This window comes from Schistocerca americana, chromosome 4 (assembly GCF_021461395.2).
Source record: "Schistocerca americana isolate TAMUIC-IGC-003095 chromosome 4, iqSchAmer2.1, whole genome shotgun sequence".
Lineage (NCBI taxonomy): Eukaryota > Metazoa > Arthropoda > Insecta > Orthoptera > Acrididae > Schistocerca > Schistocerca americana.
Genome location: NC_060122.1, coordinates 393,317,016 through 393,389,104, shown reverse-complemented (window position 1 = coordinate 393,389,104; position 72,089 = coordinate 393,317,016).

The following is a 72,089-nucleotide window of genomic DNA, read 5'->3' as shown; positions in this document are numbered from 1 at the left end:
AGCAACAAGCAACATCGAACAGATCAGTGCTACGCCTCACAGTTAAAAATACCTCACAGCGTCAGGAAAAGAACTGGACACTATTCCGTGAACTGGACTGTTTGGTAGGTACTGGAACTGAACCTATACAGACGCTCTGTGTGGGAAACGACATCGTCGTGTTCGTGTTACGTGCTTTGTCGCCGTTCTGCGATAAAAAGCGAAAAGCAAGACTCCAGATACCAGAGACACTCTCCCAGAAATACTGAACAAGGCACAGCCCGTCTAGTTGCGGTTGGCTTGGAAATAAATAATGAAAATTGATATGAATTGGACGTGTAACATTCAGAAACTTACACAGTACTCATGCCTTCACTCTTACAATAAGCACATTTACTTTTCCAACTTCAGCTGTACTGCCGTTGTTTGAAGTTCAAGAAATACTAATGACTCTATAGCCTGTAGTAGTTGCACACTCCAGAAACGTAAAAATGACGTACTGTCTCTAGAGACTAAGTGATTGATTATGTTATTGGTTTTCTACATCTTTTACGACACAAATTCGTGAGTAATTCACTGTACTGAAATGGGTTCGTTCTATGGTATGTCGTGCGCAACCGTCCACCTATATACGTATCACAAAGTATTATGCTGTCAAAACTGTCGATCACTGTCGCACGGCTCGGTTATTGGAGGAATGAAAGCATTGTGTTGTTTATATTCACTAGAATTCGGTTGTCATCTGTTTGCTTTTGGTTACCGTGGCGTGTTGGAAAATGGCTTTTCTGTAGCAGAAATCATTTTGTGTTCTCGATTTTGCGGAACGTAAATCCGTGATTACAGTGCAAAAACATTTCGGGTTGAGGTACCAAACTGATGCTCGGAGTGGATGTAACATTCGGAGGTGGTATCGACTATTTGTGGACACAGGATGTGTATGTAAGGGGTAGATTCCTGGCGGCCCTCGTCTTTTCGACGAACATGCCCCACAAATTCAAACCGCTTTCCAACGTAATCCTACAAAATCAACTCGTCGTGCCGGTTGGCAGTTACAACTACCTACAACAATTCGTCGTGTACTGAGGCGTCGGTTGGTTATGCAGCCGTACAAGCTACAGCTGTTACATACTCTACGTAATGACAACAAACGCAAACGTTTGCCGTTTTCTGATGAGCTTCAGAATGCTACTGACAACGGTAATATTTTCGTACAGCTCGTCGTGTTCAGTGATAAAGCAACTTTCCATCGTAGTGGGAAGGGAAACAAACACAATGTTCGAATTTGGGGTCTACAGATCCAACATGCACACATTAACATATGCGAGATTAATCCAAAGTCTACGTGCTTTTGTGCGACATCCCACTCATCTGTTTACTGCCCATTCTTCTTTGATGGAAACGCAGATGACAGTCAGCAGTGTCTTGCTACGTTACAAAATTGGTTGTTTCCGGAGCTGAACGAAGACAACTTCATTTCTCAACAAGACGAGTTGCCCTCTCACTGGAGTCTCAAAATGCGTGATATTTGAATGAAACTCTACCGAGCCATTGGACAGGTGGTCAAACAGAGGGTGACTTAGCACCTCTCAGCTGGCCTCCACGGTCACCAGGTTTGGCGACCTGCGACTTCTCCCCGTGGGGTTTCATTAAGCACAACGTTTACGCGCCACCACTAGGTGAGTTGAAGAGTCGAATCTGTACAGCCATAACATCAGTGATAATGAAATGCTTACCCGAGTATGGGAGGGATTCGAGTAGCGATGTGATACTGTTAGTGACGCAGGTGGAGAACATACATGAGAGAATCGTAAATATTTGTCCCAAGTTTCGTAATTGTGTGTCTTACTTTTTAATAAATATAGGCGTTAGAAATAGGTATATCCTTTCTGAAACATTCTGTGTTTAATAGACGTGACTTTATCCACTTTTAAAGCCTGACTGGCGATCATCATCCCAAACAAACTTTCTCCATGTCGTCCCTAATGCCACTATATTGAATAACGAAACACAGCGGCGTAGTCAGCATGAGCTGCAGCTTGCTTACCAGCCTATCTGGCAGGCCGTTTATGCGTATGAGCACATCAGCGCTCCCACCGTACTTTCCTGGGACAATCCTTTGTCTCTGATTAACACTCGCCGTACATTCTATCATTGAAAAAATCTTAAAGTCAGTTACATGCAGTGTTCGCTCAGCCAACCCTAGAAATAATATGGTTTTCACTTGGATAACAGATGCTGACCTCAGTTCGCGTTTCGGAAAAAAATTTGGAACACTGACCATACGACTTGTCTTAGAACATAGATTGAACACAAAGCAAACCTACTTCTGTAGCATTAGAGAAAACGCCGGCCGGAGTGGCCAAGCGGTTCTAGGCGCTACAGTCTGGAACCGGCATGGATATGTGTGATGTCCTTAGGTTAGTTAGGTTTAAGTAGTTCTAAGTTCTAGGGGACTGATGACCTCAGATGTTAAGTCCCATAGTGCTCAGAGCCATTTGAACCATTAGAGAAAAATTCTGATATTGTTCAGTGGGATATATTCTTTGAAATTCTGAAAGCAGCGGGAGTAAAGTGAGAGTCGAAGGATCTGAAAGGGAAGCAATAATTGCTACAGGACTGTAGCCACCCCCCCCCCTCCCCCACAACAACACACACACCAACATTATTCAATCTGTACACTGAGCAACCAGAAAAGGAAACTAACGACAAATTTGGAAATTCAGTGAGAACAAATAAAAGCTTCGCAGCTTGCCGTTGCCTTGATGGAAAAGTAGTAGATGAGTTTTTACCGTATAGGCAACAAAATAAGCGATGATGGCCGAAGCAGCGAGGATATAAACAGTACACTGACAACTGACAACATTGAGAAAAGCTTTTCTGAAAACAGAATTTTGTTGACGTTGAATATAAATTTTAAGTGTTAGGAAGTCCTTTCTGAATATATTTGTCTGAAGCGTAGTGTTGTACGAAAGTGAAAAAGGAATGATAACAAGGTCAGACAAGAAAAGAACAGAAGACTTAAAAATGTGGTGCTACAGAAGAACGTTGAAAATTAGGTGGCTGGATCGAATACTTAATGAGGAGGTGGTGAATGGAACTGGAAAAAAAAGAAATTTGTGGTAAAACTTTACTGAACGAATGGATCGGTTGACAGGACACGTCCTGATGCGTCAAGGAATCGCTAATTTGCCAACGGAAGTGTGGCGGATGAAAACTGTAGAGGCAGAATAAGACTCGCATATAGATAGCACGATTTATACCGAGGTGAAGAGGCTTCGACAGGATAGACTAGCGTGGAGAGCTACATCAGCTTGGCGGCCGGCGTGACCGAGCGGTTCTAGGCGCTACGGTCTGGAACCGCGTGACCGCTACGGTCGCAGGTTCGAATCCTGCCTCGGGCATGGATGTGTGTGATGCCCTTAGGTTAGTTAGGTTTAAGTAGTTCTAAATTCTAGGCGACTAATGACCTCAGAAGTTAAGTCCCATAGTGCTCAGAGCCAAGCTACATCAGATTAGTCATCGGACTGAAGACCGCAAAACAACTTCAACAGATGCTTAACCACAGCACAGAAACCTGTGCTGCTTCTGTTTTCAAGTTTTCAGCATTAGTAAGCCGTTTGAGTGAGAACCCCGCCCTTTTAATTTCAAGTTGAGTTGTTTTTTGTGAGACAATCCTTTCATTCCCCGTTACAAATAATATGCTACTTTGGAGCAGTTAAAAGAAGCGACCCTAATGTGTTACTTACACTGATGTGTTTGTACGTATTATGGCAAATGATGTTTCGTGTTTTTTGTCAACATTCTGTGAATTATGTAGCCACAAAAAATGGTTCAAATGGCTCTGAGCACTGTGGGACTTCACTTCTGAGGTCATCAGTCCCCTACAACGTAGAACTACTTAAACCTAACTAACCTAAGGACATCACACATATCCATGCCCGAGGCAGGATTCGAACCTGTGACCGTATCGGTCGCGCGGTTCCAGACTGTAGCGCCTAGAATCGCTCGGCCACCCCGGCCGGCTATGTAGCCACAATCTCGATTAAATAAAATATGAAGTAGATGACGGGAGAGACTATTTTCGTGGATTATTCGTTTTAGCGATATAGCAATACGTTGTAAAGCAGATCACTTTAGTAATTCACTTCGAAAAAACGAGAACGTAAATTGAAAGCGTTACATCTGGTGGTACCGTACAATTAAGAAAGACAGACCGACCTAGGTTAATTTTTATGTTCATTTGGATTCAAACTTTGTTATCGGCCACCTTTAAAAACCATATTTAATCAGTCTAATTATTGAAAAGCGCAGCTCATCATCTGAGTGAAAATTCGATTCTAACTGCTCTTAGTTGGTGTCATTGCTCCATTATAAATCACTGATTAAGCGATAAAGAATACTTTAGGAATCTTCACCCATAAACTAGTGCCGAAAATATGGAAAATGTGTAGACGGCGTAGTGTGCCTTCGTCTTCGACAGAAGAGCCACATGTTATAGCAGTATTGGTACAGTTTTAATTCTCCCAACTAAATTTTCGTGTGCCATACCAACTCATTCACTGACATTAGCCTATCGTTTAGTATAAACATTTTAAGAGCCATTGAACGCATTGCCATTTCACTTCCTCAGTGGAAATGAACGTAACTGAGATAAGGTGTAAATATATGCTTCAGTGGTTTTCTATGCATTGTTTTATATATATTTTTCCACTAGAAAATTGTGAGAGTTCATAAAAAATATAGAATGTTGCTTACGTCACTTTTTCATCCTAGGTAATTTCTTGAGTATGAAAAACCGTACACTCCTAAAATGAAAGCAAAGCTGATGTGCGCACGGGAAACTTTTTTACCTGACAGTTCTGTGAGATACAGATTTCGAGTTCATAGTTTGGCAAAGAAAAAATATGAATAGCTAGAGCGCATTCAGCATTATTATGAGGAGAAGAATACTTATTTCATTTTGCTAAATTAGAAATCAAAGGTGTATCCTTTAACATTACCTGCAGGCATGGGATGATGGAGTGATTACCCTGAGTGATTTAGGAACTGTTGCTGAAAATCTTTTGTAAATGTGGGTTCCCGTATCGTCCACTGCACTTGGAACCATCTGGCACAGTCGATTTTTCCAGGCCTCCAGAGAATAAAATCTCCTAGTTTTCAGGCAATTGATGGGCATAAATATTACTACATGTGGATTAATTCTTACGATATAACGCCTGACAATATACAGTACATCTTAGTGCTTCTCTTGCCACCTGGGCATCATGGGTGAGACATCCGTCATAGCCGGCCGCGGTGGTCTCGCGGTTCTAGGCGCGCAGTCCGGAACCGCGCGACTGCTACGGTGGCAGCTTCGAATCCTGCCTCGGGCGTGGATGTGTGTGATGTCCTTAGGTTAGTTAGGTTTAAGTAGTTCTAAGTTCTAGGGGACTGATGACCACAGCTGTTAAGTCCCATAGTGCTCAGAGCCATTTGAACCATTTTGAACATCCGTCATACTAATACTACATTTTCAACTGGAATATGTGACAGGTCCTCTACTTTTCCTGTTAAGGTGTGTCTCAAGAAAAGACTGTACTGGCTTCCAGACAGACTAGCGTCAATATACAGATATCCATAAAAAGTTCTCATGTCTGATGATGTTGCACTGTACATTCATGCTCTGTCGACGTTGACGCTCGCTCTGCAGAATCTACCATCAACTGTTGAGACTATTAATGTAAATTAAGTCGATTTACACTCCGCTGCTTGACGAGATCTATCACTTTGATGTACCAACTACTCCTTGCAGATTCAGAGATACCTTTTCTTTCTTCTTTTAACGGCTCATATACGTAAATTTAAAAAAAAACCGTTTTGGTTTTTATAACGTATCTATTATAGCAAGCAGTAATGTCATTTAATGGATTATTTCGTATATATCTTCTTATGCATTTATTCTGGAATTTTTGCACTACAGCCAGTCATTCATTAATTGTATTTTATATAATGCAGTATCTCGCTATTTCAGTTACTTCATGCACAACGTTCAGGTTTTTGTTTATTTCTCTCTATGCAGCTACGAGAGATGTTTACAAAATAGCTTGTTTTATCAATTAGCCACCAGATGGCGGTATTGTCTTGAAGTTGCCGTAGCAGAGGACACATGGCAGCCCCTAGTGACTTGCACCTCTGTTGCATTTTATTTTAATTTTGACTATCTGACGCTGTCAGGTATGACCGCAGCTTTCGTATTTTTTGGTACGTTATGCTGTAAAATTTAGTTTTAATTTTGAGCGAAGAAGGTGTCCCTTGTGAAACTGAAACCTAGGTTACAAATTAATTTTGTGAAACTGAAACCTAGGTTACAAATTAATTGTGTTCGCGACTGAGCGCTGTGTTTTTCAAAATTTGGTTTTATACAACAGTCGCTGATTGACAGCCATGTTAAAAACCTTAATTTAGTCTTTGTTTCATATTCACCTGCTTCTGCGAAGAAGTGCACTGTACGTGTGTATTTTACTGTGCAGACTAGTGGTTAGAAAATTAATCGTAGTTTTTTGTTTTTTGAGTATGTCTTGTCAATATCCTTGTGTAGGGTGGCTTCCTAGTGTTAATTTTCCGTGTAGAGAAATTTATTTCTGTTTAATAGCTTGTGGTCTCAGAGTTCAGTGAGAAATTTGCACACCAACTTCTAGTGTTACTCTCTTCTCCTTTGGTATATTTTCAAACTCAGTAGCGCAATTTCAGACCTTATATTTATTTATACACAGTATGATATGGCCAGGGACTGTACTTACTGTGCCGGCCGTAGTGGCCGTGCGGTTCTAGGCGCTACAGTCTGGAGCCGAGCGACCGCTACGGTCGCAGGTTCGAATCCTGCCTCGGGCATGGATGTGTGTGATGTCCTTAGGTTAGTTAGGTTTAATTAGTTCTAAGTTATAGGCGACTGATGACCTCAGAAGTTTAGTCGCATAGTGCTCAGAGCCATTTTTTTGTACTTCTTGTGAGCGGACACAAGGAGAGTTGGCTGCTGTCCGTAAACAGCTGGAAGCTGCGTTGGCTACCGTCGACAAGCTTCTAACTAATGCTCGAAGTTGCGGCGACGTCGGTGTCACTAGAACCCCCTGACGGCCCCGACGTCACTGCGGATTCGAATGCGCAACGTGTGACTGGTTCGTCCTCACTCCAGAGTGGGTGCCAGACAGAGGTGGGTCCGCCTGTCACTGGGCGAAAGGCGAAAGAGGGAACAGGCCGTGCGACTGGCTCTCTAAGTCTTAGCAACAGGTGCGATGGGCTTCCCAGTGTTGATGATAACTCTGAGCCAACACGGGCTACCTCTCCTGTTGACGCAGCGGTCGATTTTCCTGCCCAGTCCGGACAAGTACTGAGGGCTGGTGTGAAAGTAATTGGGAGTCCAATGTTAGGTGGGTGATGGAGCCCCTCAGGGAGATAGCAGCAAGGCGAGAAAAAATTCCAGTGTGCATTCGGTATCTTTGTCGGGAGGTCTCATCCGTGATGTGGAGGAGGCCCTGCCGGCGGCTGTCGAGCGCACTGGGTGCAACCGGCTGCATGTAGTGGCACATGTCGGCACGAATGACGCCTGGCGCTTGGGTGCTAAGGCCATCTTCGGCTCCTTTCGGCGGCTGGCTGATTTGGTGAAGACAACTAGCAACGCAAGCGGTGTGCAGGATAAGCTGTCTATTTGTAGCATCGTACCCAGTGTTGACCGCGGTCCTCTGGTTAGGAGCAGAGTGGAAGGTCTAAACCAGAGGCTAAGGCGGCTCTGCGACTGTAACGGATGCGAATTTCTCGACCTTCGCTATCGGCTGCAGAATTGTAGGGTTCCCCTTAATAGGTCAGGCATGCACTGCATGCAGGAAGAGGCTACTAGAGTAAAGGAGTACGTGTGGCGTGCACATGGGGCTTTTTTTAGTTATAGGACCCCTCCCTTGGCAGCAAACACGATTTGCCTGTAAAATCAGCCACAGCGACATCAGAGAATCTAGGTCTTCGCAGATCAGAAATAGAAAAGATTAATACGATTTTAGTAAACTGCAGGAGCATCCAAGGAAAGGTCCCAGAACTAGTATCGCTTATTGAGGGCTATAATGCACAGATAGTATTGGGAACAGAAAGCTGGTTGAAACCAGACGTCAATGATAACGAAATCCTAAGTTCAGACTAGAATATTTATCGTAAGGATACGTTAGTCACCAATGGTGGCGACGTATTTATTGCAGTAAAAAATTCGATAAAATCTAGCGAGGTTATCACGGATTCCGAATGTGAATTAATCTGGGTGAAATTGAGTATCAAAGAACGGTCAAAAATGGTGATCGGATGATTTTATAGACCACCTGTGTCAGGATCTGTAGCTGTAGAGCGCTTCATCAGAGTTTGCAGAATATCATTAGTAATTTTCCTGATCACGCCGATGTAATAGGGGGTGAATTCAACTTGCCAGGTATAGATTGGGAGTGTTATGCTTTCAAAACTGGTGCCAGAGACAGGGAATCGTGTGGCAATGTTCTGGATGTCTTATCCTTAAAATTACCTTGATCAGATAGTTAGAGAACCAACTCGTGAGGGTAACGTCTTAGACCTCCTGGCAACAAACAGATCTGAACTTATCGAATCAGATAACGTAGAGGAAGGTATCAGTGATAATAAGGCTGTGACAGCATCTATGACGACGGATCCTACAATAAATGTTAAGAAAGGTATGAAGACACATTTGCTCAGCAAGGGTGACAGGATACAAATTTCAGAATATCTCAGCAATCAGCATCAAATATTCAGTGATGAGGACGAAGACGTGGAGAACAAATGGAAAAAAAATCAAAGGCATCGTTCAATATGCCCTAGAAAAGTATGTTCCGAGTAAGGTTTTAAGGAATGGGAATGATCCACCATGGTTTAATAGCCGTGTTAGAAAAGCGCTTCGTAAACAAAGAGCACTTCATCTCAGATTCAGCTGACAAACAAAAGCTGAACGAAGCGAAAATGAGCGTAAGGAGACCAATGAGAGAGGCGTTCAATGATTTCGAAAGTAAGACGTTATCAACCGATCTGAGTAAAAGCCCTAAGAGATTTTGGGAAAGGATGGGGCCCCTCCACGCCCACACCAACGTGGTGACCAAACCAAATGTTCTACTGTCACCTCCGTATAACATGTTAGTTTTTGAATCAGGAGTCACAGGATGCGAGCTGTGATGTTATCCATGCGTGTGGGTAAGATTACTCATTAACATGGTCCATCAAGAGATAGAAAGTGGACGAAAGCGATCGAAGGGTAGCGGTTGTAAGGGCAGAGGAAAAAAAGTGCCAAGGCAAGCGCCAAGGGAAAAAAAAAACCTCTGCTACAGTAGGACGGGTAGTAAGGGCAGTAGCGGCTTGCTATCTGCGATAGTGCATGCAAGGTGTGGTTATGTTAGTTCGAGGTATCGTGCATCGTTACCTTTCTCGTTGTTGGAGCTCGTTGCGGGGCTTTCTGCAGTTGCTGCGTCCCTGCAACAGTTCAAGGTCGTTGTACATTAGTGGGCGATCGGTCATAGATCGGCTCACAGTCGGTGTAGAGGGTGTGTGTGGCTGGTTTGCGTGCTGTGTACAGTACGGTTTCCCTGCGGTTGCCTGTTTTTCGGCTGGTCGAACATCTGGAGTTACCAGTAATAGCTGTGTTGCAGGGGCTCGCCAGTACTGTCGTGTTAGAGTTCTATGGACCATAGATGTTTAGTTCCTAGCCAGTAGGAGATTTTCGTCGTATATAAAATCAGTAAGTGGGTCAAAATCGTCTATTCATTCTCTCAGCGACTACACCTGCACAGAAACGGAAGATAACAGAGAGAAAGCCGAAATACTGAATTCGGTCTTCCGAAGTTGTTTCACCGCGGAAAATCGTAACACTGTCCCTCCTTTCAATCGTCGTGCGAACGTCGAAATGGCAGATATTGAGATAACCGATCGCGGAACTGAAAAGCAGCTACAATCTCTTAGTAATGGAAAGGCTTGAGGACCAGATGAGATACCTGTAAGATTCTATAAAGTTAATGCGAAAGAACTTGCTCCCCTTCTAGCAGTAATTTATCGTAAATGGCTTGAGCAAAAAAAGAGCAGGTCATTCCCGTTTTTAAGAAAGGCCGTAAGACAGATCCACACAATTATACGAGTAGACCTATATCGTTCACGTCAATATGTTGTAGAATTATGGAACATGTTTTATGCTCAAGAATTATGACGTTCTTGGAAAATGAACAGCTCCTCTATAAAAATCAACATGGATTCCGCAAACAGAGATCCTGCAAAACTCAGCTGTCTCTGTTCCTCCATGAGATCCACAGCGCAGTGGACAACGGCGCTCAGGCTGATGCCTGTTCTTTCATTTCAGTCAGGCATTTGACACCGTCCCGCATTGCCGTTTGATGAAAAAAATACGAGCTTATTGTAACATCCCAATCACAGAAACCCTAATAAACAACCCCTTGTTGTAAAACAAGTAGGAAAATTAGTCATCCTGACAGTGACGGCAGCTACTGACGACAAATTTTACACTTGTGGTAATTTGACCAACAGGGATGTCACGTGAATAATAATATTTATCGTCAAATAGAGACTGAATGAGAGAATCTGATAAGATACGCAACAAAAACATCAAAGAAATAATTGCAAAATAATTAACAACCCAGGTTAAAGCCCAGATGGTAAATTGGCCAAAGATAACATTTACCATAGAAGAGAGTTGTAGCCGCATCGAAAAGGAAGTTCGATGTAACTACAATGTAACTCGGAAATGGAAATGTTAACTTCAGTTGCTATCTAGTCGCTCTCTAGTACTATTGCGATCGTAGCATGCATGTAAGCGCTACTAGATTGTTTTAAGCTAATCGGAAGTTTGAAAGTTTTGCGATATAGACTGAAGCATTATTCAGAAGTCATACTAAAGCGAAGTCATATTTACCGTTAGCAAGATAACGGGATACGGAGATCCGCGACGAAGTTAAATCGTGTGACTTGTGATGGAACTTAGCTTTCGTGATACAGAATAAGCACGAACATTCAAGGACATTGAAAAAGAAAGATCGCCGACAGAAAAACAATTAGTAGTCTCGAGTAGTTGACAGACTGACGCAAACACGAAGAACGTACAAAAGCGCCGAGTTATCAGAAGTTGTCGTCAACGACAGAATTACTAATGCAAGTGGAAGCAATTCCCTGAGTGAGAAATCGCTGAGCGTTCTCAGCGTAGTGATAATTCATTACAAGGAACAATAAAATTGGATACAAACCTTAATTCTTCGTGTCAGCTACATAACTGAATAGACATTATCAGGTGCATTAGTGAAAATTAATTGACTATTAGAATATTATGAAGTGAAAGGTGAATTCATGATTATTTAACAGTGAACAATCATCGATTTGACCCAAGATTATGACGCATTCTGAATATTTCGTAAATGTATGTTATCTCTGGAACTATGTCGTGTAGTTATTGAACACGCGACGTAGCGACGTGTTGACGACGGGATAACAATTTATCAACTTAACATCCTCGCAGTTCCATAATGTGGCAACGACTTGGGTGATGGATTGATGATTCAAGACTTAATATTATTAATATTCAACATCCATTATCTAACCGGGCATAATAAATAGAAGATCTAATTAGTATAGTTAGCCAGTTCGCGCATGTCGAAAAGCTGTAGGTAACAAGGAATTTATTCTCACATAAAAGTCAGTTTTCCTCTCATATACGGTGCCCTGCAATTATTTCACTTGGCGTGGCTGAATAGAGTAAAGATACTACCACGACTGGCATCAGGCAAGCGGGTCAGGCAGGGACTGATCAGCAGAAGTTCCATTAGGAGCGGTCTGCTGTAAAAACAAGTATCGTCGCCACGGCGACGAGCATTTACGGCACTGCCCGGCCTGGCAGGGAGAGCGGAGCCGTAATATCGTTGATGCAGCGGAATTACAGAAACAATGTGGCAGTGGTTGGCTGATTGCTACACGACCGAACGGTGTCTCTGTTGTTATTTACTTGACGGAAATTGGTGCCTTGGCAAAGCACGGATGAGCCATTTTTAAACAGATGTAGGCCTACGCATTCTGGTAGCTGCACGCTTCGATAGGCTGGTAGCTTCGCTGGTCTACGAGTTGACAACGCTCTACAAACTGCACCTTCTGGACTTGATCTCTCTTGCCCAGAGTCTAGACATCTGCACTAAGTCTGACGCTGCTGATTTAGCGTCTACAACTGGGTGTGGAGGGGGAAGGCAGCAACGGGCCTATTTCCAATTTCTGTCAGCGTCCTGCTTTGGTGGGTCTACAGCTCAATCACCTCCACTTGTGCTGGGAACTTCTGCAGCTGTCTGCTTCCACTTGATTGGACAGGCATTTTTCGTGAGAGCCACCTCTTCCACGCTGAGTCCTCGACTTAACTCTGCGACCCCTCGGTACGCCCTGGCCCCATCCGCGTGGCGGCTGCTGTAGCAGGCTACTCTCCGCTACCAGAGATAGTAGCCCTTGCTGAAAACCTAGCGTCGTCATGTCACCGACCGAGTGCCGCCTCAAGCTGCCAGTGACAAGAGGTTGCTTGCTGACGGCAGTACCTACACGCCCACCGTGCAGAGCTTACGTTTTTAGGCGTTCGCACTTCCAAGGGCTCTCACGGCTGTTGTACTTTGCTGTACAATGAAATGAACGTTGAACGATCCTGTTGTCATGACATTACGTTGGTCAACAACCAGGCATCAACCCGGTGCTCCTCTTCAACTCCGCCCAGGATGGTGAACTACTGACTTCCTGATCACTGACAATAAAAAAAAAAAGGTTCTCTGAGCACTATGGGACTTAGCATCTGAGGTCATCGGTCCCCTAGAACTTAGAACTACTTAAACCTAACTAACCTAAGAACATCACACACACCAATGCCCGAGGCAGGATTCGAACCTGCGACCGTATTGGTCGTGCGGTTCCAGACTGTAGCGCCTAGAAGCGCTCGGCAACCCTGGCCGGCCACTGACAATCAAGTTCCACCATTCACAGTAAGAGGTCATCTATTCCCGACCAAAAACAATAGCAACCAGAACTGCGCCAACGGCCTCGCAGTAATGGTAACAACGGTTCCCGTCAGATCACTGAAGTTAAGCGCTGACAAGCTTGCCTAGCAATTGATGGGTGACCGTCCGGGCTGCTAGGCTTTGTTGGCAAGCGGGATGCACTAATCTCTTGTGAGGTTAACTGAGGAGCTTCTTGACTGTGAAGTAGCGGCTGCGGCCACGAAAACTGAAAACGGCCGAGAGAGCAGTGTGCTGACCACATGTCTCTCCGCACCGGTATCCAGTGACGATGGTTGGTCGGTACCGATAGACCTTCCGAAGCCTTTTCGGACAGAGTTTATTTAGTTTCGACAACCAGAACTAAGACTGTGAGCTTGCGTAACACTGTATGTCATATGACTGTTATTATGCTTTGTCAGCTGTCCTATTACACATCCGGCTGTAGCACAAATCTACTGGTTTAGTTTCACAACTTACAGGAACTTACACAGACACACAGAGACACACACACACACACACACACACACACACACACACACATATATATATATATATATATATATATATATATATATACTAAACACGTCCTGACGTATTGGGAACTTGCTTGAACTTTTAAATCTCTGCCGGCGCCTCAGTTTCATTTATCATCAAAAAACGAACAAGAAGACAGGTAAAGGTGATGTAGCAAATTAAATCACTCTGTGTCTAGAGTTCAGACTAACAGGGAGTCCAATGTCATTGTCAGAATTTGAGTAACGTGCACAAGACTAAAGACTAAAAAATCAAATAAATGGTTAAATTAACAAAATATTTACGACCACATTTAGAGTACGTCGGAGGAAGACGCCATACTTTTTGCTTCTACGTGAAATTATGAGTGGAATTTTGAGTTTCTCAAAACAAGAATAATCGTACATGTTTGGAAATGTTTCTTCAAACTGAAAACTGCCATATATGACAAAATCACAACATCAGTAAAACCGATAGTAATTGTTTTTTTGCAGGTTTGAGTACTAGGCATCTCACTCGAAGTCTGGGGTAAGATAGCAAGATAATTCTGATACCGCCATCAATCTTATTATATACTCTGTTATCAGGTACTGCAAAATAAAATTTTTTATAGCTATTACTGACCATTCTATGGTTGCTTTACAGCTCAATCGTTACTCATGTCCCATACACTTGAGAAGCTCAAAAACAGTTCATGCCACCAGTTTCATGCGCTCCACTGCTAACTGAAGGCTTCATGCAGTCTACTGGCTTCTATTTGTGGTTCTTACGTAATTCCGGGGCATCGTCTGCTAACACATAAATGCAAAAAGAAGTTATCCCAAATAAAATATGGCGTCTTTCCCAGGTATCAGGGTGAAATGCAAGCTGAAATATGTAGTCCAATACGGCAGCCAACGGGAAGTAACTGGATGTACTTTGAGATGTTGATTAAATGATAAACACACAGTTAGAACCTCTAAAAATGTAAGGAAATCACTTTCACTGTTTTTAAATACGTCTTCGATTATTTTACAGCGTAAATTTTAATGAAAACCACAGTTTTCTTGCTCCCAAAGCTGAAAAATATCCGTTACAACTACTTTTATCGTTTGCCGCTCAAGACTCGAACACAAGGAAGGAGTGGACCACTAAGTGTTGTGCTCTCTTGACACAGTAAAGTAACACTGGTGAATAGGCATCATACCCCGATTACCGCCGGCCGGAGTGGCCGATCGGTTCTAGGCGCTACAGTCTGGAACCGCGCGAACGCTACGGTCACAGGTTCGAATCCGGCCTCGGGCATGGATGTGTGTGATGTCCTTAGGTTAGTTAGGTTTAAGTATTTCTAAGTTCTATGGGACTGATGACCTCAGAAGTTAAGTGTTATAGTGCTCAGAGCCATTTGAACCATCATACCCCGATTACCGTCTTCTGCCGATTGACTCTTCATTATTTCATGGCAACTCAAGTATTTGTGTGGCGAGATGAGCATGGGGGGGGGGGGGGGAGGGATACCAGCAATCATGTGATGTAACATATCACTTTGGTAACAAGATGTACTGCCCAACGTCTACCTAACCGTCGAGTGGTGATCGCGACGTTTAAGAGTATTTTTTTGTTTTATTAGTTAAGTAATTTAGGTTCGCAAACTGTGTGGATGTTTTTGTCACTGTTGGTGCATTTACAATGGTGCGAATGGATGTCGCGCGTCGTCAAGGTGAGACAACACTAGCACCTTTACCATAACTTGCGGTACCTGGTAGACGTCCAGTTACTCTGTGCTGCGGTGTCTTGGTTTGGGGAAGCGGGGCGCAACAATGGAAAAGAGAGTGCTGTGATCATACTGCATATGTCTTGAAAGACAAGACAAGAATCTCGTTAACTCTCACAAATGTATTCATTCTGTGGCTGCATATCGAGTTCTCAGTTTGACATTTCACACCGAGATTATTATGGCGTTCCCTGCAAAGATATGTTAATGTGAATAGTCATTGTATTTGAGAGTACGAATATACGTCGCGTTAGTTTGAAAAATATCACATTTATTTTTAGGAACTGGACATATTTTTGTATTCTCAACATGCAGCGACTACTACAGAGTTTGGAATACGAAGTCGGAGCTTTTCAAGATGGGTGTCTGTGTCCCAAATTAGAGGCGGTCCCCAGAATTCCTGAAGGCTTTCACGGCAGATAATTTTTCCTGCTTAACGATGTCTCCATTTTATGTGATGTTGCTTCCTCTCATGTTAAATAATGTCCGGAGAAGGTAAAATGGTAAAGGAGGCGCATTTCAGTATCTGGAATGTCAGATCATTGCTACGAGCATAAAGTAAAATATTTAAAGACAGATGGAAAAAGTAATATGAATCCTATAGATGCTGCTGAGGTAAGATGGGATGGTGCAGTCAGATGAATATGCGGGTTTATATGCCAACTTCATAACGTGATGACCAGCTCATAGAAAAACCATACAAACTAAAGAGCAGATAATGGACAATAATCACGGATCTGCAGAATAGACCTAGTAATGGGAGATTTGAATGCAGTTGTAGGAGAAGGAAAGAAAGGAACCTAGTAGGCAGCAGTCATGATCTTGAAAGGAGGAATGACAGAGGTGAATTGCTTATTGACTTTTGTAGGGAAAGACAGCTAGTAGCGATAGATTCGTGGTTCAGATATCGCAAGATGATCTAGAATTTGAAATCACTAGAGAGTAACTGGGTAAACCAAATTAATTTTATACTGTTAGAAGAAAGGTGCAGAAATGGAATAACGAATTCGTACATACTACCAGTTGCAAATATTAATAACAACACAATTTGCTTGTTGTGGAAATAAAAATAAAAATTAAAACCTTGAAGAATGCTCCTGAGATTAAGAAATGGGATTCATGGATGATAAGATTAGGGAAAGAAATAATTACGAAAATAGCATCACTTGAGATTATTAATATATTATGAAACAAATAACCACCTGGTAATAGCTACGTGTATTTCAAGGGCTTATTTCAATAGTGGTACAAGTCCATAACCTCCACTTTTCTGTCTATAATGCTTCTGAAATTAATGAGCCAAACAAACAGAAAGAAAGGCTCATCTATAGCAAGAATCCATATGCTTGAATATTTCTGGTATCTCAACTGCAGATTTTTCAGCGCTCATTTAACTTTAGGACTCTGTATCTCAACATGAACAAAAATTGGACTTGTACCACTATTGAAATAAGCCCTTCATTTTATTACGCTGAAAGAAGGAATCATTAAACCAAGGCGGAACAGTACAAGATATGTAAACGGCAATAGGGCAAAAAGTCCGTGGGCTACAAAGGCAACGTTATCCAAGATGAAGGAGAGAAGAAACTTCAAGATGAGGAACAAAGAAGATATACCGCAAGCTGAATCGGGAACGGTGCAAAGGAGCAGAGCAGGCTAGAAAAACATTGCTAAAACGGGACTGCGAAGCGATTGAAGAACTGAAGAGGAAGGGAAGACACGATTTACTGTATAACAGAGTATAACATGGGATCAAAGCAGACTGGAGAGTGTTGCTGTAGGAATTTTCGGTAACGATGAAAACATAGTGTACAGGGATCGTGTGAACGTCCTCTGGAAATGTTAAGACCATTTAAAGGAGCTATATGACACAGACCACTAGCCAACAACTCTGAAATCCGAATCGTTGAACAGTAATGATGGCGCTGAGACAGGGAGACCAAACACTGTGGGAGAAGTAAAGGGTGCGGCAGCTGCAGTGAAATATAGGCAAACGGCAGGTACACATACGATACGAGGACAAATACTGAAACTTGTTTTGTAAATAAAACTGCCTTTTCCTGCTGCTAGTTACTTTATTTATCCCATACGCGTTTCGCCTTCTCCTGTTCTAAGGCATCATCAGTAGGATCTATAACGATACAGTTTTGTTAGTTTTAGATTATTCAACAGTTCACTTCGCGATTTTTTTTGTAAAAAAGTAATTACTTACGATTTGTTGGTTTGTGTTTCCTCACATCTAGTCTGGAGGAAACGCAAATCAGCAAATCGTAAGTAATTACTTTTTTACAAAAAAAATCGCGAAGTGAACTGTTGAATAATCTAAAACTAACAAAACTGTATCGTTATAGATCCCACTGATGATGTCTTAGAACAGGAGAAGGCGAAACGCGTGTGGGATAAATAAAGTAACTACACTCCTGGAAATTGAAATAAGAACACCGTGAATTCATTGTCCCAGGAAGGGGAAACTTTATTGACACATTCCTGGGGTCAGATACATCACATGATCACACTGACAGAACCACAGGCACGTAGACACAGGCAACAGAGCATGCACAATGTCGGCACTAGTACAGTGTATATCCACCTTTCGCAGCAATGCAGGCTGCTATTCTCCCATGGAGACGATCGTAGAGATGCTGGATGTAGTCCTGTGGAACGGCTTGCCATGCCATTTCCACCTGGCGCCTCAGTTGGACCAGCGTTCGTGCTGGACGTGCAGACCGCGTGAGACGACGCTTCATCCAGTCCCAAACATGCTCAATGGGGGACAGATCCGGAGATCTTGCTGGCCAGGGTAGTTGACTTACACCTTCTAGAGCACGTTGGGTGGCACGGGATACATGCGGACGTGCATTGTCCTGTTGGAACAGCAAGTTTCCTTGCCGGTCTAGGAATGGTAGAACGATGGGTTCGATAACGGTTTGGATGTACCGTGCACTATTCAGTGTCCCCTCGACGATCACCAGTGGTGTACGGCCAGTGTAGGAGATCGCTCCCCACACCATGATGCCGGGTGTTGGCCCTGTGTGCCTCGGTCGTATGTAGTCCTGATGGTGGCGCTCACCTGCACGGCGCCAAACACGCATACGACCATCATTGGCACCAAGGCAGAAGCGACTCTCATCGCTGAAGACGACACGTCTCCATTCGTCCCTCCATTCACGCCTGTCGCGACACCACTGGAGGCGGGCTGCACGATGTTGGGGCGTGAGCGGAAGACGGCCTAACGGTGTGCGGGACCGTAGCCCAGCTTCATGGAGACGGTTGCGAATGGTCCTCGCCGATACCCCAGGAGCAACAGTGTCCCTAATTTGCTGGGAAGTGGCGGTGCGGTCCCCTATGGCACTGCGTAGGATCCTACGGTCTTGGCGTGCATCCGTGCGTCGCTGCGGTCCGGTCCCAGGTCGACGGGCACGTGCACCTTCCGCCGACCACTGGCGACAACATCGATGTACTGTGGAGACCTCACGCCCCACGTGTTGAGCAATTCGGCGGTACGTCCACCCGGCCTCCCGCATGCCCACTATACGCCCTCGCTCAAAGTCCGTCAACTGCACATACGGTTCACGTCCACGCTGTCGCGGCATGCTACCAGTGTTAAAGACTGCGATGGAGCTCCGTATGCCACGGCAAACTGGCTGACACTGACGGCGGCGGTGCACAAATGCTGCGCAGCTAGCGCCATTCGACGGCCAACACCGCGGTTCCTGGTGTGTCCGCTGTGCCGTGCGTGTGATCATTGCTTGTACAGCCCTCTCGCAGTGTCCGGAGCAAGTATGGTGGGTCTGACACACCGGTGTCAATGTGTTCTTTTTTCCATTTCCAGGAGTGTAGCAGCAGGAAAAGGCAGTTTTATTTACAAAACAAGTATTTATAAGCTTGCTGTGGGGGATGGCCACACAAACAAACTTGTTAAATACTAAAACGTTTGAACCAAGAATGTGTAAGAGAAATATTGAGGTTACGTAAGTGATTAATGGCTAGACGATTTTGTGACAATGGTAATGGATCCGATACCACAGAAGCTCGGAACCACGAAATGCAGTGAGCACAGGACATTTGGCTTTACATCATATGCAACGAAAGTTATGTGTCATTAACAAAAGACTGGGCAAGGTAATGAAGTGGAATTTAGCTAAGGGACAGTTGGGCTCTCGACAGAATACAGGTACAAGACATACAAAAGGACTCTCGCGTATTTGGGAAAGTGGCTTGTTGAAAAGAGAAAGAGACCTGTATCGGGTGACCATTAATAAAACTGCAGGGACGGATTCCTGACTGGAAATGGAGCAGAAAAGGTCCTGTGAACATGTGTCCGGAAATGGACAGTGTGCGTGCAACAACAACAAATCGTCCTGAAACACAGTGCATACAGGGTGTTTCAAAAATGATCGGTATATTTGAAACGGCAATAAAAACTAAACGAGCAGCGATAGAAATACACCGTTTGTTGCAATATGCTTGGGACAACAGTACATTTTCAGGCGGACAAACTTTCGAAATTACAGTAGCTACAATTTTCAACAGATGGCGCTGCAAGTGATGTGAAAGATATAGAAGACAACGCAGTCTGTGGGTGCGCCATTCTGTACGTCGTCTTTCTGCTGTAAGCGTGTGCTGTTCACAACGTGCAAGTGTGCTGTAGACAACATGGTTTATTCCTTAGAACAGAGGATTTTTCTGGTGTTGGAATTCCACCGCCTAGAACACAGTGTTGTTGCAACAAGACGAAGTTTTCAACGGAGGTTTAATGTAACCAAAGGACCGAAAAGCGATACAATAAAGGATCTGTTTGAATAATTTCAACGGACTGGGAACGTGACGGATGAATGTGCTGGAAAGGTAGGGCGACCGCGTACGGCAACCAGAGAGGGCAACGCGCAGCTAGTGCAGCAGGTGATCCAACAGCGGCCTCGGGTTTCCGTTCGCCGTGTTGCAGCTGCGGTACAAATGACGCCAACGTCCACGTATCGTCTCATGCGCCAGAGTTTACGCCTCTATCCATACAAAATTCAAACGCGGCAACCCCTCAGCGCCGCTACCATTGCTGCACGAGAGAGATTCACTAACGATATAGTGCACAGGATTGATGACGGCGATATGCATGTGGGCAGCATTTGGTTTACTGACAAAGCTTATTTTTACCTGGACGGCTTCGTCAATAAACAGAACTGGCGCATATGGGGAACCGAAAAGCCCCATGTTGCAGTCCCATCGTCCCTGCGTCCTCAAAAAGTACTGGTCTGGGCCGCCATTTCTTCCAAAGGAAACATTGGCCCATTTTTCAGATCCGAAACGATTACTGCATCACGCTATCTGGACATTCTTCGTGAATTTGTGGCGGTACAAACTGCCTTAGACGACACTGCGAACACCTCGTGGTTTATGCAAGATGGTGCCCGGCCACATGGCACGGCCGACGTCTTTAATTTCCTGAATGAATATTTCGATGATCGTGTGATTGCTTTGGGCTATCCGAAACATACAGGAGGCGGCGTGGATTGGCCTCCCTATTCGCCAGACATGAACCCCTGTGACTTCTTTCTGTGGGGACACTTGAAAGACCAGGTGTACCGCCAGAATCCAGAAACAATTGAACAGCTGAAGCAGTACATCTCATCTGCATGTGAAGCCATTCCACCAGACACGTTGTCAAAGGTTTCGGGTAATTTCATTCAGAGAATACGCCATATTATTGCTACGCATGGTGGATATGTGGAAAATATCGTACTATAGAGTTTCCCAGACCGCAGCGCCGTCTGTTGTTGAAAATTGTAACTACTGTAATTTCGAAAGTTTGTCCGCCTGAAATGTACTGTTGTCCCAAGCATATTGCAATAAACGGTGTATTTCTATTGCTGCTCGTTTTGTTTTTATTGCCGTTTCAAATATACCGGTCATTTTTGAAACACCCTGTAGCTTCATCACATCCACCCCACAACAGATGTGAAAAGTGGTTTCCATGGGATTGCAGGTAATAGGGATAGCAGCGGTTGTCATGCAGGATTTACATAATCGCACTTTGGCTTACACCATATTGGCGGGCCACTTAACTGGAGCTTCTATTAGGATTCGTCACAGTATCTGCAGAGACTAGTCTTCCAAATGTGGTTTACGCACAGTCCACCGCGTCCCAGCACGTTCATATGTCTGAAAGGACCCATGACCACAAAAACTCCCAAAAAGGGCTTGAAATGTTGTGTGATGTGGTTGGTGTCTGTCAGCTTGCTGAATTTATCATAAAGGGCTTCCCTTCCTGAACTTTGTCACTTCAGTTTTATTTTATTTTGTGTTTATTACCATTGTCGCTGCATCTGAAGTAACTGTTATAGAACGAGTTGGCAACGTTTCTAATGGAATCAGCTTGTGCTAATAAACTCAGGAAGCCAAAGGGCATAAGTAACAAAATTTTAGTTTTGAGTAAATGATATTCAAAGCTGAGACACTCCACAATATTTCCATGAATAACTTCAGGAAAACATAATTAATTCCACGCTCTTGAAGCTTTATTGCCCATCTTTGCAAGAAAAACCAATACTGAATTTTGTCAGTTAATAACAGTTCATCATTACTTAAAAATCACGGATCACAGTGACATTAATAGGAACACTTAAATGACATTCAGTGCGTTAATTACTTGAGTTGAAGATGATTATGAGTGTACTCATATTCTATTTCCGACTTCCTGTCATGTTCTTTTCCTGAATAGCCGCCCTTAAGCTCCTCCTCCTTGTCTGAACAAGTCGACTTCTTAATTTCGATTTTTTTTACTGATCTTACAGCTTCATGGTGTGTAAGTTTCTGGTAAAATTCATGATGTACTGGTGGTGCAGAGTTAAGTATTTCAGATATTTTAACATAGATTTTTCAGTATTTATTTTAACTTATGTTTTCCACTATTTATTTCTAGAGCAAGAAAGACACTGATATTTCTGCCGCAACGATGTGCTTACTTCTCATTAACATTTTGAAAATCTTCCAGCTCTTTATTGAGAGATTTGTTGTACAACACTATGAAGGGCGAATTTTTTTCAAAAGGCAACGGCTGTATTTTTATTAAGCCTTTCACTCAGTTCTTGAGATAATCATTGAGTCCACTTAGCGTGAAAAAATCATTGTCAGCCATCTGGACTGTCTTAAATTTCCTGCTGCTCTTGGAAATGAGCTACGCCCTCTCATCACGTACAAAAATCCGAGGATTCTTCCTGGCAACCTTCCCAATAATTTCAAAATCTTGGTTGGATTCCGTATAGGAATGACCACAGATCACGAATTTGTGGTTTACGATTTCAATGTGTCTATTCCCGATAATTTAATGCCTGAACTTTACGATGTATTTATTTTTATTTTGACCCACAGCGTTGTCACTAAAAGCTGTGATGTGTTTAACTGATGTGGGCAATCTACTGACGTAGCGTAAAAGACAGGGAGCTATTTCTTGGTACCCACGGGCAGCTTGACTCAAATGCCAAATGTACGTTGTTGCAACTTCAGAGGTTAACTAAATCGCATATACAAAAATTGTAGGTCCCCAGCTGTTTTGCATAACACGCTCTGCTCCAAGAAAGCAGAGATGCAGGGATTGTCTTCTGTAGGTCAAAACACATTACAGTTTGCGAACTGTCATATTTTGAACATTCTTGTGCCCTGCCTTTGGCTTCTCTAGGTACCTGTGCCTTATGCAAATGTAATTCCTTTTCAAGAGTTAGCGTATGAAATTTTTCGGGTCTCCAAGAACTATCACATCCTGCAAGCTGTCACACATCACACAAATATCATTACTATGTGTACGGAAGCCTAGACTGAAGCTCATATTGAAAATATATCTGTAGTAACTCTCTTTAACATGCGGTAAATTATTTTCTGCACAGAATTATTGAGCTCATACATTTCGGTTGTATTTAGCCTAGGACCTAAATACTGATAAAATTCCTTTAAAACATAATGACTGTTATATGTTTGAAATGAATTCATATGGTCTTAAACAATCTGAATTTGTTCATCGGGAATCCTGTTTCCTTGTTTTTTATGTCCTCTACAGTCTTTTGGAGGAACTTCAGAGAGATATTTCTTATGCAAGACATCGGTAACACGTTTGTTACTTATATCCAAAGCTACCAAAAAAAGCTGTTTACATACTCATGAAACGTTTCACATTGTAAGTGCAACTTACATTCTTCGCATGCATGGTACCTTTTCTTGGCTGCACTAGGTCTTTTACTGAAACTGAGGAGTTAATTAATGACGTTTGGAGGTTCCAGCTTCCTAGGTTCCAATAGTTAACAAATGTTAAATTGGGGTTTTGTTCTCTTTCTTCTGTGTCAAACATTTTACATAGATGTCCACTCATTTTTACAGTTTAAAAATTTTTAACATTAAGGAATTGTGTAGGAAATAAAATAATAAAAAAATCACAAGGAGCCAATATAATAATTTTCAATTAAACAGCTTCTATTAGAGACTCGGCCAGGCAAACGAAGAGCTGTGTACAACACTTGGTAGTGAAGAGATACAAGTGCACTTATATCCTTTGACTTCCAAAGAACTTGCGAGATTGTCTTAGCAGTTATTTTTTCAGCCACTAGATGTCAGAACCAGACTGCTTGTTACTTGTATCTATTGACTACACAGATTTGTGCCTGCTTTAACTACTGATATCTGTACTTACTCTCAAGATTAAAAATTTGTCACTTATACCACACAGCTACTAAAGGCCTCATTTTATAGCTAGTCATTCCCGTGCTTAGTTAAGGAAACTATGTAATTACCCCCACCCATTGCTCCTTTGCTGGGCCGAAAATTATTGTTCATTAACTACTTTGCGCATAGTTTAATTAGCATAGTTCAGTGGGGACGAGATCTAATAGACAAATAACTAGCATCATTTCCCACTCTTTAATAAAGTGTGTGTGTGTGTGGGGGGGGGGGGGGGGGGTGTTCGCAAGCGTAATTTTTGTCTTTGAAGAAAAGTGTCGTTTCCCTTCGTCCCTTTACGTATTTCTTTCACCTACCTTCTGGACTATACCCGAAGCAGTTGTTTCTATAAATGTTCCAAGTTTCATCAAGCTATGGTACCAGACGATGATACATCAAGTGAAAGTTCCTTTCGTTCTTTAGTTTTGCGCACCAGAGTACTTAGAAAGCACATCCATTCACTGATACTATGAATTACAGATTTTAATAATATATTCAGATGAAAGTTACTCGTCAATAGCTATAAGATTGCCTACTTATTTTCTATGTGCTGAAAATAACAAAACGGCCTGTTTTATTTGCCTCACACCCATGCATTCCAGAAAGCAAATGGTGCCTGTCTTCTTGTTCTTGAAAGTTATTTCCAAAACAGAAAAGGGCAGTAACAGCTGGGTGTCGTCATGTTCAGATATTGAACCTATTACCCAACCGAAACGTTGCTTTTTGAATTATTAATAAGATATGCCCCAAAAGTTTAATTAATACTAGAATAAATTATCTCTGTGTAAATAAATCTGTGAATGAAAGAGCAAAGTTCATAATTTGATATAAAAATGTATTTTTATATTTTTCATACAAACGATGTTCCAGAGATATCTTTGTATATCGAAACTTGATAAAAGACGCTCTGTAAAGCAAGTTGAAGGCAGTCGCCGTAATTTGTTTTGACTGTATAAAAGCAGGAGCTGCACTCCTCTCTCTCTCTCTCTCTCGCTTGTTATCGATTACCGCCTCATAAAATGTGTCACTCTCGTATCCGTAACTTTTGGTTGAATAATTACGGTAATTTAATGATAACAGCCGCGTTTGAATCAAGAAATCTACTTTCCTCTTCCATTAATGTCACATCTCAATTTATTAAGTTCCATTTTAGAACTTTTCAGGCTGCAGCGAAGGAGAGTTGTCGACGAATTGTTTGATGGCCACAGCCGAACGTTAATAGTGTTCAATTGGCATTTACTTTATCAAACTTTTATTTCAGTGTTCCTGAGATCTCTTTTACCGATTTTTTCTATCAGTATCCCGGCAACGTAATTACGCAAACTGCTTAATTTTGAGATCGGTCACTAGCTTCTAAACAATGCCGTCGGTCTGATGGGAATCTGATGGTAGATGGCGGCACGCAAATTAATTATTAAGTAAATAAAAATTTTCAATGCACCATTTTACTATTTCAGAGGCTTTGCCACCAGAAGATGGGATTAAAAAGTTTTATAATAGTATTTATTAAAGATAGAGTATTATTATACAACTCACCTTAATCTAAAATAGAAACTCCATACACCAAAATATTTGACATAGTCAAAGTTCGTGGCTATGCACAAGATCATCGGATACCGCACATGTCCTCAGTCGTAACGTTGTAGAAACAACCATTATGGAGACCAATAATAAAGATCTTGACGTACTGTGATACGATTTTCGATTATGGCATGTGCTAAGCCATTTGAATGGCCATTCAAGCCATTTGAGAAAGGCACATGTACCAAAACCCTTGGAATACCCCTTACAGTCGTCTGGGGAATATATTTTATTTGGAAACTTAAAAATCGACACTCGTGCACTGGTGATTGCAAAGGGCAGTAAAAGGACAAAAAGGCTACGAGGTCAGTTTTCACACCATCTACGTCTGCGCCATGAGGGTCCAGGATGGTTTATGGCCTTCCTCCCCCACCCCATCTTTCTTCCTCCATTGTCTCCCTCTCCTACTAAGCTAATTGCCTTACATATAAATAGTGGGCTGTTGTCCTGTTGGCTGGTAAGGGTGTTTATTTAGGTTGAAATTTATGACCCCTTTTCACCCCCTTTCCCCTAAACCACCTCTCCAGGTTATTTGAGCTGTTATTTGGTTTTTATTTAGCCTCCAATTCATTACCCAGTTTCTTATCATTATCAGTGTAAATTATCACCCAACCGGGGCATGCTGTGCTTGTTTATGTAGGATTCTCATCACTGATGTTTATTACCCCATTCGAATAATTTTCGCAATTTATAAGGGTAGCCAAGACATCGGATACATAAGGTATGAGTCCGTCCCTACGACATTACAGTAGACGTAGACCACTGTAAAACGGTAGGAAATTTTTAAAAAAATCCAAGTGATATAGCTCGCATATTGCATTATCTATTTATTTAAAACATTTAGGAAAGTTTCTGGGTCTGTTCGGACATGTACGTAGCAGTTAATTGTTTAAGACAAGCTGTAAATTACGGGAGAAATCACCAGCATCGAGCTAAGTGTACAATTAAAAACAAATCAAAGCGGGATATCTTGTTTGACAGCTGTATATTGCATGCATATATTGCATGTTGTTAGTATCTAGGTCACGCGGAGGAGTGCGCCAAAGACTGCATTTTGTTGCCAGAACACTTAGAAATGCTGAGAAGTTGCTAATGAGACTGGCTTCGCTACGCATGTCAGTTATGTTTTGTAGTATTGCAGCATGCTATGGAATTTCTACCACATTGGTTTGGTGGTTCCTTACAGAGAAGAACATGACCGGTTTACCTCCACATTCTTACCTAATCCACGCCTGCACTCCCTCTGCTGTTTACAGTAGAGAACGTCGGAAACTCCGCATACAGCGCGATTGTGATAATACCGTTTCCAAGTTTTTGTGATATGATAAGTCTTGAATAATATCTAGTACATAGACATACTACCAATGTCAGAAGCAGTGCTGGAGGGAATTGACATCATGAGTCCTGCAGGACTGCCCACAAATCCGTAAGAGTACGTTGGAGTGTTGACCTCTTCCGAACAGCACGTTGCAAGCCATCCCAGATATGATCAATAATGTTCATGACTAGGGAGTCTGGTGGGCAGCGGAAGTGTTTAATATCAGAAGACTGTTCCTGGAACCACTCTGTAGAAATTCTTGACTTGTGGGGTGCCGCATTTTCCCATCCGTCTGAATGCACAATGGACATGAATGGATGCTGGTGTCAGACAGGATGCTTATGTGCGTTTCACCTGTCAGAGTCGTAACTAGATGAATCAGGGGTTCTCATGTCACTCCAGCTGCATACGCCCCACACCTTTACAGAGCCTCCACCACTTTGAACAGTCCCCTGCTGACAGGTCGGGTCCATAGATTCATGAGGTTGTCTCCATACGCGTACACGTCCATCCGCTCGATACAATTTGAAACGAGACTCGTCCGACCAGGCAACATGTTTCCAGTCGTCAACAATCCAATGTCGGTGCTGACGGCACAGGCGAGGCAGTCATATAGGATACACGTTTGGGCCTTCGGCTCCTAAAGCCCATATCGATGATACTTCGTTGAATGGTTAGCACGCTGACAATTGTTGATGGCCCAGCGTTGAAATCTGCAGCAACCCGTGTAAACGTTGCACTTCTGTCACGCTGAACGATTCTCTCCAGTCTTCGTTGGTCCCATTCTTGCAAGATCTTTTCCTGACCGCAGTGATGTTGGAGGCTTGATATTCTACCGGATTCCTGATATTCAAGGTTCAATCGTGAAATGATCTTACGGGAAAATCCCCACTTCATCGCTACCTCGGAGACGTTGTGTCCCATCGCTCGTGCGCCGGCTATAACACCATGTTCAAACTGACTTATATCTTGGTAACCTTCCATTGTAGTAGCAGTAACCGATCTAACAACTGTGTCAGACCCTTGTTGTCTTATATAGATGTTGGCGAACGCAGCACGGTAATCTGCCTGTTTACATATCTACGCATTTGAATACGGATGCCTATACCAGTTTCTTTGGCGCTTCAGTCCATAACCTGAAAGCGATAGTTTTTAATCAACTGCAGTACTGAGAAAGAAGAACACAACTCAGTTCTTATGACGGCTGGTCAGTTCCACTCCACTACATGGGAAGTTGTCTTGGCCTCTACGTCTCGCTGACTTTGTAGGGCGCCTTCACAACGAGAAAATAAACTACTAACTACACAAAAATTTAACTACTAAGCGAAATTTCCTATTACAGCTCCATAAACACAACGCACACGCACAAGCACACGCTGACACCCAAACAATAAAAAATAGAGCCAAAACAATCATGAAAAGGATGCTGATACTTCCAGAACGATAGATAACACTTCAAAAACCGAGTCTTATTACGAAGTATTACAAAACGTGTCTTTCCCAAGCAGGTATCGTTGTACGACTGGCGAAATACGGCGGACGGCGCAGTTGTGTCAAAACGCATACTATGTGGAGTTTTAGGTCACATATACGAGTTCTGGACTGTGTAGCACGTTTAAAACCTGTTCTGCAGAACGTCTTTTCCATAGTAATTACAAGAACCGAAGTAAATCATACTCAATTTATTTTTTACAGACCACGCCACCCTATCACTGATTTCTTTGTTTATAAAAGCAGTAACGAACCTAGTTTTAAAGAAAGAGGCTGAAGCTGACTTATTTTGTTTAATCATACGTTGGTTAATTTGGGAGATGGCGACCAAACAGCGAGGTTATCGGCCCCATCAGATTAGGGAAGGAAGCCTAGCAACGCCCTTTCAAAGGAACCATCCCGGCATTTGCCCGTGGCGATTTAGTGAAATCTCGGAAAACCGAAGTCGGGACGGGTTTCAACAGTCGTCCTCCCGAATGCGAGCCCAGTGTGCTAACCACAGCGCCACATCCCTCGGTTTGGATAATCATGCATTTATCTTTGCTATGTAGCTTCCACGCAAAGTACAGGAATACATTTTAATCTGGAAAGCTTGTAATATTTCATTAGAAATCCAAGATGTTTGAACCAAGATTTTTCTATAAAAACATGTAAGAATTAAAGAACTGTCAGGCAGATAACGGAAAGTGTCAGAGAATGTACTGGCTGTTGTTGTTGTCGTGGTCTTCAGTCCTGAGACTGGTTTGATGCAGCTCTCCATGCTAATCTAGCCTGTGCAAGCTCCTTCATCTCCCAGTACCTACTGCAACCTACATCCTTCTGAATCTGCTTAGTGCATTCATCTCTTAGTCTCCCTCTACGATTTTTACCCTCCACACTGCCCTCCAATGCTAAATTTGTGATCCCTTGATGCCTAAGGACATGTCCTACCTACCGATCCCTTCTTCTAGTCAAGTTGTGCCACAAACTACTCTTCACCCCAATCCTATTCAATACCTCCTTATTAGTTACGTGATATACCCACCTAATCTTCAACATTCTTCTGTAGCACCACATTTAAAAAGCTTCCATTCTCTTCTTGTCCAAACTATTTATTGTCCATGTTTCACTTCCATACATGGATGGCTACACTCCATACAAATACTTTCAGAACCAACTTCCTGACACTTAAATCTATACTCGATGTTAACAAATTTCTCTTCTTCAGAAACGCTTTCCTTGCCATTGCCAGTCTACATTTTATATCCTCTCTACTTCGACCATCATCAGTTATTTTGCTCCCCAAATAGCAAAACTCCTACTTTAAGTGTCTCATTCCCTAATCTAATTCCCTCAGCGTCACCCGACTTAATTCGACTACATTCCATTATCCTCGTTTTGCTTTTGTTGATGTTCATCTTACATCATCCTTTCAAGACATTGTCCATTCCGTTCAACTGCTCTTCCACGTCCTTTGCTGTCTGATAGAATTACAATATCATCGGCGAACCTCAAAGTTTTTATTTCTTCTCCGTGGGTTTTAATACCTACTCCGAATTTTTCTTTTGTTTCCTTTACTGCTTGCTCAATATACAGATTGAATAACATCGGGGAGAGGCTACAACCCTGTCTCACTCCCTTCCCAACCACTGCTTCCCTTTCATGCCCCTCGACTCTTATAACTGCCATCTGGTTTCTGTACAAATTGTAAATAGCCTTTCGCTCCCTTTATTTTACCCCTGCCACCTTCAGAATTTGAAAGAGAGTATTCCAGTCAACATTGTCAAAAGCTTTCTCTAAGTCTACAAATGCTAGAAACGTAGGTTTGCCTTTCCTTAATCTTCCTTCTAAGATAAGTCGTAAGGTCAGTATTGCCTCACGGGTTCCATCATTTCTACGGAATCCAAACTGATCTTCCCCGAGGTCGGCTTCTACCAGTTTTTCCATTCGTCTGTAAATAATTCCTGTTAGTATTTAGCAGCTGTGACTTATTAAACTGATAGTTCGGCAGTTTTCACATCTGTCAACACCTGCTTTCTTTGGGAGAGGAATTATTATATTCTTCTTGAAGTCTGAGGGTATTTCGCCTGTCTCATGCATCTTGCTCACCAGGTGGTAGAGTTTTGTCAGGACTGGCTCTCCCACGGCCGTCAGTAGTTCTAATGGCTGGCTATGTACTGGCTATAGAGTCGTAATAAATTAGTATTGGACTTTCCACGTAGTTGACAGGAAAATAATTAACACTATAGGAAAACAGAACACGTTAGCAAATTTTCCACCCCAAATAAATATGCATCGTATAGGACTAAAGTTTCTACGAATTTAACAATTGAATTGTTCGTAAATGTAATACATTGCGGAACACTGATCGGCAGTTTACATCAAAGCAGAAGCATGTGCTACGTGTCACACTTAAAAAAAATACATTTTGTTACATTTGGGTTTTAATCACTGCCTCTACTACCCACGGGGGGGTCGCACCGCCGACATTCAACGGCACTAGGGTTGGAACATTAACTCGGAGTTGGTGATGACTACGGAAGGAAATGGAAATACTCTCTTGAAAGAAGAATTCGGGCATTTACTTTAAGAAATTTAGGGAAACCACAGAAAACGTAATTCGAATGGCTGGACTGGAGATGGATAAGCCGTCCTCCCAAGTGCAAGTTCAGTACACGAACGTAGCACAGCAAAGTAATGTAAGTAGGCTGTTTAGGTTTTTATGTTGGTAACGCCCCATAGCGCTCTGTATGAAAGTCACTGACTGTGCTGTGTGCAGTCTGTGGCTGGTTGACTGGATGTGAGCCTCCAGCAGCTCTGTATGACAATCACTGACTGTGCTGTGTGCAGTCTGTGGTTGGTTGGCATTGTTGGAATATTCGCTTGCGTAGTGTTGGGCAGTTGGAAGTGAGCCGCCAGCAGCGGTGGATGTGGGGAGAGAGATGCCAGGGTTTTGAGAGGTTACTATGAGCGGAGGATCTAGACGTGCGTCCGTCGGAAAAAAGAAATTTGTAAAAATATGACTTTTGAACTTTATTAAGGTAAACACATTGTTTGTTCTTTTTTTCTGTCGGATACAAGTCCAGATCGTCCGCTTATACTAACCTCTCAAAACTCTGGCATCTCTCTCCACATCCACCACTGCTGGCAACTCACCTCCAACTGCGCAACGTTACGTGCTGTTCACATCCAACTGCCCAACACTACACAAGCGAATATTCCATCAATGCCAACCAGCCACAGACTGCACACAGCACAGTCAGTGATTTTCATACAGAGCGCTACGTTGCGTTACCAACATAAAAACCTAAACAGCCTACTTACAGTAAACACCCCGTCCAAGAATAATTACTACATTGTCCACACACACACACACACACACACACACACACACACACACACACACACACACACGTGCGTGCGCGCATTTGTAATTCATCGCTTTGTTTGATTGTGGTAGGACACAAAACATTAGCGACTGGATGATCCTGTCATTCATCCAGAGTGCTTTAGGTAAACGACCTAAAATCAAAACCAATATGGACGGATGGTGAGCTCAGGCTTACCCCTCCGGAAGATAGAGTCTATATATTAACCACTGATGACAATGTGTGACCCAACTGACCGAGTTGAAGTTAAATTAGAACTTAGCATCAAGCGTTAGCTTAAACATAGTGACCATAACGAAGAAACACTCAAAACAAATTCCATATAGGCAAGTTTCAGAAGTACATGATAACTTCACTTCGTGGCAACAGTAAAAACAAACGGGGCACTAACACAAAGATACGTGTTTTCACCAACAACATTTTCTGAGGTGGCGCTATTATCTTTGTCGTGCAGTCGCTCAACCGTTCAGTCAGCTACGCCTGTCGTGCCAGCCATATAAACTGTGCTCCTCACCTTTCTGTCTCAAGTGTCGTATCGACATGAGGACCCTCACCTGTCTGCTGCTTGTTCGTAAGTTTGAACAGTACACGTAGTAACCAGTAACGTCACACTAACGGCAATTTCGATAGTACTTTTGCCATTATTGAATATACTCCTTCATTTTTCTTACGATTAATTACAAAACATCCTGTCGGCAGCAAGGTCATCAGAATCGATTTCCTCGGCATGGAAAACTTCTTTCCAATCAGTCCAGTACGGCAATCCTGCCCTAGAACAACAATATTTGATACGCTGTTGCTTGGACAAGGATTATTTATTCCAACCAACAAATTGTTATGGCAAATGTTTATTATAATGATACTATCCAGTAGCATAGTCGTATTCATTTCCTCAGGACAGATTTTAAAATGACACTGATTCGAACAAAAGGCCTACTCGCTGCCCTAGCGAAAACAGGCAACTACTCTTGGAAGAAATTGAGGTGGCGAATACCAGTAACTACTTCGACTGTGAAAGTTGAATCCTTTAATTTCGTAATTTCTTTAATTAGAATAAAAGAGCACTAATCATAACACCAGACCTAATAAATCTACGTCGCGTAATTACGATATTCACTACTAATTGTTCCTAGAAACTGAACCCATTTCTCTTTGCCAAGAAAGAAAATAAATTAAATGGTTGTCTGTGATAGGTGAGTGCGAAACATTTGCGGCATTTAATAGCTTAGGAGTGAATGGGAAACATATCTCTGTCTCGTGTTATGACATCAGCCACATGGTATCTTGTTATCGGACAATAATAATAGCACCTTCTTTTTTTATTCACCACTGTTAATAACTTGTGTGATGAAATATACTCTCTTCCGATGATGTTCATATAGTATTGCGTCTCTCTTGCCAAAGGGTATTCAATTGAAGATGGACGCCGAGTGAGAAGGAAAATTGGTTGTATTAGTAGTTTATGTTCAGGAGTGCTATTATTTTATATTATTGTTGTTTTTGTCATCACTACTTCGACTGCTTTGGTGCTACACTTTATCTTGAGCAACTCTTTTCGTCTCTACATCTCTTTTGTATCGAACATCTTTGATATATGTTGTACATTTTCTAATATTTGCATCTAACAACAATTTTTACCCTTTTACTGTTTCTTCCTGTCCAGGATTAAGTATTCTTGGATGTTTTACCGCAATACTTGTGAGCTGCCCATTCTTACCGTAAGGAGTCTCTATGGGATTTCTACTGCTCTACTGTTCCTATTGCTGTTTGTTGTTGCTGTTGTTGTTGTTGTTGTTGTTGTTGATGTTGTATGTAGTCCGAAAACTGGTTTGATGTGGCTCTCCATGCTAGTTATCCTTCACGACGGTCATCAGCCTTGCATAACAACTGCAGCCCATAGCCATTTGGACCTTCTTACTCCATTCATCCTTTGTTCCAGCTCTGCAATCTTTGTCCCCCATACACCCCTCCACTGCCAAATTAATTGTTTCTTGATGATCTGGATGTATTCTGTCAATCTCTCCCTTCTTGTAGTGAAGTTGTGGCATAAACCACTTTTCATCCAGATTCCTCGATGTTTGTTCATTGGCTACCCGATCTACCCATTTGATCTTCAGCATTCTTCTGCAGCACCACATATCCAAAGCTCGTATTCTCTTTTGTTTACAATGTTTCTTTCGTCCAATTTGCTTCTGTCACATCTTAAGTCCTTTATTTTTCTACATGACCCTTCAGTAGTTGCTATGAATTTAGTAAAGTTGAAAATAAAATGATTCCAGCGAAACTTCCTGGCAGGTTAAAATTGTGTGCCGGACCGAGACTCGGGATCTTTGTCTTTCGCGAGCGAGTGCTCTATCGACCTTTCTTTCTATCTCATGTTGTTCGTTAATGTTCATTGCATTTGTTCGGGGCGGACGTCCCATGTAACTTGTTCAATTCAATCGTTGATCCGTTCACTCAGTTCTTTTTACAGAGGACAGTTACTATATGGCCGAACACGCTGAGCTATCGTGCCGGCGGGGTACAGAAAACTTATACGCAATCCGAAAACATTAAAAAATAGTTGACAATAATGCAGAAACTAAGTCCTGACTGACTGAGCTACCCAAGGACGACTCACGACCGGTCCCACAGCCTCAATTCTGCCAGTACCATGTCTCCTACCTTCCAAACATTTCAGCACACGCTCCGCTGCAGAGTGAAAACTCATTTTGGATATGATTCTAGCGAATGTGTAAACGCTTTGTCAAACACCAGAATTTAATAATACATATCGACTGGACAGTTTAAACCCTGTAAGCAATTTTCTAGTGGTTTAGGGAGGCTACTAAATCCATCTACATTTACATAATACTGTACAAGCCACCTAATGGTGTGTGGCAGAAGGTACTTCTTATACCACTAACTGATCCTACCAATCCCGTTGCACTCACGCAAAGCGCGTGAGAAGAATGACTGTCGGTAAGCCTCTGTAATTGCTCTAATTTCTCGAATTTTCTCCTCATGACCATTACGCGAGACGTGTGTGTGGGAAAGTATTATGTTTCCGACTCTTCCCGGGAAACGCTGTCTCGAAATTTCAATAGTAAATCTCTCCGTGGTGCACAACGCCTCTCTTGTAACGTCTGCCAATGGAGTTTTCTGAGTATTCCCGTAACGCTCTCGTACCGAGTGAACCATCCCTAGACGAAACATGTCGCTCTTTATTGGACCTTCTCTATCTCTTCTATTAGCCCTATCTGACAGAGATTCCAGACAGATGAACAATAGTCAAGAATCGGTTGAACAAGCGCCTTATAAGCCACTTCCTTCGTGGATGGGTTACAATTACTTAAGTGACTTCCTATGAATCAGAGACTGACATCTGCTTATTCCACAAATTTTTGTTACGTGGTCATTCCAGTTAAGGTCACTCTGGATAGTTACTCCTAGGTATCTTACAGCAGATACTGTTTCCAGCGGTTTGTCTTCAATAGTATAGCTACATACTAGTGCATTTCTTTTCCTATGTACGAGCAATATCTTACATTTATTTACGTTCAGGACCATCCACCAATTCTCTGGAGGTCATTCTGCAAATCGTTACTATCTTCCGGCGTTACTACTTTGTTGTAGACAACCGCATCATCTGTGAACAGCCTTAGGGAGCGTCCGAAGCTTTCTACTATATCATTTATATGTATTGTAAACAGTAACGATCCTGTAACACTTCCTTGGTGTATACAGGAAATTAGGTTTACGTCTGTCGATTTTGTTTCGTTAAGAGCGAGTGTGGAAGGAAGTCTTGAATCCAGTCGCGAATCTGCGGCGATACTCGATAAACTCGTTTTTTTTTTTTTTTTACGACGGCTGGAAGGAGGGACCGTGTTACGATCTTTTGTGGTGAAACAATTTCGGAAGACCGAATTCAGTATTTCGGTCTTCTTTCTTTTATCTTCCATTTCGGTGCCAGTATGGACAATGAGTGAGTCAATGCAGCACCACTGTGTATCGACACGAATTGAGCGAAAGTGGGCACACTTGACATATCAATAAGATTTTAATTTTCGACAAAACGCTTACAGACCTGGCGGAACAATGGTTTTAAACTCCCAGGTTATTCCAGTGTATTCATCTCCGATTCACCCAACGTCGTTGTCTAACTGTTGTTCAAAACCTTTTTCCAGACAGACTGTTTCATGGAAATGCTCTTCAAGTGCGCCAGTATCTGTGCTTTGTAACATGCTGTACGGTGGCACGTACTGCACCGAATTCATTTTCCCCCATTCCAACTCCATTCATGTCAATAAACGATAAGAGCAGTTCTTTTGGCGAAGAAAGCTACTATAGACCCCTATGATGTCTTCCTTCCTTTAGCCATTTCAGTAGTATATCTACTATGTTGGAAAATTCTTTCACTTCTTCTCATATAAATTTGCTGCTTTTGATGTTAAGCAAGGCTTCTACTCTCCCTTTCAGCAGTTGTCCACCGCATTTGTACTTTTTTGTTTCGTTTTTCTTTAACCAAATTCTTAGCAAAGTAGTCCAGTCCCGAATACAAGAGCACTGAAGTTCCCCGCTAATTGTCAAAGACGTCTACAACGCATGATGTACTACTCACAGCCATGTAATACAGTGTAAGGACAGTGGTCGTACTTTAACATCGATCGCCGGTAGTAAGAAGTGGGAATGGGTATGCGGGTCCGAGGATGACAAGCGTGGGGTTCCTCCAGGGACCACTTCCCCCCCCCCCCCCTCCCCAGCCCCCCACTGATTTTCAATATATTTACGTTGGACCTGTACGACTGTTTCTTACAGAAATAGTGATGTTGCAGTATGCTGACGACCTATGTATATATTCAGCGAGTGGTACCCGCCCTAAAGATTCACAGACTGCACACATATATGACAAAGAATGGTTCCGATATATCACGTAGGAAGTCCTCGGTTCTTTTCTTCATGAGACACAAGATTCCTCCCAAGGAGACGATAAAACTTGGGCCGTATGATCTACCAATCAGGAGAATAGTCAAAGATCTCCGACTCCATATAGATCACAAACTTCGATGGAAGATACGTGCAACAGAATTTGCTGCAGACTGAGAAGAGTGCACTAATGTTCTGCAAACTATCATAGGTCTGAGCTGCAGAGTGGGTGCGAACGTTGGACTAAGACTATATCCTGCTTTGGTAAGTCCATACATGGCTTACCCTTATCCTCGTTTTGGGTCAGCTGCCGACACTTGCCTAAGACGATTACACAAATATCAGTACAAAGCACTTAGAGTAAGTCTGGGGACAAAACTGTCCACCCCGACTAACATTGTTTTAGCTGAAGCAAATGGGCTTCCTCTACAAATATGTCGCGAGTATTAGAGTGAAAAATTTTTATCCAAACGGTCGCAGTTCGCACAAGACCAGATGTTCAAGACACCTATACCGTAACGGTGCGGTGCCATAGTTCCAGATACAGGCTCAATAAAAGCCTCATCCACTTGTAGCCGCATACATGGATTCGAGTTCATTTCCAAAACGATGCGTATTTACACAACGATTACTCTGTTTTGAAGCAGAGCTGGAGTACTGGAACCACAAACTGTATTTAACCTGGACCTTATCTGTGTGGTTATTCAGGTAATTGCATTTTGACGGAGTGCCTCTCCAAACCTAACAACGCAAGATTTATCTACGCCAACGCTTCGAAGAATTAAAATGTATGTTGTTGTGCTTACTGGGACAGCAGCTACCATAATGGAGTGAAATTCGAGCTCCCCAATGAACTCGCGATTATTACAGCTGAGATTTTGGCTGTTCTTCGAACGCTTCCATGCTCCGAGAGGCGCTTGGGCTCTTAGCTCCTTATCTTTACGATCAGAAATAAGCGCTGAAAGTGTCAAGACATCTTCACAGCGCCTGCCGGAATGGCCGAGCGGTTCTACGCGCTTCAGTCTGGAACCGCACGACCGCTACGGTCGCAGGTTTGAATCCTCCCTAGGGCATGGATGTGTGTGATGTCCTTAGGCTAGTTAGGTTTAAGTAGTTCTAAGTTCTAGGGGACTGATGACATCAGATGTTAAGTCCCATAGTGCTCAGAGCCATTTGAACCATTTGAATCTTCACAGCGAAAGATCAAACCACCCAGTAGCATACGACATCACGACTCTGATGTTACAAATTACAAATAGGAATCACGAAATTTTACGTGCTAGGTAAAAGCACAAGGTGGCGTATTTGGAAATGAAACGGTAGACAAGCTAGACAAAGTATGTCAGATGATGGAGCGAGGGAACACATTACTCTCAACAATCAGAGAGTCTTATAACACCAAATGGCATTCAATTTAGATCGTACTGGTCTGGTTGCGTCTCCGTTGTGTGAATGTGGCGAAGAAGTCGGTGTCAATTAGTTGGTTGGTTTGTGGGGGTTGAACGGACCAGACTACAAAGGCCATCGGTGTCGGTGTCAATTCTTTGGCTACTTACGCAGATACATAGCTACAAGTCACCTCCTACAGTGTCCAGTCACCATCGGTTACCGTTTGCCGAATGGTATCACCGTACTCCTCTGTTTGAAATGCTTGAGATTATATCGTCTTTTATATGCCGTTTTGCAGGAAGTGCAGGTCAGTTTCTAAAATGAGTTTACTGTAATTTTATGTTGATTACGATATCCGATGTATTGAATCCAATCTGTACGTTCCCGTGCAATGTATTCAAACTTATGTGTATAATTATGGTTGTAATAGTTCTGCTTAGATATCAAAAATTAAAAAAAGACAGTTAAAAAGACAATAAAAAAGACAGTGGTCTCAAAAAAGTTGTCCTAACCGTCAGGGATTGGAGACGAAGGCATTGCTTTGTCAATGACGAAGGGCATCAAATCCGTCAAGAATTGTTACTATCAGTGAATGCAGATCCATCTCAGCCATTACACGAGCCGACATTGGGCAGGAAATTGTATCTAATTCTGTGGACAGTTATAACTTCTAAGATTACAACAGCGATGTTCACTAGTCTATACACGTCTCAACCCCGCAGACAATACTTGGGACTATTTCGAAGGACGGATGCCTGTAGTAATCAAAATCCCTCTACTGTTGTTGCTCTATGGTACCTAATCATCAATGAATGCCTGCACCTGGATATGGCATACCTTCGCCGAATCATAGCTATTATCAAGACTAGATGTAATGTTGCACGGTTGTTGTTGTTGTGGTCTTCAGTCCTGAGACTGGTTTGATGCAGCTCTCCATGCTACTCTATCCTGTGCAAGCTTTTTCATCTCCCAGTACCTACTGCAACCTACATCCTTCTGAATCTGCTTAGTGTATTCATCTCTTGGTCTCCCTCTACGATTTTTACCCTCCACGCTGCCCTCCAATACTAAATTGGTGATCCCTTGATGCCTCAGAACATGTCCTACCAACCGATCCCTTCTTCTGGTCAAGTTTTGCCACAAACTTCTCTTCTCCCCAATCCTATTCAATACTTCCTCATTAGTTATGTGATCTACCCATCTAATCTTCAGCATTCTTCTGTAGCACCACATTTCGAAAGCTTCTATTCTCTTCTTGTCCAAATTATTTATCGTCCATGTTTCACTTCCATACATGGCTACACTCCATACGAATACTTTCAGAAATGACTTCCTGACACTTACATCTATACTGGATGTTAACAAATTTCTCTTCTTCAGAAACGCTTTCCTTGCCATTGCCAGCCTACATTTTATATCCTCTCTACTTCGACCATCATCAGTTATTTTGCTCCCCAAATAGCAAAACTCCTTTACTACTTTAAGTGCCTCATTTCCTAATCTAATTCCCTCAGCATCACCCGACTTAATTAGACTACATTCCATTATCCTTGTTTTGCTTTTGTTGATGTTCATCTTATATCCTCCTTTCAAGACACTGTCCATTCCATTCAACTGCTCTTCCAAGTCCTTTGCTGTCTCCGACAGAATTACAATGTCATCGGCGAACCTCAAAGTTTTTATTTCTTCTCCATGAATTTTAATACCTACTCCGAATTTTTCTTTTGTTTCCTTTACTGCTTGCTCGATATACAGATTGAACAACATCGGGGAGAGGCTACAACCCTGTCTTACTCCCTTCCCAACCACTGCTTCCCTTTCATGTCCCTCGACTCTTATAACTGCCATCTGGTTTCTGTACAAATTGTAAATAGCCTTTCGCTCCCTGTATTTTACCCCTGCCACCTTTAGAATTTGAAAGAGAGTATTCCAGTCAACATTGTCAAAAGCTTTCTCTAAGTCTACAAATGCTAGAAACGTAGGTTTGCCTTTCCTTAATCTTTCTTCTAAGATAAGTCGTAAGGTCAGTATTGCCTCACGTGTTCCAGTGTTTCTACGGAATCCAAACTGATCTTCCCCGAGGTTGGCTTCTACTAGTTTTTCCATTCGTCTGTAAAGAATTCGTGTTAGTATTTTGCAGCTGTGACTCATTAAGCTGATAGTTCGGTAATTTTCACATCTGTCAACACCTGCTTTCTTTGGGATTGGAGTTATTATATTCTTCTTGAAATCTGAGGGTATTTCGCCTGTTTCATACATCTTGCTCACCAGATGATAGAGTTTTGTCAGGACTGGCTCTCCCACGGCCGTCAGTAGTTCCAATGGAATGTTGTCAACTCCCGGGGCCTTGTTTCGACTCAGGTCCTTCAGTGCTCTGTCAAACTCTTCACGCAGTATCATAACTCCCATTTCATCTTCATCTACATCCTCTTCCATTTCCATAATATTGTCCTTAAGTACATCGCCCTTGTATAGACCCTCTATATACTCCTTCCACCTTTCTGCTTTCCCTTCTTTGCTTACAACTGGGTTTCCATCTGAGCTCTTGATATTCATACAAGTCGTTCTCTTATCTCCAAAGGTCTCTTTAATTTTCCTGTAGGCGGTATCTATCTTACCCCTAGTGAGATAGGCCTCTACATCCTTACATTTGTCCTCTAGCCATCCCTGCTTAGCCATTTTGCACTTCCTGTCGATCTCATTTTTGAGACGTTTGTATTCCTTTTTGCCTGTTTCACTTACTGCATTTTTATATTTTATCCTTTCATCAATTAAATTCAATATTTCTTCTGTTACCCAAGGATTTCTACTAGCCCTCGTCTTTTTACCTACTTGATCCTCTGCTGCCTTCACTACTTCATCCCTCAAAGCTACCCATTCTTCTTCTACTGTATTTATTTCCCCCATTCCTGTCAATTGCTCCCTTATGCTCTCCCTGAATCTCTGTACAACCTCTGGTTCTTTTAGTTTATCCAGGTCCCATCTCCTTAAATTCCCACCTTTTTGCAGTTTCTTCAGTTTTAATCTACAGGTCATAACCAATAGATTGTGGTCAGAGTCCACATCTGCCCCTGGAAATGTCTTACAATTTAAAACCTGGTTCCTAAATCTCTGTCTTACCATTATATAATCTATCTGATACCTTCTAGTATCTCCAGGGTTCTTCCATGTATACAACCTTCTTTCATGATTCTTAAACCAAGTGTTAGTTATGATTATGTTGTGCTCTGTGCAAAATTCGACCAGGCGGCTTCCTCTTTCATTTCTGTCCCCCAATCCATATTCACCTACTATGTTTCCTTCTCTCCCTTTTCCTACACTCGAATTCCAGTCACCCATGAGTATTAAATTTTCGTCTCCCTTCACAATCTGAATAATTTCTTTTATTTCATCATACATTTCTTCAATTTCTTCGTCATCTGCAGAGCTAGTTGGCATATAAACTTGTACTACTGTAGTAGGCGTGGGCTTCGTATCTATCTTGGCCACAATAATGCGTTCACTATGCTGTTTGTAGTAGCTTACCCGCATTCCTATTTTCCTATTCATTATTAAACCTACTCCTGCATTACCCCTATTTGATTTTGTGTTTATAACCCTGTAGTCACCTGACCAGAAGTCTTGTTCCTCCTGCCATCGAACTTCACTAATTCCCACTATATCTAACTTCAACCTATCCATTTCCCTTTTTAAAATTTCTAACCTACCTGCCCGATTAAGGGATCTGACATTCCACGCTCCGATCCGTAGAACGCCAGTATTCTTTCTCCTGATAACGACATCCTCTTGAGTAGTCCCCGCCCGGAGATCCGAATGGGGGACTATTTTACCTCCGGAATATTTTACCCAAGAGGACGCCATCATCATGTAATCATACAGTAAAGCTGCATGCCCTCGGGAAAAATTACGGCTGTAGTTTCCCCTTGCTTTCAGCCGTTCGCAGTACCAGCACAGCAAGGCCGTTTTGGTTGCACGGTACAAGCATGATATCTTCTGGGGACTCCGAAACTTTCTTCCGGTGTACACCAGTTCCAGATAATACGATCTCAACAGTTCTTCGAAGTGTTCGAGCATTTCAGCGAGAATGACTATATTGTATGTGAAGTTTATCTGTTCATCTTACAGCTCCGGCGTTGATAAAGCTGTAAAGCTCTTTTAGTCATTCTGATTTACATCCTGTTTGGCTTGTTTGAATCATTCCAAATGGTCATCGTCAGCGCGTGGTCCCGTGGGAGAGTTTGTTTGCTTCTGGACTGTGCGTTCCTACTATCCTTATCGTTTGACCACCCCACGTGGGGTCTCCCGACCAATAATTCCACGCGATCATTTCATTTCACTGTCGGGGCAGTCCCGTCAAGGACGCGAGCCAGTTCTGTCGCTCATCCTAGTCGAAATGAATTATTACACAGGCTCTGGTACCCGCAGTGTCGACGGGATGTTTAATACGCACGCTCTTGTACCAAATCCTGAACCGGTGGGACTTTTGGTGCTGCAGTGGTGTCGGCACTGGCCGCCGCCGGTGACCCAGTGGTTGAGTACCACAAACCGGACAAACCCGCACTGCCGCCACCGCCGCCGCCAGGACCGCCTTGCCACGAAATGATCTGCCCGCATATCTGGGACCCCGTCTGCGGCTGCACCTGTGACAGCATCTACTGCCGCACCTTCTCCTCCTTGTGCCACCTGCGTGACTACAACTGCCACAACACTCCTGGTAAGTCCAGCTACCCTCTACTCTCACTCTCTCTGTCTAAAGGTGCGCTTACAATGGGCCATGTTTTATACTACCTTAGCGCCCGCTGCTTCTCTCACGTAGACTGTGTGGTCTGCACAGATTTTTTTCTTTAATCGAATTTTCATTTGCTCACAAATCGCAGCATCTAAACTTTTCACGCTAATTAAGATGAGGCTGAGTTTGCACTGTGGATGTATTGTTGAATGAAGGTGTCTGTGGGCTGGCTATTTCCTGTCGTTGTCCAGTCCACCTTAGTAATACTTCATCCTACTTGCAAGCGGCAGTCAGAGTCAATGTTATACTTGCCTTTGATGTGGCAAATGTCGGTTGTGAATTGAGCCATGAAGCCTGCACGTCAGTCTTGATGTGGTGTGGCATGTTCCATTGGCTGATGGAGAATGGACGTGAGAGGTCAATGATGCGTAAACACTGTAAAGTGTTGCCATACAGTACAGGTCAAAAGTGTTTGACGGCAAGGTAAATGGCCAGCAGTTCTCTCTCTATGGCACTCCATTTTGTTTGTTCTTTTTTTACACACTCAGATAATAATGTTAAGGGTTTTCATTAACGATGTTCTTCTTACTGTGAGGCCACACCCACCACGGCATCAACAAAGAGACCGATCAGTGCCCCAAGCTTTGCAGCCGGCCAGTGTGGCCGAGCGGCTCTAGGCGCCTCAGTCTGGAACCGCGCGACCGCTACGGTCGCAGGTTCGAATCCTGCCTCGGGCATGGATGTGCGTGATGTCCTTACGTTAGTTAGGTTTAAGTAGTTCTAAGTTCTAGGGGACTGATGACCTTAGAAGTTAAGTCCCATAGTGTTCAGAGCCATTTGAACCATTTGAACCAAGCTTTGCATGTACGAGCAGTGTAACCTCTGATAGTAGTGTTTTTAGATTGTCGAATGCTGTGGCTGTTTTCGCATTCCATGGGACCTTCCTGCTGTTGGAGGTATTTTTGCCCAAGAGAAGTCGCTCAAGGGGCTGTTGTATCACTGCTACATTCGGTAAATGATGATAATAATAATTTATCATTCCAATGAACTGTCGGACGTTTTCGTATGTTGTAGGCAATGGCATATCTTGAATGGCAGAAAACTTTTCGTGCAGTGGAGCTACGCCAGAACAGAAAACCTTGTAGCCCACAAAGGGAACTTCAGTTTTGGCAAAAACTCACTTCTCGGGATTGATGACAATGCCATAACGCTCAAGACGTTGAAAGCGCTGACAAATGTTTAAATCTTTGCCATGTTTGTGTGGCGTTACATAATTGATAGAGTGTAAAGTTGTACTGGTATAGTTATGATGGCCATTTTTTTACATACTCTTTGGCCACAGGAATTTGGGAAGCCACCTTGGCACAATAAGTGACACTAAATAACGATGCATCATTAAGCATGTAGTTGAAGTCTTCAACATTGGGGACCAGATAACGCTTAGGTATGGTACGGGATTTAGAACTCAGTAGTCGCCACATCACCTCCATGTACCATCCTTCTTTTTTGCCATCTGTAGCAGCGACGCCCAATCGCTGTCTAACACAGATACAATGACCGCTTCTAATATTTTGTTCATTGCCTGATGTGCTGCTTTCAATTTATCTGTTGGTATGCGACATGCACAGAAGATAGGCTGTCCAGGCATTGTTTTGAGGTGATGATGTGTGGTGTGCAAACGTTTTTCATATGCTTTGGCAGGGTCTGTGAGAGCGAGAAAGTCAAGCAATAACTGACCACCAATAGTGTCGCTGTAGGCGGCATAGAGTTCATACCTGTCATGGATACCGCATCGGAAGGAGCGGTTTGATTCTTGCATTCCAGGCACGTGTGCGGTCCGCATTTAGTGCAGGAAGCTGTGGAGATCCTTGTGCGAGCTAAACTGAGCTCAGCACACTGTTCGTGAACAGGCGTGAATGATGTGACGGGTGCAAAATTGTCAGTGTGCTCTCTCACTAGACAGCTGGCATCACCTTGTAAAAAATTAGGAAATCATATATAGTAACTGGACCACTAACGTCAGCGAGTACGAACTTCCACGATGGGTAGAAGGAAGGGGAGAAGTGTAGTGGAATTTCGTTTCCGCCATACACGGTGGTGTGGGTATTGTTTGCTGTAGTCAGCGTATGGGGTGTGGCTAAAGTTGGTTCAGAACACAGATGCGATCGGAAAACACTAATTTCCGAGCCAGAGTTGACTAAAAATTTATAAGTGTTGTTGTCCTTGATAAACAATCTGCTGGGATGTTGTAGCGCTGCAATCATCACGTTGACGTAATGTAGAGCACTGGTTGTGGTTGGACGTGTTTCGTCTGTATGATGAGGAGGAATGCCCATCAACGCTCGTAACTTGCTTTTGGATATGTACACGATGCAGAATATTGTTTTTTTTTCTTTCATTTGTGCAAAACATTTTGTGGAATACTAGGTGGAACTAATACTATGTGGAAGAGTCACTTGCATTACTGGTGGAATAGGGTTTTATGCGTCGTATAGATTTGTTGGGTGATACGAACTGACGTTGAACTTCAGCACAGGTATCACTTACTAATTGCGTAAATGTGGCAGCAAAATGCACCAGAGCTAGCTTTGTCCATTGTATTCTTACGCATTACAGCACTGCTGGTCGTTACCGCACGGCAGGCGCGGTCTGGCGCTGTTCTCTGATGCACAAGAAAATTGATCGCAGCAAACACTGTCTTCAAAATAAGCTGCGATAGTGTCCGCCTTCTTAGCTAAATACATGAGTGGCAGATTAGTTTCGGCAGTTAACACGGGAAGTATCTTTGCGGGAAGCTTGTTGAGCCATACAGCATGTAAAGTAGTATCAATCAACAAATCTTTGCACGCAAATGAACGTAATTCCCGTAGCAGTTCTGAAGGTTGGTTGGTTTGGGGGATTAAAGGGACCAGACTGCTATGGTCATCGGTCCCAGTTCTGAAGGCTTAGAATGCATATACGAGGGTAAATCCCAAAAGTAAGTTCTCCTTTTTTTTTATAAGTACAGGACTCTGTTTTTGTGGTAGTAGGTCACACTGTTATGAAGACTGCTTCACGCGCAGTGTGTAAACATGCGCACGCCGCGCTGAGGCGCTCAGTCTCGGCTTGTCAGCCGTTGAGGATGGAGCTCCTGTCGGATGTTACCGCCAAGCGCGAAGTTATTCGGTTTGTGAACGCAAAGGGCACTGCGCCGATTGAAATCCATCGCCAATTGTCGGAAGTGTATGGTGGGTCGTGCATGGATGTCGACAATGGAAAGCGATTCAGCTCCGACGACGAGGTGTAAGAAGAGATTCATAACTTTCTGAACAGCATACAAAAACTGCCACAGTGTCTACAAAAAATGCATCGACAGAAATGGTGATTATGTCGAAAAATAGCTAAATCTTCAAGCTGTAAACTGATGTAAACCACTGTAGAAATAAACAGGTCTATTTACTTATAAAAAATATAGGAGATCTTACTTTTGTGATTACCCTCGTAGGTTTGGGATGAGGGGAAGCTTACCAAAACTTCCACAGAGCGGTAGAGAATAATGTTCTGTTAGACACTGTTTCAGGTTGGCATACGTTAGTTCATGTAGCACCTGCTCCACATTTTTGATGTGATCAGAGTCTAGTTACACTAACACTAACTCTTATCTGTCAAAGTCATGGTGCATTCGGTGTTTGTAAAATATTGTTTCCACTTGAATAAATCACAATTCACCGTTTGTCGACCAAAATGGCGGCAATTTCACATGACCAGTGTTTGGTGGAGATGAAGCATGATGCAGGTCCAGACTGGCGTGATGACATTTGCTAAGCTCTGGTCGAAGTAGAAGCCGTTGGCGTAGAAACAGGCGTACGTTCCTGCTTGACTGATGTCGGAAACGGCTCCGAAGTAGGATGCAACAGTGATGGATCTGACTCTGTTGTCACTGGTTAATCCAAGTTCTAGTTGTTGATCATCAATGTAGGAGATAATGAAAGAAATTTCTGCGTTATCTCAACTGAAAATGACCAACTGTATCATGGAGCACAGCAAATATTTTATTAAGCATCAAAAACTTGCTAGTAGCGCAGATGCATATAAACTCAATACAAGCAGAAGAAGCCATGAATACCTCTCCAAAGAACTTCGTATACAGCCATTTCACTGGAGTTAATCCATTACTCAATACTGTGGTCACCACAAGGATCTCTTACTCGGTTGAAATAACATGAGATATTACAGAGTGTTTCATTCTCTATTTTATCACATACTTTATAGCCTGTAGTCAGAAAGTAATAAGTTTGTATTACTGGATTTTTACAATCATGTGCAAGTTATTGGAATATTCTTGTGTACAACATGAACCCTCACTCATAACAACAGTCACAATATTAATAACATTTGTGCAAATACAATTACTTTTTAAAATAAGCATTCCAGTTCAATATAATGAAGAAAATAAGCCACCCTACTTTTATTGCTGATGATCCAATTATTCTTCAATATTATAAAAACTTTTGCTAACTAACAATATTATGAAAAGGAAAGTTTCTACTCACATATAAAGCAGAGATGCTGAATCGTAGATAGGCCCAACAAGAAGACTGTCACAAATAAAGCTTTTGGCCAAACAAACATTTTATTAACTTTTTTCAAATTTGTGGAATTATGCTATCTTTTTCATTCTTTTTTTATTTCCTTTTGTAATTCACTAAAAAGTTGTTTCAGCTGACAAAGAGTGCTTTTTAATACATGCCTTTTGTGTGTATAGTTCTCTGTGAATGCAATCTCTGTTTCTTGTTTCCTAGCTATTGACTTGACTGTTTAAAACTGAGAATTCCTAGTGTGCCTTCAGAGAGCATGTAATTTCTTCAATGTAGATTCTTGATCTGAATTCCTTGAAAAAATTATGTACACCATTCTCCATTGCAATTCCTTTGATTATTCTTGTTGATCTACAAAAATGGCTCTGAGAACTATGGGATGAGGTCATCAGTCCCCTAGAACATAGAACTACTTAAACCTAACTAACCTAAGGACATCACACACATCCATCCCCGAGGCAGGATTTGAACCTGCGACTGTAGCGGTCACACAATTCCAGACTGAAATGCCTAGAACAACTCGGCCACAATGGCCGGCCTTATTGATCTCTTATAAACGATAATTTAGACAGACTGATACACCCCAAATCATTATGCCATATCTTAAGAGTGCAAGTCTGCACATAACACTGGTGAAAACTGTAATAAGTTTTAAGCATTCTTTCCAGTTTAGCAATTCTATATGTTTCCCCATCATAAAGCGTTTTTTTTTTTTTTTTTTTTTTAATTTGTTACAGGGTATTTGCACTTCCTTACATTCGCCAACCTCTACTGTTAGGTTGGTTCCTAGTTCATTCGTTATACAACTGCATATCCTAAAACTGTGTGTTTGCTTGTATGATTACTACTGTGAATCTTTCCTGTGGGTCAGCATAATTAATTTATTTAACCACCAGACAGGTGTCATCAGAAAACAATAAAGTTTTTCCTACTGATAAACAGCTTGCTATAACATTTCTAAATATTAAATTACCAATGATCCCAGTGCAAAGCCCTGTGGCACCCTAGGTATGACTCCATTAATCCTATACTAACATAGTTTCCTGAGCAGTAAGTTATGGTTTCTTACATGAAGGTGTTAGATCCAGAAAGAGGCCAAAATTTCATTCTTTATTATCTATGGAATTTAATACAGATTTTAAAATGTTATACACAACTGTATCAACTAGTCTTTTTTCATAAACATTTTGACCATTAAACAATATTTTGTTTTTAGTAAGAAAATCAGATAGTCCTTCGCACATTGTTCTTTCTAGTCTCTGTGAAAAACCAGAAAGTAATGTAGATCTGTAAATGCTAACATCAGACTGGTCACACTTTTTATTAAGTAGCTAGTGAATTGTATTTTTTTTAGTTCATCTGAGAATATTTCTGTGCTAAATGACAGATTAATTGCATCACAAAGTTGGAGATTTTCGTTTCTTGCACTGTGCTTTCTTCATGTAATCTAAATAACATGGATCTTGATAATGTCATGTCATTCCACAGCTCAAGGATGCTGTATTTGCCTTTGTGGAAAAGTTTCCTGACCATTTCTTTTGTCCACCTACACTGAAGCACCAAAGAAACTGGTAGAGTCATGTGTATTCAAATATAGAGATATGTAAACAGGCAGAATACAGCGATGCAGTTGGCAATGCCTATGTAAGACAAGTGTCTGGTGCAGTTGTTAGAGTGTTTACTGCTGCTACACTAGCAGGTTATCAAGATTTAAGTGAGTTTGAAAGTGGTGTTATAATCAGCCTACAAGTGATAGGACACAGAATCTATGAGGTAGCAATGAAGGGGGGATTTTCCCATATGACCATTTTGTGAGTGTACCATGAATGTCAGGAATCTGGTAAAACATTAAACCCTTGACATTGCCACAGCTGGATGAAGATCCTGTGAAAATGTGACCAATGATGACTGAAGTGAATCAAATCATTCAAGGCAATTGAAGTGCAATCCTTCTGAAAATTGCTGCAGATTTAAATGCTGGGTCATGAACAAGTGTCAGCTTGTGAAACATTCAACAAAACATCATCAAAATGGGCTCTCAGAGCTGCAGGCCCACTCATGTACCCTTGATGACTGTGTGACACAACGCTTTACACCTCACCTGGGCCCGTCATCACTGATGTTGGATGGTTGATGACCAGAAAAATATCGGCTGGTTGGACAAGTTTCATTTCAAATTGTATTGAGCACATGGATGTACACAGGTATGGAGACAACCTCACGAATCCATGGACGCTACACGTCAGCAGAGGACTGTTCAAGTTGGTGTAAGCTTTGTAATGATGTGGGGCATGTGCAGTTGGAGTGATATGGGACGCCTGATACATCGAGATATGACTCTAAGAGGAGGCATGCACGTAAGCATCCTGTCCGATCACCTGCATCCATTCACGCTCATTGTGCATTCCGACATTCCACCAGGACAATATGACACCCAGAATTGCTGCAGAGTGGCTCCAGGAACACTCTTCCGAGTTTAAACACTTCCGCTGTCCACCAAACTCCCCAGACATGAACATTATTAAGCATAGCTGGAATGTCTTGCAACATGCTGTTGAGAAAAGATCTCCACCCCCCCCCCCCCCCCTCATACTGTTATGGATTTATGGACAGCCCTGGAGGACTCATGGAATCAGTTCCTTCTAGTACTACTTCAAACATTATTTGAGTCCATGCCATGTCATGTTGTGGCACTTCTGCATGTTTGCAGGGGCCCTACACAATATTAGGCAGGTGTAACAGTTTCTTTGTCTCTTCAGTGCATAAGTGAAAGCAGTTGTGCTCATCAGTTCTTCGCTGGTGGAAAGTTCTACTACAGAGCCATTTGATATTGTGGTACATCAGCATGTGCTTCGAATTTGGAAATTTTAAGTTTCATGAAATAAAGTAAAAACCCTCTATGTTTGTTTTGAGCAATGGCATCTTTCTGTATGACGTTGGAAAAGTGTGTCACCATGCCTCTTGGAAAAGTTTGCAAGTCTGAAAATAGGCATAGTAGGCTAATTTACTGATAAGTTTATCACCAATATTTGCAATAATCCTAATAGCATAAGTAGCTGAACCTAACTGTTTCAGCTGATCAGCAATGTGTTTCTTCCAATTCAATTTCTCATCAATGCATACACACAGTAATGTTGAATATACTGCCTTAGCAACAGACTTCTGTTCATTGTCTATATTTATCCATGGTGTTATGTCATTTACTGTACAGAATTGTATAAACAGTGTTTTCTCAAAATTTAGTGAGAGTCCATTTGCAGAGAACCACTTAACAATTTTCTGAAAGACATTACCTAAAATTTCCTCAGCTGATTTGCTGAGTGTGATTACTATACTTGTATCATCAGCAAAAAGAACTACCGTTGCATCTTCATGAATATAGAGTATCAAGTCATTAATATATATTAAGAACAATAAGTGACCCAAGACTGAACCCTGTGGGACACCATTCTTGATACCTCCCCGATTAGCGGACTCTGCTGATTTTTGTAGGCTATCTATACTGAATTTCAACCTTCTGCAGTCTTCAGTTAAATATGAACTAAACCGTTTGTGCACTGTCCCACTCATACCACAATACTTATGCTTATCTAGAAGAATTTCACAATTCACCCAATTAAAAGCCTTTGAGAGATCACAAAATACCCCAATGTTCAATTATTCAATGCATTTAATATTTGATCTGAAAAACATATATAGCATTTTCTGTTGAAAAGACTTTCTGAAAACCAAATTGACATTTTGCTAGCACTTCATTTTTACAAGTATGTGATGCTACTCTTGAATATATTACTTTTTCAAGAATTTTGGGTATAGCTGTCAGAAGTGAGAATTGACCATGATTGTTAGCATCAGACCTATCCCCTTTTTTATGCAGTGGCTTAACAATAGCATATTTCAGTATATCCGGAAAAATGCCCTGTTTCAGTGAGCTACTACACATGTGGCTGAGAATCCCCCTTATTTGTTGAGAACAAGCTTTTAGTATTATGTTGGAACTGGCATCAATTCCATGTGAACTTTTACTTTTGAGTGAATTTATTGTTTTCCTAATTTCACTAGGAGAGTGGGTTCAATTTCAGTTTTATCAAATTGCATAGGTATTCTCTCTTCCATATACTGCCTTGCATTTTCTAATGAACTGCTGGGTCCTATTTTCTCTGCAACACTTAAAAATGATTATTAAAAATGTTTTCTACTTCTGACTTCTTGTTAACAAACTTTTCATTGAGTTTGACAGAAATACAGTCTTCCAGTGCTCTTTGTTGCCCTGTTTCCCTTTTAACAATATTCCAAATTGTTTTAATTTTATTATCAGATGTGCTAGTCTCAGACATATTCCACATACTTCTGGACATTTTAATACAGTGCAGTAGTTTTTATAATGTTTCACTGCTTTGGGATCATTACTTCTCCTAGCTATGAGATACATTTCCCTTTTCTGTTTACAAGATATTTTTATCCCTTTAGCATGCCATGGCTTTTTTACGTGGTTGCTTACAATTGTATTTCACTAATTTCTTAGGGAAACTGTTTACAAATATACTCACAAAGGTATCATGAAATAGGTTAAATTTTAAATTACCATGAGGTTCTCTGCACACCTCATCCCAGTCTAACTGTTGCAAACTTTCCCTAAAATTTTCCCCTGTTACATCATTAATTGGGCGCACTATTTTGGAGGACTTTTTTGCATTACTGTATGGAGCTATGTCATATACTATAACTAGCTCTGCATTATGATCGGGCAGACCATTCTTAAAAGGAAAAGTTTTTATTTGATTAAAGTTATCTTGGTCTATGAAAACATTATCTATCAGTGTGCTGCTTTTGTGTACCACCCAAGTAGGAAAATCAATAACTGATGTCAAATTGAAAGAACCAAGTAATACTTCATGGTCAAGGTTTCTATCGGACTCTTTCAGAAAATCTACATTTAAATCCCCACAAACAATAATTTGCTTTTCTCTGTATGATAGATAGCTCAACAAAGAACCAAAGTTTTTCAAATGTAGTTGAAAATTTCCCAATGGGGACCTATACATGGCTAAAATTATAGAAGTGCCATTATTTAGTTTAATCTCACATACACATGCTTCTATATGTTTCTCTACACAAAATATTTTAGTTTCCAAATTTTTCATTCTATGATAGATTTTAACATATATGGCAACTCCTCTTCATTCCATAGTGTCTCTGCTTACATGTATTGAAAGTTTGTATCCACCTACATTTACCATTTCCATACCTGAGACTATATGATGTTCAGACAGGCATAGTACATCTACTCCACCCTCAGTTTCTAAATCTTCAAAACAAACAAGAAGCTCATCTACTTTTTATTCTTTAATCCCCTGATACTCTGATGCAATATACTAACATTATTTTTCATGATACGTCTATGAGAATCTTGTGAAATACTAACATTAATTTTCACAGTACTGTTACGAGAATCTTGTGATATTTTAACATCTCTAGTACCTGCCTGTCTGAGTTTCTCATTAAGCTTAATTTCAGTCAATGTTGATTGACTGGATACTGATCTTAGCCTAAAAAAGAAATACTCCCATAAGTTTCAGTGCCCCCCTTAAAGATTTTGCTATCATCCCAGCTGTTTACCCTTCCTTTTCCTACTGAGATGCGGGCCATGTCTTGTGAAGTCCCACCTACCAATATCATCAACAAGAACCAAACCCATGCCTGACAAAGTAGCCACCCAAAGCAGCTGATCTAGCTCCATATTGACCCTCCTGATAGAACTTTTCATTTGGGGCATATCATACCGAAGGAACGTAGGAACCAAGCCAACATTTGTATAGTTTGTTGCAGATGCTATTTTTAGAAGGTCACACTCAATATTGTAACCATGACCCCTATCAATACTGTTTGCCACTCCACCCACTACTTCAACATGATCTTGCTTTGTAAACCCCATCCACAGTGACCCTACATCCTATATCACTTGGCTAAGACACGCACTTGGCTTGAAAATACTTAGGAACTCTTACCTGTTACCTAATTTTTCCTGCAAAATCTGGACCACATCTCTTTTATTAAGGTCTTCCGTCTGAAGACAGATTTGATGCAGTTCTCCATGCCACTCTATCCTAAGACTCTTCATCTTCAAATAACTTATACAACCCACAAGCATTTGAGCCTGCTTACTGTAGTCATCTTGTGGTCTCCCTCTGCATTTTTTACCATGTAAACTTCCCTCCATTACTAAACTGATGATTCCCTGATGTCTCAGAATGTGTCCTATCAAATGATGTGTTTGTTTAGTCAAGTTATGTCACATATTTCTGTTCTTCCCATTTCCATTCAGTACCTTCTCATAGGTTACCATATTCCCATCTGATCTTCAGCATTCCTTTGTAGTGCCACATTTCAAAAGCTTCTATTCTCTTCTTGTCGGAACTGCTTATCACCTACATTTAACTTCATCACAATTACATTTCGGTCCAGTATTTTCAGAAAAGAATTCCTAACACTTAAATTTGTATTCACTATTAACAAATTTCCTCTTACCATTGCCATTCTACATTTTACATCCTCTCCACTTCAGCCATCATAAGTTACTTTACTGTTCAAACAGCAAAACTTATCAACTACTTTAAGTGTCTCATTTTCTGATTCACTTCCCTCACTATCACTCATTTTTATTTAATTACATTCCATTACACTTGTTTTGCTTTTGTAGGTATTCATCTTACATCCAACTTTCAAGACACTGTCTATTCTGTTGAAATGCACTTCTAACTCTCCTGCCATCTCTGACAGAATCACAATGTCACTGGCAATCCACAGAGTTTTTATTTCTTTTGTCTGAACTTTAGTTCCCTTTCCAAGTTTCTACTTACTTTCCTTCACAACTTCCTCAAACTATAGACGAATAACATTGGAGATAGGCTACACTCCCTTTCCAATCACTGCTTCCCTTTTATGCTCATCAACTCTTATTATAATGGCTATTTGTTTTCCATATATCTTGCTTCATGTACTTTACACCTACAACCTTTAAAAATTTAAGAAGTTTTTTCCAGCCAATATTGTCAAAAGCTTTCTCCAAATGTACAACTGCCATGAATGTGCTTCCTTAATCTATTTTTCAAGATGAGTCATAGGTTCAGTGTTGCCTCCCATGTTCTAACATTTCTCTGGAATTCAAACCCATCTTTCCCAATGTTGGCTTCAACTAGTTTTTCCATTCTTCTGTAAATAATTCATGTCAGTATTTTTCAACCATGATTTATTAAACTGATAGTTCATAACACATGCTTTCTTTGGAATTGGTATTATCTCTGCTGTTTCATGTATCTTGCCCGCCAGATGGAATAGTTTCGTCATGACTGCCTTTCCCAAGAATATCACCATTTCTAAGGGAATTTCATTTATTCCAGGGTTCCCATTTCAGCATAGGGCTTTCATTACTGGGTCAGTTGCTTCTCACAGTATCACATCTTCCAACTCAACTTTACATACTTTTTCTTCCCTTTCTGTAATACAGCCTTGAAGTTCAGTTTACTTGTATAGCCCCTCTATAATTCCTTCCATCTTTCACTTCCCCTTCTTTGCTTGGTAGTGGTTTCTCATCTCAGATCACTATATTCATACAGCTGTTTCTCTTTTCTCCAGATACTTTTTTAATTTTCCTGTGGGTGGTACTTATCTTTCCCCTAGTTACTCACTATAGATGAAAGCATATTGTTCAACAAAAAAGTTCTGCAATATCGAATCTCAGAAAACAAAACCCTATGCCACAGTGGTAAGACCAGAATGTTTACATGCATGTGAATGCTAGACTATAACCTGAACAGAACAGAGGTACTTGGAAGATGGATTGTTAGAAAAACAGTGGGTCTAATGCAAGCTACATATGGTTGAAAAATAAGTAATGACAAGATCTACAAAAATATAGAGAAAAATCAGAAGAAATGGCAAACTGAATAAGCAAGAACAGCAAGTGAAAAAGAAATATTTCTGCACTTCTGGAAAAGGAATTGACAATAACATTGGTACAGATGGAAAAAAAGAATTAGTAAGAAATAACATCAAGTAATTGGAAGAAAATTAACATAAAGAACTTTTGAAGGATTAAATGCTAACTTTAGAAGGCTTTCAAGGCAGAAGAAATAAAAAGTTGAAAACGGCACAGACAGAAAATAGAAATAAAACAATGTTGGGATAAGATAAAAGAGTACTGGCAAAATAGGAAAATTTATTTTAGTCCTAAAAATTATAAAAATAAAATAAAAAATGAAACTGGATGGAGTATAATTAAAATAAGTCCAGTGATGATGGATGAGCTACAAGAGGAAGTGAGATGCTGAAAGCAGTAGGCAAGCTCTGACATGTAGGCCCAGGCACCTAAGTAACTGATGATGGCAGGTTACAAAATGTAGATTGATAATAGCAAGGAAAGAGCTATATATATTAAGAAAGGAAGAATAGGCTTTAATGTTCTGTTGACAACAACGCCATTAGAGGTAGCACATACTGATGAAGGAAATCACCCCTGTCTTTTTTAAACCAAAAGTTGCAGAATGTGCCTTAAGTGATATAAGGGAGGCTATGGTACACCTAAATCCAAATGACCAGGCAGGGATTCAAAACACTGTCCTGCAGCATAAAAGCCTTGTCTTCTCACTGAGCCCCAGTCCTTGATATAAGTGGAAGTTTTGTCTGAATATATTTGTCTGGAATACAGACAGCCCTATACAGAAGTTAAATGTGAATGATGAACAGTACACATAAGAAGAAAAAAGGAGATTTTGGAATGTGAAGCTGCAGAAAATGCTGGTAGTAGGTGAGTATATCAGACAACTACTGAAGGGACATTGTATACAACCAAGGAGTGAAGAATTTTGCTGAAAAACTTGACTAAAAGAAGGGATATGTTAGTGGGACCTATCACAAGGCATTAAAGACACATTTCTTTAATAACGAAGGGAAGTATTGGAGGGGAGGGGGGTAAATATGTAGAAATACAGCAAGTTGAAATACCTTTAGAGTACAGTGATTATACAGGATAGGCTTGTTTGAAGAACTTCAATCTTTGGGAAAAAACCATAAATACGATATATTAAAAAGAACATGTGGGTACAAGGCTGGTAGGGAACTCTGATGATCTTTGGCAGTTATGTACTCTCTTTGTATCATTATCAAGTTATCAGCACAGTAGTAAGACATTGGGCCCACTTTTTTGAGGATGACGGTACAAATCCTCCTACAGCTAGCAAAGTTCAGGTTTTCATGCATTACCTTAATGTCAAGAGGTAAATGCTCGGATGGTTACTTTAAAAAGATTATACAACTGATTTATACATCCAAAATTGCATGTTCTAACATTATGTTCTGTTTCTAAAGACCTTGTGGATGATGGGACATTTAAACCCAATTTTCATTCTGTTTCTTACTACTCTGTTGCAAAATGAAATTATTGACATTTATGTACTCAAAAATTTCTGGGCCTTATTAGAAAATGCAGCATAGAGTCACTTGAGATATATTTAAATTTTGTTACATAATATGCTTGTGTTGTTGTTAACAAACCATTCAAATGAGCATCTACATTCCTCAAATGACATAAATTGACAGTACTGTATGGTGGATGGAGCTGCAGTGAATCAGTGATGTCCTGTTGCTACAGTGTGCTATCTATGTTGTGTTTCAGATTACAACTTCATCAGGAATGGGACATGCGACCAGTGCCCACACGTGCCAGTTAAGGGACCAGAGAAAACCGACAATTAAGAAGCAGCTCTCACGAGGTTGCAACACTGCTACTCTCTGACCCTTTATACAAAAGGATGCTCATCTGCTGAAGAAAGATACTGTTGTAAATGTAGAATTTCCTTCACCCCAGACCAAAGCTTTATATGGAAAGAAAACATGTACTTCATTAGTGTTCCTATAAATTGATAGCAAGGTATATGATAATATGGAGTGGTGTATGCATACTGTAGTACCTACCTTCACCCACAAAATGCTATTTTCTATGACTGAAGGAGGCATTTATATGTACACCGCTCTGAATTAAGGCAGTTACTGTTGTTTTGGATCCAGCAACAATAGTTAATTACAGTAAAAGCAAGAAAATTATTCTTGTACATGAAATTCATTAGCTGTGGAGATCCAAGTACACAAAGGATTATGCTTGAAATTTTTTATTGAGAAATAACTTTGTAGGACTATAATTTGTCCCTAAGATCTAAAATTAAGGGGATCTTATACATACATCATTGTTCAAAATATACGATATATTTGAAATATATTCTACAAACATTACCACTACTTTTTGACAAGAAACACCAGTAACCAACTGTCACTCATTAGAAAGCTTTCTATCTAATGGCAAGCATAAAAATAGAATAGCATTTTAATCTTTCATTTGGTTGTGTCATCATATGGAATGCTATTTAGTAGGATAACTGTTCCATATTTTATGATAGTGGTATATACCAATGCAGTGGAACATGCCAACCCTATGGTAGAATTGCACCTACTTCTTCACTTAGTATACTACATGATTCTGATAAGGAGATAATCCAAGGTTTAGGTGAAGTTGCCCTCAAGGACTTATTTTTCTTGCTGTTCTTGCTTTCCTGCCTTCCACATGGGACATGCCTATCTCACCACTGACTACAAGTGTTAGACACACACAGCTGCTGTCAACAAGTATGGACATGAAGATGATATTGTAACAACATCAAAACTAGTCGCCAATAAAACCAACACCTTAATACAGCTGGAGGATTTTCGTCATTTTTTAACATATCTCAGATATGAAGTGCATCGCCAAGTGGCAGGTCTATTGTGGTGTGTGTGCAGGACCAAAATCTGATGTTGTTACCATAAAGGGAAGATCCAAACTGAGAGCAAGGTTATGCCAGAAAAGGCCTGGCTAGGTGCAGAACTGTTGTTTAGGTTCCAGCAGTAGGTGACTGTAGTGGATGGGTGTCCAGTCAAATATCAGAATCAAGAGCTGTTGGTGAAAACATGAATATGAAGAAAGAAACTCACTGCATTAGTAAATGGCAGTAGAGAGCTTGCCCCCCCCCCCCCCCCCCCCAACTTCGTGAGGTTTGACAAAGGAGGCTAGTACTGGGATTGAGGCATAACAGTAGACAAAGGGCAGAGTCACTGACATTGCTAATGCCAGTCACGTGACAGGTGGGTGCCAGATGTCAGGACACCAGATGTTCAGTAGACATAGTTGCCAACTGTCAGTAGTGCATGACAGCGAAAGCCAGCAAGAAGCTGGCAGTGAGCAACAGTGAGATGTCATTAGGTGGTATTCAAGGTGGGGGTTCCAGGGAAGATTGGGCAGAGCAACAGGGTGAAGGGAAAGTGGCTGGTGAGCAGCCTATGTCTAAAAGTGCATGGACAGTGACCAGGTGCTGAGTGAGGTTCCCAGTGCAACGTAGTGGAGGTTGAAGCACAGTAGCATTGCTAGGTTACTGTGTGGATGGGCTGACAGTTGAGTGGCCATGTTTGACAGATGGAAGTGCATGTGCCGACCATTGCAAGAGTGTATCGCTTATGTCTCCAGCAAGAAGACAAGCACCAGCAGGTCTGAGGCTGGTGCTGTGAATGCATAAAATAATGCAACTGTGGGTGGCAATGGCAGCTAGGGTGTTGGTCTGGTGTCAGCAGCATAGTCAGCCGGTGTCTGTATTGTCAGTGGCAGTTCTGGAATAGTGTCACAGCTCGGTAGATTTCTGGCTGAGTCCTCAGCTGTGGTGCAGAAGGCTGGTGTGTTGGGGTGAGCAGCATTGGCGGCAGCATTGCTTAATGTGGTGTTGGCAGTGGCACCACTATCTGCAGCAGTGGGTGTCTGTGGGTTGTTGATGAGAATGGGTTTCAGCTTATGGAGAGGCTTTAAGCTGTTGATCACAATGCTGGTAGGGGTGCTACAAAAATGTCGACTGAATGTCTTGGACTCCTGCTTCAGTACCAGGTGCGGGCTAGAGTAGTGAGGCTGAAATAGGACTATGAATTTCAATGTGCCCTCTGATATGACCGCATGAGGCTAGCTTCTTGCTGTGAATGAAACCATGGTCCATGGTGCTGGGGATGGGAGCAGGAGAGGGTGGGGTTCACAGGCAAGCCAATGCAGTCTTGCTAGCTGGTGACAAACTCAGGCACAATATCATCCACGGACAGATCAGTGGGCTCTTAAGTCACCTGGCATGGTGTGCAACTGACCATAGATGAGATCAGCAGCTGACATTATGTCAGACATGTGAGTGATGCAGAGGACAAAAAATACCATCAGCAGGGCAGTGCTCCACATGCTTTTGGGTCAGGGAAGGTTGGCCCTTAAGGTATGGTTGTGCTGTTCCACAATCCTGTTGACAGATGGTAACTTGATGTCAGGTACAGTGAAAGTGAACAAAGTGCTGCCTGATTTCTGGGAAGGTGGCATTAGGTGCATGTATCTGCTGGCTGACCTTGTCATGCTGACAGGTGAGGCAAATGTGGGTCCAGGTCTTGTAGTCCCTTTGAATACCTGGCCACAGGAAACTCTGGTGGATGGAAGTACTCACACTGCAGTGTGCCAGGTTGTGTAGCTCATCAAATGCAGCCTTGGGATAGAATGTGATTGGGGATGGGTGCAGTGATCTGGTTGATATGTTACATCAGATACTGCTGTCTGGGCTGGGAACTGAAATTTATTAAATTAGGAGACTGGTAAAGGCATCAAGGCAGAGACAAACAGTTTCAGGTCTTGTTACTGCATGGTGCTGAGTACCTTGGAGTCCAGGGACCAAGTGAGGGTGCAGGTTCAGCCAAGGCAGTCAGTGACACCATTGTCAGTTGTGGCAGTATGTTGGTGGTAAACTGATGTTGCAAGCACTGGTCATTGTCTTTCAAGATGAAAGTTACCAATGAAGACCATGAAGTTAAAGGTCTCTACTGACATCTGAAAGTATCTGGTTGCCTCTTAGATGGGAGGGAAGTTTCTGTTGTATGTGCACCACTCAGTGATAGAGAACTTGCTGGAGAAGAAAGTGACTGCCTGCCAGGTGCTGCTGATGTGCTACTGCGGCATGGTGCCCATGACTTTCTGGCTGGGATTCACCACAGCAGCAAATGGGGCAGTGGTTTGTGGGTGGGTGAGCAGGTTAGCATCTGCCAAGTTGTGCTTGGTGGCAGCAAAGCTGTCTTCCACTTGTGGTGTCAACAGCGCTGCACTGTTCCCCTTTGTTTTGACGCTGTGAAGGGTGTTGCTGAGTGACACCTGCATACCAGTAGCATTCTTCAGTGGGTGACAGAAGAAGTTTAATTTGCTGAAGTGATGATGGAGGTCCTTGAACGCCTTGGGGTGCAGGAAATCAAGGATGGCTTGCACCATGTTGGCCAGGGACGAGAGCCTATGGTGGAGGTGCCTGAGCCCAGCAATATCACCTTGCTGACACCAAAAACACACTTTGCTGTGATGACAATGGTGCCCGCATCCTGGACACATTTAAAGATTATGCCAAGTTTCTCATAGTATTCTTCAAGCATCACAGAGAAAATGAGGATGTCATGGAAGCAGGGGAAACAGCAAAGATAGCCTCGCAAAATGCCATCCAGGAAATGATGCTATCTTTGGGCATTATGGAGGATGAAGATCATAAAGGCACTCTCATACAGGAGCTGGTGGGAGTCTCAATGCACACCTAACAGGATGAGGTAACCAGCACCATGCTGAATTTGAAAACTGATTCACTTGAGTTTATTGTCAGGTCACCAGTGTAGGAATATAACACTAGGTAACTGAATAAAATAACCAGAAAAATTTTGCTTTAGTTGAGAGTGTGAGAACAGACATGTCAGATACCGCATATTACAGTGATTGCAAGGGGATAAGAAAAATAACAGGTTTATTAAGAAAACTCAGTTACCACAGTGTGCGCTGAATGATTACAGAATTTAATAGTTCTTACTGAAAGTCACTTGTTGATATGATAATACTAAAAAAGGAGTAAAATGGTAAGAACAGCATCATTAATGCTGACTCATCCCAAAAGTAAACACTCTATATTCATTCCATGTGAGTATGCGACACAGAACAAAGTCACTATCTCATTGCCACGAACAAGAATATGATTATAGGTGACGTGAAATGTGGAAACGAACATTTACCATGGGAGAAATATCCAGAACAAACTCCAAATAAATGAAAACAGTTATCATACAAGGCTACCAACTATGAAGGGGATGGCGTTGATATTTTGTTAGTACCTACTTGGACACAAAAGCTTGCCCATCATACGGAATGTCGTGATGTATGAAACACTGTTTTAAATATCTCTGTGTGTTGTAGGATTAGAGGTGGAATGGTATGTGTGGGTCTTAATTCCTTTTAAGGAATATCCTTGGCCAAAGTGCCTCATCACCTGACATGTCCATCGAAGTGTGTGTGTGTGGGACCAAAATCTGATGTCATCATGAAGGGAAGATCTGAACTGAGAATGAGGTTAGGACAATAGAGGCCTTGCTGGGTCCAGAACTATGTTACAGACCCTGTTAGTCAGCGGAAGGGCATCTGGTCACATGGCAGAATCAAGAGGTGTTGATACAAGTACGCATACAAAGAAAGAAACACTGAATTATCAGATGGCAGTAGTGAGCTAAGCATGGGGCTGGACCACTAAGACAAATGTGTGGCAAAGGACCACCAAAGTAGTACCACATTTCTGAAAGTTACTGGTACATTTTGTGAAACTGATTTTAATCTGTAGACTATCTAAGAGGTGCCAACAAGAAAATCGTGAGTGAACATCACACTTTCACTGAATAACCCTCCACCCCCTCCCTTCCCTCTCTCTCTTTCTCTCTCCACCTGCGCCCATATCCTCTTCTGCTCTCTTAAACAGGAGCAGCAATAATTTATTGTACAGATTTTATTATCTCCATAATAGTTTATGAAATGAAAAGCAAGATTCTTGGAAATGGACTACAGCATTACTTTTAGCAAATTGTGAATTAACTTTTAACTTTGCTTCATATTCTCTTCAGGGGGTCCTCCCCTTTCGTTTTATGTACCTGAATATAGCTTGTTTCTGACACGTTAGCAAGAGCTTATTTTGAAACTGACATTATAAATATTTTGGAGCTGGATCTATTTATTAAATTGATATTGATTCTTAAATTTGAAAATTGGCAGAAATGTGGAGGCCCATAACTGCACCCTTAGTTAAATACACTGTCCAGTCCTCATTTATGTGACTACCTATCAGAAGCCTGAATAACCATATTTTGCAATGTGGAGTGCTCTGAAACATTCAGGAAGAGAGTCAGCAAAGTTCTGGAAGGTACCTACAGGGATGTGCAACCATACAAACTCCAGTACCATGGCAATCTGTGCTAAGTTTCTTGGCTGAGGATCCATGGAAGAAAAATCCCAATCGAGATGGTCCCACAGATTTTTGATTGTGTTTAAATGCAGGGAGTCTGGAGGCCAGAGGAGTGTGGTAAACTTTTCCTGGCATTCTTTGAACCACCCATGCAAACTGCAAGCTGTGTGACGTGTTGCACTGTTCAGCTGTTAGACACCACACTGCCAATGAAAATCAAACTGCATTCCGGACTGAGCTGCCAGAGTTAGCAGTCATGAAAGTATGAGGTGTGCTTGCTTGCTTGTCTGAAGGAATGATGTGCATTTCTCTTTCTTTTTCTGAAGACAGCTGTGGCCAAAAGCTTATTTGTAAGTGTTTTTTAATTGTGCCTGTCTGCAATTTAACTGTGTCATCTTTATAGTAAGTAGCAATCTATCTTTTCCTACATTGTTAAATTGGGTGTAGAGGTAGACATGATACCCAAGGATAGATACTTACTTGGGTCAATCCATTGTGTCTTCCAGAATCACTAGATTGCCCAGGGAATGTGACAATCCATTTCCCCATGCCATATTACTCCCTTCTCTGACCTCCTCCATTGTACATGCCAATGGACATTTGTCTAATTAATTCAACTGAAAAGGCCACCTGTCACTGCTCAGTGGATGTTCAGTTGCACTAGTGGCATACATATTTCAGCCTTTGTCATTGGTGAAAAGCAGTCAGCATGGGTGCATAAAGCAGGAGGCTGCTGTGGAAGGCTGTATGCAGTAACATTCTCTGAACAATCATTGAGGAGACAATGTTGGTAGCCCCTTGGATCTTACAGGTGGCAAGTTGCTCAACAGTTGCACATCTATTCACCCACACACTTCTTCACAGTCATTGTTTACCCCTATCATCTATTGCCTGGGGTGTATCACACTTGCCTCAGTGTCAGTTTTGCCATGCACAGTGTACTTTAACAGTGGAGTCATGTGAAGCATTCACAAACTTAGCCGTTTCAGAAATGCTTCCACTCTTGGCCCAAAAACCAATGAGAAAGCTCTTTTGGATGACAGAAAAATTGCTCTGCTCCTCCATTATGACAATGACTGCAGTGTTTTCTGTGTCCCCTGATATGCTTTATATACCCTCCACTGCTAGTGTTCCCACCCACTGTCTGTGAGTGGTTGCTGCACGTCGGCATTGGACATAGGCAGTGCTCACATTAATGTGAGTGGACTGTGCCTAATAGGTGATTTTTTTTTTTTTGTCACACACTCCGGCTTGATACATGGCACATTTTTGGTCCAGTTAGTGTCAACTCTAACAGTTCCATTAAATAAATTAAATATACATTGTGTAGAAGAGGAGGATGCAACTTCTCAGGTGAAGTGCTATTCGATTTTTGATATTTCAGTGATTACAATATCGAGTCAAATTTACAACATCCTTGATACTGACTCTGAGATGGAGTTGTTGTCTGAGCTACTCACACAAATGTTTTGTTGCAGAAAATCTGGGGATCTAAATAGAGGTATCTCAATACCACACAGACATTTCACAGAGACACATGTCATGTGAAGACAAAATTGTTCCATAGAAAAATTGCATCCTGATAGTGTCACATGAGGGGTAAGACATGAGAATGCAGAATGTTCAGACACTATGCCATGAGAGTTCCCTCAGTCACTACCAGCTGTGATGTGGAGTCACACATGATGACGCCACACACCATTACGCCACAGTAACACTTCTGTTCCTTTCCAAAACGTTGGAAGAATCAAATTTTATAAGGTTACTGACTTGGTTGCAGATTGGTGTTCATTCATAGCTTCCTAACCTTTTAGTCTCTTGTTGAAAACTGTTTGGACTTGCAAATGAATTCAACAATAGCAAACACAACACTGTTGATTTGAAGTTGATATTTTTTCACATTTTCCCAATTAAATGCTACTGGAAAAAATTCTGTTAACAATTTCTTGTCAGTAATGAATTATTAGGCAAAACTGAATACACCATTAGAATTAGCAGGTAGTAAATTATCATCTGAATTAAAAATTAAGCGAAATACTTTACAAATAATAATTTTGGGAATTTTTTGTATATCATCAGATGTAGAAGTAACAATGGGTGTGCCCCAGGGAAGTGTGTTTGGACCCTTATTGCTCATGTTATGTATTAATGACCTAGTAAACAGTATTAATAGTAAAACCAGGTTGTTGCAGGTGATTCAGAAATGTAAAATTTTGGACTTCAAAAAATAGTATTCCTTGACTATAATATTAATGAGTCACTGTTGGAATTGGCCAACTCACACAAATACCTGGGTATAACACTTTTTAGGGGTATGAAATGGAATGATTGCTAGGTTCAGTAATGGGTAAAGCAAGTGGGAGACTTTGGTTTATTAGTAGAATACTGGGGAAGTGCAATCAATCTGCAAAGGAGATCACATACAAATCACCCGTATGACCAGTTCTAGAAAAATTGCTCAAGTTTGCGGGAACCATACCAGATAGGTTTGAGGGAGAAGTTCGGGTCAGTTTCACCAAACAACACTCCCATTTTACAGTAGTTCATTTATTCACCTCTTTACACAAACAGTGCTTACACAGAACTGAATGGCGGAACTGTACAAAGATAATGTTTTGATTAGTTCAAAGATGATGCTCAGATATCGATACTGGTGTCGACCTCATTGGCGCCACAGGTTTAACATGGTGGTTTGTAGGCTATAGATGCAGATATAGATGTGGACTTCATTAGACCATATACTTTATTGCTTTTCATCACTTCATCACTAAGCTGTTGCTTCATATCACTGCTGCATCATATACTTCTTCACTAAATAATCATTAATTATCAAAAATCCATTCTTTGGCTTTTCACACAAATAGTACATTAAAGACTAACACTTCACAGCAACAGAAAACAGCATTATTAACAAAACTTAACTTCTGATTATATAACAACAAAACTTTATTTAAAGCTTACATTAATTCACTTTGACCAATATATTTCTTTTTACTAAAGCCTAAAGGGCTTCTAAATGACATACTTTCTTCTTAATAAATGATGCTGTTGGCATCATTAATTATTTCTTCTCAGCTTTCCTAACACTCTGACATATTTTGGCTGAAAAGGTACTCTCATTTAGAAACTAGGATTCTCTTTTCAACATTAAACCAGACAAATGTCATCAATATTAGTCTAGAAAACTATAACAAATGGTGTGGAATTTACTTGAAACTTGATTTTACTGCTACTTTCCATTTTTTCTTATCAAACTTCAGTTTTATTTTAGCTTTTTTGAAAACTTTCTAAAAGAAATTCCACTTTTTTTACCTGCTTGGTTTAACTCAAATTTTATATAACATTATTTCACACCAATTATCATTACTACTGGTACTGAATCCAAAGACAAAGCAAGACTTTTTCTCAAAGTTTTGTTCAAATGGTACTGACATACTGCGAAAGTTAAGGGCAGATTAAAACTGTTTGCCCAGCAAGGATTCAAACCTGGGACCTCTGCCTTCCACATTCTGGTCCAGCACGTATTTTAATCTGCCACAAAGTTTCACATCAGCATACACTCCACAGCAGAGTGAAAATTCATTCTGAAAACAATCCCCTAGGTTGTGGCTAAACCATGTTTCATTGTCACATAGTCCACAAAATTATGCGGCACAACTTCTGTGAGGAGAGAAGAGAGTGCAAGTAAAGCTGTGAGAGTGGGTCATGAGTTGTTCCTAGATAGCTCAGTAGGTAGAACAGTTGCTTGTATGAAGCAAAGATCCCATGGCTTGAATCCTGGTTTGGCACACAGTTTTTAATTTGCCAAGAAGTTTCATTCCACCATATACTTTTCTGCAGAATGATATATCCATTCTCATGATTGACTTGTCCTTTGGCTTTAGTCCTCTTGGATAATATTATTTAGTGACACACAAAAATACAATTGTAAAATAAACATCTTGTTTTCATTTTAATAGGCCATTGTAGAAGGTGATTACATTTCTTTTATAATCTTTGGAGTCAGCCACTGGTGATGTATCATCACCTTTAATACTGCATATTCTCTTGTTCTGATACCTCCTATTACCAGCTGGTCCATCAATTGATTTAAACACAGAATACATGACATTTTGTCACTCATTTTGAAAAAAATTGTAAATAATGCTTTAAAACATGTACACTTTATCTTATCTTTCTCCTGAGTAAGCTGCTGGTGATGTATCATCATCATTAATAATGCATTTCCCCTTATTCTTCTGCCTCTAACTCCCAGCTGGACCATCCATTGGTTGAAACCCAGAAAACATGCCATCAGATCTCTTGTTCTCATTCTGGATGATGCCCTTTCAAAGAGAGCATCCTCTTCCTAATTTTTCATTGATTATTCAGTAACTTGCTGTCCTTGCAGAGTTCATCTACAAGTTTCATTGCAGTTTCATTGCCATTATCATTAGATCTTTACTTATTGTTGATTATGAGCCTTTTGCATCAGTGCCAAAGTATGATTTAAGTGATACACTCTTTACTTACATGTGAATTCTCATATTTTAGGTAGAATTTTCAGGATTATCTAATTTATGCAATTGCTTAATTAGTGACTTATTTGGATAACCAAAGGAACTATCTGATTCAGAAAAATTAGGGCAACAAAAGTATAATGCCAACCCTGACAAACAGAGCAGCTTAAGTGCTCTAGTAATGGAAGTTATAAATCAATTCTAAGTTAATGAATTTTCAGAGAATCTTCACTGGTTATTAGAGAGAGTGAACTTCAGTTTTTCTGGTGAGATGGATCTCTTTGTGACCAAACAGTTATTAGTTCACAACATTTTTGTGATTACATGCTGCTGGAACAATGTCAATTATCAGTTCCTCTTAACAAAGATAGAGATAAATTGTGAATTATAATGTGAATAAGAAGAACATTTCAAAAAATGCATTAATAATAATTTGGGCTATTTTGTGTACAAGTGATATATGCATTAGATGTATAATAGAAAACAGTTGAAAGACAAGGAAAATAGTTTTCCAAGGAGCAGTATGGTAGCAACAGGAGTAATTCCATTGTGCTATATTTCAACCTCTCTCTAGGTCTCCACCATGCTCACTGATGGTGGTCATCCATTGTAATGCGGAACTGTGATTTATCACTGAACAAAATGCAATGTAAGCCATGCCATGAATGTTGCATAACACTCTCAAGTGCCCTTAACTTTTTTTGGCCAGAAGGTGTGTGTGGTGGTTTGATAAGCCACACCAGAAGGGCACTTGCTCTCTTGAAGTTTGGCTGTTGTACAATGAGGTTTGCTGAGGAACAGAGCTGCAAGGGGTCAAAGTTTTACTCCATGTTCACTCTAGTGGCCTCATACACTGAAGTGCCAAAGAACTGGTATGGGTATGTGCATTAAAATACAGAAATTAAACAGGCAGAATACAGCACTGTGGTCAGCAACGGCTATAGAAGACAACAACTATCTTGTGCTGTTATTAGAATGATTAGTGCTGTTACAATGGCAGGTTATCAAGATTTAAGTGAATCTGAATGTTGTGTTATAGTTGGTACATGGGTGATGAGACACAGAATCTCTGAGGTAGCTATGAAGTGGGAATTCTCCTATACGACTATTTCACAAGTGTACCATGAACTTCAGTAATCTGGTAAAACATCAAATCTCTGTCATTGCTGCAAACAGGAAAGATCCTGCAAGAATGGGGCCAACAATGATTGAAGAGAATTGTTCAGTGTGACAGAAGAGCGATCCTTCCACAAATTGCTGCAGATTTCAATGCTGGGCCATCAACAAGTGTCAGTGTGTGAACCATTCAATGAAGCATCATCGATATGGGCTTTTGGAGCCGAAGGGCCACTCATTTACCCTTGATGATTGCATGACACAAAGCTTTACAGCTCACCTGGGCCCATCAACATTAACATTGGATGGTTGATGACTGGAAAAATACTGCCTGGTCAGACAAGTTTCGTTTTAAATTGTGTTGAGCAGATGGATATGTATGGATATGGAGACAACCTCATGAATCCATGGACCCTGCATGTCAGCATGGGACTGTTCAAGCTGGTGGAAGGTCTGTAATGGAGAGGGGCATGTGCAGTTTGTACTGGTTGTTACCTATCTCGTTTCTTGATAACTGAATGATGTGGAATCTTACGCAGTATATTGTGGTAGGACCACACACGCACCACGTGTTTGTAATTGAGAATAATACCAGTAGTTCCAGCACAATTTCAGCAAGGCTTATTTATTAGTAGCTGCTGAAAGATTACACACTGCAGATCTCGTTTGTCTAGGGGTTTTCGAAGTTTTGTCTGCAAAATCATTACTCTAACAAGCATGGCCTGGGTTTTCTTCTTGTTTGAAATAAACACTATCGGATTCGAATTACTTTCGGCTAAAAATAATATTTATTTGTACTTTTTGTTTAGTAACTACAATATTTTCACTACGAACATTGATACCCTAAAAATGCATTATACTGTACTGGTCACGTAAACACGTCCATCTCCCTCCAATACCGACAAAGAAGTGGCGGGCAAGCCAACATGTGCCCGGAAGTTGCAGCCATTCCTGCATTCCAGATTCTTTGGTCTCCTGACCTTAATGAACTCCAAAGACACATATAAATAAATACATATAAATATACAACATTTAACATCTCAAACAAATCCATTATTTATCATAAAAGAAAATATTCATAAATAAATAAATTAAACACATTGTATGGCAACATAATGAAGTTACCTTAACTCTTTACTGTGGGCATCATACTTTTCACATGAGATAAACTTTATCTCCGACAGTTAATTACATTACAACAGCCCACCAGGACTTACAAGTGTACCCTGGTCCACTTGTCAGTCCGATACAGAAATTGCATCATTGTCTTGTATACAACTTTTTATCACAACTGTAGTAAACTGTTTATTCATTCATCAACCATTGACTTCCTCCTTTGTCTCACAACATAGATTACATAAATACATATGTCGATTTGTTGCCCAGAAATTTACTATAAAATAATACTAATGTTAAAACATTTTCTCATATTAGAACAAACATAGTACTAACTCCTATATCATCAGTGAGGTTGCAAAAGTATTTCAATTCAACAACACTATTCTCTCATGAGCCTTGTAAATTATGTGATATCAAAATTAAGAGACAAAATAAGCCAAGAAAGTATCTGTATTGTGTTATAAACAGAGCTGAATAAAAACAGTTATGTTGAGCATGATGTAAAACAAAAGCACACTTGCATATACAAGAAAATATAGTCTATTAACTACGCAATTTTTTAAGCATTATGGTCTTTTTAAGTGAATGAACAAGATTTCAAAATTTATGAGATTTGCTATTCTCAAACTGTGAGGGTGGGTGACATGTCTTGTCTCCTAGCATCATCAGTAAAATAAAATCCCTTATTTATCAAGTTTACATATTTTGCAATTTATTTGATACTGTACAATTACTTAAACAAGCACATAGGAATCATGAAATCGAATATTAGATTATGTGACAATCAGTCTAGATACAACATCGTTTTGCATGAGATGTGTTACATGGCATAGTATGGTGACTGCATTTTTTTTCTTTCTTCTTTTTTTCCCAGTAAAATTCTCTCCAGATAAAGGCATGTTTGTAGGCTCAGTTTGCTCTTTTCTCAATATATGGCTTCAAAGAAACAACATTCCTAAGACCAAACAGCTTTCTCGACTTGGGATATACTAATCGGTACGCATTTGGATGGAGGTTCTCAATAATCTCAAATGGCCCAATGTAAATGTCAAAGAACTTCTTGAGTTCTGCTGTTAGTAACTTTGATTGTTTGTGGGATTTCACTAAGACATGGTCACCTACTCTGAATGTGGTAGCCTTTATTTTCCTATCATGTCTGTTTTTCCCAGCTTCACCTAGTTTCTTCATGGTTTTCTTTACAATCTCTTCACGTTCTTTCATTGATATTAAGCTACATTGTGGAAAGTCTATTAATTCAGAAATAAGATTTGCTGGTCTTAGATGAAACATAATTTCATATGGTGAAAACCCAGTAGAGCTATGCTGCAAGCTGTTCATGATATCCTCGAAGTTGTTTACATGGTCGGACCAACTAGGGTGTTTGTGACTACAATACGTCCTACAAAGTCTCCCTATTTCTCTCATGTACCTTTCTGCTGGGTTTGAAGATGGGTTGTACATGGATATCAAGATATGTTTTGTGTTAGTTTTTTCCACGAATGCTTTCCAGTTTTTTGAAACAAATTGTGAACCATTATCAGATAGTATAGCTTTAGGTTTCCTACACTCTTGAAGTAATCTCTCTCAATTTTTGTAATGATCTCTTTACTTGTAGCTTTTCGCACAGAATAAAGTTTAATTAGTTTGGAAAATACATCAACCATGATGAATATAAAACAATGGCCACATTTGCTTTTAGGTAAAGGTCCATAAAAGTCTACAGCTACTAAATCTAATGGTTTATCTGGAATGATGTTCTGCATTTCTCCCTGACATGTTCTGTTGCTTACTTTTACTCTTTGACATTTGTCACATGTTTATATTTCGTTCCTCACCTTCTTTACCATGTTATAAAAGTAGATATTTTCTTGTAACTTTTTTACACATTTCTGTATTCCACAGTGACCGTAACTCTCATGGGTGTACTTTATTAATTTGTCTGCCTCACACTCTGGCCAACATAGCTTCCAATTGTCAGAGTCCACATCTGTTCTTCTAAAGAGTGTTCCCTTAAAGACCTTATAGTACTTGTCAAGTTTATCATACCCTCTTTTGCCTAAACAGTCCTTAACCAATTTCCAATTAGGATCGTTATTCTGTCCCCTCCTGATGTTATTGCAAAGTGTCTTTATGAGCTTTTCATCTTGGATTCCCTTCATGTATCTTATTTTAAATTCCTTTTCTTCCTCTTGATCAAACATTTCCTGATCTCCTCCTACTGGTAACCTGGATAAAGCATCAGCTACTACATTTTCTGATCCCTTAATATACACAATTTCGTAATCAAACTGTTGCATGAACATTGCCCACCTGGTTAATCTACTGTGATATAGTCTACACTCCTGCAAGTAACTTAAAGCTTTGTGGTCTGAATAGACTTTTATCTTGTGTCCTAACAGGTATGTTTTAAATTTTGTAAACGCCCAGTGTACTGCGAGTAATTCTTTTTCTGTGACAGTGTACATTCTCTCATGTTTAAGTAACATTCTGCTGGCAAATGCAATGGTACAATGAAGATTTTTTTTCATTCACAACTTTCTCCTGAAATAGTTCTGCTCCTAGTCCATAATCACTACTGTCAGTGTGAAGACAAAATGGCAAACTAAAATCTGGTCTGCGTAAAAGACTGTTCTTACAAAGTTCATTCTTAATTTTATCGAATGCTTTC